Here is a 60948-nt window from a genome sequence, read left to right as displayed (position 1 = left end):
CAGTGACTTCCAGTCAGTATCATAATATAGTCATTACCTTACAGGAAGGGTAATCTCAAGTGATGTCCCTAGAACCATGTAAGATCTGGTCATGGAGGAATAGGTCTAGTGGAATTGGGGACACTGGTTGCAATTGGAACCAGAAGGGAAACTGTAACAAAATGTATCCCCATGTGTTAAAGAGAGGTACTTATCTGTATGAGGGAAAGTGGTGTCCATATTGGGACTATATGATCACAAATGTTGGCACCTTCTGGGAATGGCGTAAAGGCTATCCATATGCATTAGGAGATGCTTCTAAAGCAGCTAGGTTTTCAATGATAAGGGGTGTGCAGGGGTCAAAAGGGGGTGCATGTAAAGGCGATGAAATCCTACTAACCATCCAAGACATTAAACTTACAGACGCAGGTGTGTACACCTTAGCAGCAGTACGATCCGGACCAGACACCATGGGTATGTTCACCATCGCGGTCACACCCAAACCTGCAGCTGGGGAGAGACAGACCCAGTTGAACCACATCACCACTCCAGGACCAGCTCAGCTTCAACCCACTAAGGTACCAAACCCCATTCAGGTGATTAATGTTAGGGATATAACGGACAGCGACCAATTGGGGACAGAAACTGGCTATGAAGGGAAAGAAAATATGTGGTTGGCATACATGAGGTATACGGCTAGGACACTGGTCAGGCAGAATTGTGTTATCTGTGGGCATGCAAGACCTGGGTTGGCAACCCACCCATTCGCCTTAGGAGAAGGGGAAGGATGGCAGTGCATATTGGAAGAGTTATACCATTCACTGCCAAACACCACCCTGTGCAAAGCCCTAAGTTTGATTTTCCCTGAGGTTCCCCCACAAAAGGCACCTGCGGGAGTTCAGGCTTATGGAGGTAATTACAGTTGCATTACTGGAACAGGTAAGGGTGTTAACTATGGTAGGCTACCACCAGGGGACTGTGCTGTGAATGTAACTATGAACAGCACTTGGCCAGTAGAGGGTAAAACCCAGACAAAGGGGGTGGCTGATGTGTGGTGGATCTGTGGGCCAAATAGAAAACTAACCCCGATTAATATTTTGTGACCTGTCTTTTAACCAAAATATTACAGATTTGACAAAAATGGTCAGTTGCCCCTTTAAGGTTACCATGGTAATGGGCCACTCGAGTTGTTGAGGCTGACAACCTCTCTTCCCTAGCAGTGGTAGCAAACTCAAACATTGAAAAACAACCTAACTTGTTAACAAAACAATGTAAATATCCAAGAAACACGATAATAAAGTCTCACTTTAGTAGGTTGACCAACTTTTATGCCTGTGCACATCACTTCTAAAAAACAAAATCTTTCAGCACTTCACTCACAGCAGGCGATGGGATTCGATACCAGCAACCCTCCGGTTGCCAGCTCACTTCCCGCCTGATTTTACCCATAAGACAATTTCTACGCCTGACCATGGCTACCTCTGGAGAGTATGTGGACATGAACCATCAAGCATTTCAGGAGAAAACAGGATTGGTGCTGATTAGTGTCAGGACTGGCCTCGACAATTTTATTTTAGTAAATTATTTTACAATGAAAAATGTAAAAAAATAATGACTACAAAATTCACAAGATGAGCAGGGTAATCAGAATAGAAAAAGTTCCAACATTTTGACTTAACCAAGACCTAAACAAAAATTGAGTCACAGCGAGCTGCGGTGAACAATGACAGGATTTGGGAATAACATTGCCTTGATAAAATTCTCCTCCCTGTTCACCTTGGAATTAAGGACCATCCTTGTCATCCAGGCCAATTTGGACAAAAATTAAAACAAATTAAACCATGCATCACTAGTGCTAACTTACCGTTAGTATCCCACTCAGTCTTTGGCGGGCTGTCTTCTCTGGGTGGGCTGTTACCGCTTCCATCTTCTTCTTCTTCTTCTTCATCATCATCTTCAGGGGTCACCAGCTTAATCAGGCTGTGGTTGCAGGCGCTTGCAGCCTCTTTGGTGCCTGTACAGGATCAGTGAAGGATACAAACCTCCAGAAACACAGAACTCTTGCGCCATCTGTTGGCCAGATTTTACATAAGCGAGCACTTGCTCTTGTGAAATTCTTATCTTATAGTACATTTTCCCATCTTATAGTACAGTTACAGTGGGGGAAAAAAGTATTTAGTCAGCCACCAATTGTGCAAGTTCTCCCACTTAAAAAGATGAGAGAGGCCTGTAATTTTCATCATAGGTACACGTCAACTATGACAGACAAAATGAGATTTTATTTTCCAGAAAATCACATCGTAGGATTTTTTATGAATTTATTTGCAAATTATGGTGGAAAATAAGTATTTGGTCAATAACAAAAGTTTCTCAATACTTTGTTATTTACTCTTTGTTGGCAATGACACAGGTCAAACGTTTTCTGTAAGTCTTCACAAGGTTTTCACACACTGTTGCTGGTATTTTGGCCCATTCCTCCATGCAGATCTCCTCTAGAGCAGTGATGTTTTGGGGCTGTCGCTGGGCAACACAGACTTTCAACTCCCTCCAAAGATTTTCTATGGGGTTGAGATCTGGAGACTGGCTAGGCCACTCCAGGACCTTGAAATGCTTCTTACGAAGCCACTCCTTCGTTGCCCGGGCGGTGTGTTTGGGATCATTGTCATGCTGAAAGACCCAGCCACGTTTCATCTTCAATGCCCTTGCTGATGGAAGGAGGTTTTCACTCAAAATCTCACTATACATGGCCCCATTCATTCTTTCCTTTACACGGATCAGTCGTCCTGGTCCCTTTGCAGAAAAACAGCCCCAAAGCATGATGTTTCCACCCCCATGCTTCACAGTAGGTATGGTGTTCTTTGGATGCAACTCAGCATTCTTTGTACTCCAAACACGACGAGTTGAGTTTTTACCAAAAAGTTCTATTTTGGTTTCATCTGACCATATGACATTCTCCCAATCCTCTTCTGGATCATCCAAATGCACTCTAGCAAACTTCAGACAGGCCTGGACATGTACTGGCTTAAGCAGGGGGACACGTCTGGCACTGCAGGATTTGAGTCCCTGGCGGCGTAGTGTGTTACTGATGGTAGGCTTTGTTACTTTGGTCCCATCTCTCTGCAGGTCATTCACTAGGTCCCCCCGTGTGGTTCTGGGATTTTTGCTCACCGTTCTTGTGATCATTTTGACCCCACGGGGTGAGATCTTGCGTGGAGCCCCAGATCGAGGGAGATTATCAGTGGTCTTGTATGTCTTCCATTTCCTAATAATTGCTCCCACAGTTGATTTCTTCAAACCAAGCTGCTTACCTATTGCAGATTCAGTCTTCCCAGCCTGGTGCAGGTCTACAATTTTGTTTCTGGTGTCCTTTGACAGCTCTTTGGTCTTGGCCATAGTGGAGTTTGGAGTGTGACTGTTTGAGGTTGTGGACAGGTGTCTTTTATACTGATAACAAGTTCAAACAGGTGCAATTAATACAGGTAACGAGTGGAGGACAGAGGAGCCTCTTAAAGAAGTTGTTACAGGTCTGTGAGAGCCAGAAATCTTGCTTGTTTGTAGGTGACCAAATACTTATTTTCTACCATAATTTGCAAATAAATTCATTAAAGAACCTACAATGTAATTTTCTGGATTTTTTTCCTCAATTTGTCTGTCATAGTTGACGTGTACCTATGATGAAAATTACAGGCCTCTCTCAACTTTTTAAGTGGGAGAACTTGCACAATTGGTGGCTGACTAAATACTTTTTTTCCCCCACTGTATAAAACGGGTGGTTCGAGCCCTGAATGCTGATTGGCTGACAGCCGCAGTATATCAGACCGTATACCACAGGTATGACAAAACATTTATTTTTACTGCTCTAATTACGTTGGTAACCAGCTTATAATAGCAATAAGGCAGCTCTGGGGTTTGTGGTATATGGCCAATCCTTTGCGTTGCGTCGTGCATAAGAACAGCCCTTAGCAGTGGTATATTGGCCATATACCATAACCCCCTCGGGCCATATTGGTTAAATATACAACCATTTCCAAGTATCTGTGTTATAGGCCTAATAGTTACTGTTCTATGCTAGTAGATACAGTTGAAGTCGGACGTTTACATACACCTTAGCCAAATACATTTAAACTCAATTTTTCACAATTCCTGACATTTAATCCTAGTATGAATTCCCTGTCTTAGGTCAGTTAGGATCACCACTTTATTTTAAGAATGTGAAATGTCAGAATAATAGTAGAGAGAATGATTTATTTCAGCTTTTATTTCTTTCATCACATTCCCAGTGGGTCAGAAGTTTACATACACTCAATTAGTATTTGGTAGCATTGCCTTTAAATTGTTTAACTTGGGTCAAACATTTCGGGTAGCCTTCCACAAGCTTCCCACAATAAGTTGTGTGAATTTTGGCCCATTCCTCCTGACAGAGCTGGTGTAACTGAGTCAGGTTTGTAGGCCTCCTTGCTCACACACGCTTTTTCAGTTCTGCCCACAAATGTTCTATAGGATTGAGGTCAGGGCTTTGTGATGGCCACTCCAATACCTTGACTTTGTTGTCCTTAAGCCATTTTGCCACAACTTTGGAAGTATTGTTGGGGTCGTTGTCCATTTGGAAGATCCATTTGTGACCAAGCTTTAACTTCCTGACTGGTGTCTTGAGATGTTGCTTCAATATATCCACATAATTTTCCTTCCTCATGATGCCATCTATTTTGTGAAGTGCACCAGTCCCTCCTGCAGCAAAGCACCCCCACAGCATAATGCTGTAACCCCTGTGCTTCACGGCTGAGATGGTGTTCTTCGGCTTGCAAGCATTCCCCTTTTTCCTCCAAACATAACAATGGTCATTATGGCCAAACAGTTCTATTTTTGTTTAATTTAGGAGACAGAACACGTCTCCTTCCTGAGCGGTATGACGGCTGCGTGGTCCAATGGTGTTTATACTTGCGTACTATTGTTTGTACAGATGAACGTGGTACCTTCAGGTGTTTGTAAATTGCTCCCAAGGAGGAACCAGACTTGTGGAGGTCTACAATTGTTTTTCTGAGGTCTTGGCTGATTTCTTTTGATTTTCCCATGATGTCAAGCAAAGAGGTACTGAGTTTGAAGGTAGGCCTTGAAATACATCCACAGGTACACCTCCAATTGACTCAAATGATGTCAATTAGCCTATCAGAAGCTTCTAAAGCCATGACATCATTTTCTGGAATGTTTCAAGCTGTTTAAAGGCACAGTCAACTTAGTGTATGTAAACTTCTGACCCACTGGAATTGTTATTCAGTGAATTATAAGTGAAATAATCTGTCTGTAAACAATTGTTTGAAAAATTACTTGTATCATGCACAAAGTAGATGTCCTAACAGACTTGCCAAAACGATAGTTTGTTAACAAGAAATTTGTGGAGTGGTTGAAAAAGCAGTTTTAATGACTCCAACCTAAGTGTATGTAAACTTCCGACTTCAACTGTATATCCCACCAGACATCATAATGCTCCCACACTATGCTTAGTGGATACTTTTTTTGCAGTCATCTTAGGACAGGCAGGGCAGCGGTCAGGATGCAAGAGGAGTAGGGCAGGACCGCCCTCCTATGAACTGACGGGCATACTAGTTATTGGAGTAGATTCTCTCACGCAGCAGGGGAACAAACGCCATCAGGTCAAACTTGTTACTCTCAGTCAAAATGTCCTGTGAAGGCAGAGAAGTGTCATCATTTTAGTTACTGGCCGAAGTCCAATCTAAGCCGACATTAAACTTACAGGAAATGTCTTGACATGGTTTGTACTGTAATCTCACCTTCAACAGTCTGGGGTCAGGATCTGCAGCAAGCTGGAGGAGAGAGCACACAATATCAGAGGTATCCTAAATAAAAGTATTATCTGAGCACTTTCTATGTCCACAGGCAAGCAATATTGTGGTGTCAGTGTATTCATTGTTTAGCTTTCGGTCATTGAACTTCCTAAAACATGACCAGTGCATTAAAATAGATTGTGAGTAACCATTGTGTTTAACCATTGTGTTTAACATGTATGATTGGCTCTGGACAGGTTAGTCCTGTGATTGGTGACAGGCTGCACACTCGGGTTACCTTGCTCAGTCCATGGAAGAGCACGTTGAAGTGTGGTAGCACTGCTCCCGTGGCCACTTTCACTATGTTGTAGAGCGCCTCACAGGCATAGTACTGCAGTCTGCTGTCTGAGTCATTAAAGCAGGTGAGTACGGGCTCGATAAGCTCCTTCAGGTACAGGCCAGAGTCCTGCAAAACACACATACATGAACACACTCACTTGAACACACACACGAACACACCAAGGATGCAAGCACAACTTATAAAATAATTTTAAAGGCAGTCTTCTAAAAGCATTTACTTCCAGTAGACTCAATGATTACAAACTTCAAACAACCCAGTGTAATGTGCTCTAATGTGTTACAGAACTATTACAGACTGTATGGAATATTGATGCCCAGATCCCTTTACCTTGCCCAGGGCGATGGAAGATGCTGCCAGGCCGATGAGGCCTCCTTTGTGGCTGTGAGGGTGCTGGGACAGGGCAAACTCTGAGGCCAGGATCTGGATAACATGTCTGATCTGGGCAGAGTTGTTCTGAGCCACAAACTCCCTCACCAGTCTGTGTATCAAGGCAACAGACACAGAAACAAATGTCTAGACAGATGGACACACTAAAATCAGAGTAGTCTTCAATCCTGTTCCTGGAGATACACATGGTGCAGGCTATTGTTTTAGCCAAACACATTTGCCTCCACTGATCAACTAGACCTAATCATCAAGCCATTGATGAGTTTAATCGTACAAATCCTGCACACACTCTGTGTGTCTCCAGCCATTATCTTATCATACAACGCAGCGACACAACCCAATCAGGGGCCAGTGGCAGGACCATCTAACGTTCCATAATCCTTTCCCATTTTAACTTCAATGTCACATGGTGCCTCTTACATGTCACAAGAATGAAAATACAAGGACAAACCAGTATCATGTGCCTGAAAGAATGCACATTTACCCATTTTAATTTAACTTTCAAGTTTAAGGCCTCCACTTTCAAAATCCAAAGCAATTGATCATTTGATGACAGTTTGTCACATGGTTTCTCAGGAGATTAGTCAGCATATGCAGCGCCTACATCCAAACCCATGCAGTTTCTTACTTGAAATTCTATGGAGTATGTGTGTGAATTGATGCTCACAAACACTTCCTACTCAGCTGAGTCATACAAACTGCAGAAAGACAAACAGCCTAATCTTGGGTGGAAAGATACATCAACGTTTTAGAAGGCTGTCACCTCCAAGTCTACAAACACAAAACAAAATACTTTCACCAGAATCATGAGCAAGGAAGAAGACTCACTTTTCAATCTCTAGAGCAGCAACCTTCCTCTTCTCATAGAGCTTGTCATTGAGTGCTCTTACAATGTTTGTAGTCAATGGCGAGAAGTCTTTCTAGGTGTTCATTTAGTTAAATGGGAACTTGACAGCTTGGTTAATAATCAGGTGCACGTTTTTTCATAAACTCGCCCTAAATCTATTTTAATAACGATACAGGTCACTTAAGTAATGAAAATAACTAATACAATCATTTAAAATCGGAAGACTCAAACTCTGTATTATTCAATTGTATATAGCTGCTTGCTACAGCCCCCCCTCAGCCCATAGTTGTGCGCTGGACACCATATGTGAATTGCTTGCCCCCCATCTATCCTCAGAGTTCGTACTGCTTGGTGACCTAAACTGGGATATGCTTAACACCCCGGCCGCCCTACAATCTAAACTAGATGCCCTCAATCTCACACAAATCATCAAGGAACCTACCAGGTACAACACTAAATCCGTAAACATGGGCACCCTCATAGATATCATCCTGACAAATTTACCCTCTAAATACACCTCCGCTGTCTTCAACCAGGATCTCAGCGATCACTGCCTTATTGCCTGCGTCCGTAATGGGTCCGCGGTCAAACGACCACCCCTCATCACTGTCAAACGCTCCCTAAAACACTTTAGCGAGCAGACCTTTCCTAATTGACCTGGCCCGGGTATCCTGGATGGATATTGACCTCATTCCATCAGTAGAGGATGCCTGGATGTTCTTCAAAAGTGCTTTCCTCTCCATCTTAAATAAGCATGCCCCATTCAAAAAATGCAGAACTAAGAACAGATATAGCCCCTGGTTCACCCCAGACTTGACTGTCCTAGACCAGCACAAAAATATCCTGTGGCGTACTGCATTAGTATCGAACAGCCCCCGCGATATGCAACTTTTTAAGTCAGGAACCAATATACACAAGCAGTTAGGAAAGCAAAGGCTAGCTTTTTCAAACAGAAATGTGCATCCTGTAGCACTAACTCCAAAAAGTTTTGGGACACTGTAAAGTCCATGGAGAATAAGAGCACCTCCTCCCAGCTACCCACTGCACTGAGGCTAGGAAACACTGTCACCACCGATAAATCTACGATAATCGAGAATTTCAATAAGCATTTTGCTACGGCTGGCCATGCTTTCCACCTGGCTACTCCTACCCCGGCCACCAGCTCTGCACCCTCCACTGCAACTTGCCCATGCCCCCCCCCCGCTTCTCCTTCACCCAAATTCAGATAGCTGATGTCCTGAAAGAGCTGCAAAATCTGGACCCCTACAAATCAGCTGGGCTAGACAATCTGGACCCTTTCTTTCTAAAATTAGTCGCCGAAATTGCCGCAATCCCTATTACTAGCCTGTTCAACCCCTCTTTCGTATCGTCTGAGATCCCCAGAGATTGTGTTAAGTTGCGTCAATTCAAATCTGGTATTAGGAACAAAAGAGGTCAATACACGTTTTCTAAAATAGACTAGTATTTTAATTAATGCAAACCACTTCAATGGTAAATACGATGTTCGTATATACGGGTCCACTGAAATACCACGCAGGGCACTCAGAGAACTGATCCATTGTTCTAAGTTCTTCTTCAAATACTCTGACAGAGATAGTTCCCGCTCCCTGCTGGCCAATCAGAGTAGAGACTGAGCGTGGTTTAGACTTACTCAGCCAATCGTTGGCGCACAGGCTGGTCCCAGCCCCTTGGCGCTTCACTGTTGCCAGGCATAAGTTGTTATCATCACAACCTGTAGAGTCAGCACCTTTTTGCAGTACACGTCCTTGAGCGCGGTTTAACAAAGAGGCAGTGTGTATGTGTCTGTGAGAAATACAAGTCTGTCTCACCCTACTCCCTAACATTCCTCACATGAATCACAGCTTGTTATGTTAAACAATTTATATCAGTACAGTACAAACCTATTATGTTTAATCATTAATGCATTCTTTCTAAGCTAGGCATCACATCTAGATCCCCACAATTGGAAAGCTGCCGTGGTCATCCCCCTCTTCAAAGGGGGTGACACTCTAGATCCAAACTGTTACAGACCTATATCCATCCTGCCCTGACTTTCGAAAGTATTTGAAAGCCAAGTTAACAAACAGATCACCGACCATTTCGAATCCCACCGTACCTTCTCCGCTATGCAATCTGGTTTCCGAGCTGGTCATGGGTGCACCTCAGCCACGCTCAAGGTCCTAACGATATAATAACCACGATCGATAAAAGACAGTACTGTGCAGCCGTCTTCATCGACCTGGCCAAGGCTTTTGACTCTGTCAATCACCGCATTCTTATTGGCAGACTAAATAGCCTTGGTTTCTCAAATAACTGCCTCGCCTGGTTCACCAACTACTTCTCAGATAGAGTTCAATGTGTCAAATCAGAGGGCCTGTTGTCTGGACCTCTGGCAGTCTCTATGGGGGTGCCACAGGGTTCAATTATCGGGCCGACTCTATTCTCTGTGTATATCAATGATGTCGCTCTTGCTGCTGGTGACTCTCAGATCCACCTCTACGCAGACGACACCATTTTGTATACATCTGGCCCTTCATTGGACACTGTGTTAACAAACCTCCAAACGAGCTTCAATGCCATACAACACTCCTTCCGTGGCCTCCAACTGCTCTTAAACGCTAGTAAAACTAAATGCATGCTCTTCAATCGAACGCTGCTTGCACCCGCCCACCCAACTAGAATCACTACTCTCGGCGGGTCTGACTTAGAATATGTGGACAACTACAAATACCTAGGTGTCTGGTTAGTCCGTAAACTCTCTTTCCAGACTCACATTAAGCATCTCAAATCCAAAGTTAAATCTAGAATCGGCTTCCTATTTCGCAAACAAAGCCTCCTTCACTCATGCTGCTAAACATGCCCTTGTAAAACTGACTATCCTACCAGTCCTTGACTTCGGCGATGTAACTTACAAAATAGCTTCCAACACTCCACTCAGCAAATTGGATGTAGTCTATCACAGTGCCATTTGTTTTGTCACCAAAGCCCCATATACTACCCACCATTGTGACCTGTACGCTCTCGTTGGCTGGCCCTCACTACATATTCGTCGCCAAACCCACTGACTCCAGGTCACCTATAAATCACTTCTAGGCAAATCCCCACCTTATCTTAGATCATTGGTCACCATAGCAACACCCACCCCTAGTATGCGTTCCAGCAGGTATATCTCACTGGTCATCCCCAACGCCAACACCTCCTTTGGCCACCATTCCTTCCAGTTCTCTGCTGCAAATGACTGGAATGATCTGCAAAAATCTCTGAAGCTGGAGACACTTATCTCCCTCACTAACTTTAAGCATCAGTTGTCAGAGCAGCTTACCGATCACTGTACCTGTACACAGCCCATCTGTAATTAGCCCACCCAACTACCTCATCCCCACATATTGTTATTTACATTGTTATTTATTTTGCTAATTTGCACCCCAGTATATCTATTTGCACATCATCTTCTGCACATCTATGACTCCAGTGTTAATACTAAATTATAATTATTTTGTACTATGGCCTATTTATTGCCTTACCTCCATAACTTACTACATTTGCACACACTGTATATAGATTTTCTATTGTGTTATTGACTGTACGTTTTGTTTATTCCATATGTAACTGTTGTTGTTGTTGTTGTTGTTGTTGTTGTTTTTATCGCACTGCTTTGCTTTATCTTGGCCAGGTCGCAGTTGTAAATGAGAACTTGTTCTCAACTGGCTTACCTCGTTAAATAAAGGTGAAATAAAAAAATAATAATAAAAAAATCATGATGATAACACGCAGACGTTTCCTACATATTCTGCTTTCGTTCAAATGAAGCGCAGTTACTCTTCCTCCAATTAGAACACAATTGAATACACAACGATACAATGTTGCCTGTTGTAGCCAGTGTTCTTAGCGAGCAGGGGTACACTGGTTTGGGTGATGAAAGTGTTCTTGCTAGTTAAATTCACCCTATAACCCGGCGATACCCAAACTAAGAATAGCAGGCTTCGACGCAGAATTATATTTCAAAGCTATCTTTGATTTTGAAAATTGCCATAACCTGTTACGACTGCGCGTGGAACGTTATTGTTCTCGTCGCGACGATAGCTATTGACAATATGTAGCGATTCGTCCTAACACAGGCTTGCTCATGTTGCCATACTTCCCCGCTCACATGACTTCCTTGAAGGGCGGCTAGTCAAGCACGGATCTAGAGATCAGTTTTGAACAGCACGTGCAAATATGGTAGAGCTGTAAAATCTGTGGAATGACGTCTCTACATAAGCAACGCGAACACACGCCGATAAACATTTCTTTTTATTATCTAGCACAATTCAAAAATAGTTTTTCCCACTTTAACATTTGAAATGAGATGCCATTTGTGCGCAATAAACTTTATCACTAGCGAGGTTTCCATCCAATTTGCGTCAGATTTTCATGCGAATATTATAACATTTTTTTTGTTGCATTTCCCACCAGAAATGCATTTAAATCAATCGGATTTATTGCGGATAAAAGTCTGTGCGTGATGGTGTAGTGCACATAAAAATTACTTTTGCGGTTAAATTTCCATGTTCCGTATGAAAAATACAAGTTAAATGGGTTTCCATCGCATTTTCAACTCTACTGATGGTTTTGTCACAAATCAAATCAAATCAAATCAAATTGTATTGGTCACATGCGCCGAATACAACAGGTGCAGACATTACAGTGAAATGCTTACTTACAGCCCTTAACCAACAGTGCATTTATTTTAAACAAAAAAAGTAAGAATAAAACAACAACAAAAAAAGTGTTGAGAAAAAAAAGAGCAGAAGTAAAATAAAGTGACAGTAGGGAGGCTATATATACAGGGGGGTACCGTTGCAGAGTCAATGTGCGGGGGGCACCGGCTAGTTGAGGTAGTTGAGGTAATATGTACATGTGGGTAGAGTTAAAGTGACTATGCATAAATACTTAACAGAGTAGCAGCAGCGTAAAAGGATGGGGTGGGGGGGCATTGCAAATAGTCCGGGTAGCCATGATTAGCTGTTCAGGAGTCTTATGGCTTGGGGGTAGAAGCTGTTGAGAAGTCTTTTGGACCTAGACTTGGCACTCCGGTACCGCTTGCCGTGCGGTAGCAGAGAGAACAGTCTATGACTAGGGTGGCTGGAGTCTTTGACAATTTTGAGGGCCTTCCTCTGACACCGCCTGGTATAGAGGTCCTGGATGGCAGGAAGCTTTGCCCCAGTGATGTACTGGGCCGTACGCACTACCCTCTGTAGTGCCTTGCGGTCGGAGGCCAAGCAGTTGCCATACCAGGCAGTGATGCAACCAGTCAGGATGCTCTCGATGGTGCAGCTATAGAATTTTTTGAGGATCTGAGGACCCATGCCAAATCTTTTTAGTCTCCTGAGGGGGAATAGGCTTTGTCGTGCCCTCTTCACGACTGTCTTGGTGTGTTTGGACCATGATAGTTCGTTGGTGATGTGGACACCAAGGAACTTGAAGCTCTCAACCTGTTCCACTACAGCCCCGTCGATGAGAATGGGGGCGTGCTCAGTCCTATTTTTTTCCTGTAGTCCACAATCATCTCCTTTGTCTTGGTCACGTTGAGGGAGAGGTTGTTGTCCTGGCACCACACGGCCAGATCTCTGACCTCCTCCCTATAGGCTGTCTCATCGTTGTCGGTGATCAGGCCTACCACTGTTGTGTCGTCGGCAAACTTAATGATGGTGTTGGAGTCGTGCCTGGCCATGCAGTCATGGGTGAACAGAGAGTACAGGAGGGGACTGAGCACGCACCCCTGAGGGGCCCCCGTGTTGAGGATCAGTGTGGCAGATGTGTTGTTACCTACCCTTACCACCTGGGGGCGGCCCGTCAGGAAGTCCAGGATCCAGTTGCAGAGGGAGGTGTTTATTCCCAGGATCCTTAGCTTAGTGATGAGCTTAGAGGGCACTATGGTGTTGAATGCTGAGCTGTAGTCAATGAATAGCATTCTCACGTAGGTGTTCCTCTTGTCCAGGTGGGAAAGGGCAGTGTGGAGTGCGATAGAGATTGCATCATCTGTGGATCTGTTGGGGCGGTATGCAAATTGGAGTGGGTCTAGGGTTTCTGAGATAATGCTGTTGATGTGAGCCATGACCAGCCTTTCAAAGCACTTCATGGCTACAGACGTCAGTGCTACGGGTCGGTAGTCATTTAGGCAGGTTATCTTAGAGTCCTTGGGCACGGTGGTCTGCTTGAAACATGTTGGTATTACAGACTCAGTCAGGGACATGTTGAAAATGTCAGTGAAGACACTTGCCAGTTGGTCAGCACATGCTCGGAGTACACGTCCTGGTAATCCGTCTGGCCCTGCGGCCTTGTGAATGTTGACCTGCTTAAAAGTCTTACTCACATCGGCTACGGAGAGAGCGTGATCACATAGTCATCCGGAACAGCTGGTGCTCTCATGCATGCTTCAGTGTTGCTTGCCTCGAAGCGAGCATAGAAGTGGTTTAGCTCGTCTGGTAGGCTTGTGTCACTGGGCAGCTCGCGGCTGTGCTTCCCTTTGTAGTCTGTAATAGTTTTCAAGCCCTGCCACATCCGACGAGCGTCAGAGCCAGTGTAGTATGATTCAATCTTAGACCTGTATTGACTCTTTGCCTGTTTGATGGTTCGTCGGAGGTCATAGCGGGATTTCTTATAAGCGTCCGGGTTAGAGTCCCGTTCCTTGAAAGCGGCAGCTCTACCCTTTAGCTCAGTGCGGATGTTTCCTGTAATCCATGGCTTCTGGTTGGGGTATGTACGTACGGTCACTGTGGGGACGATATCATCGATGCACTTATTGATGAAGCCAGTGACTGATGTGGTGTACTCCTCAATGCTGTCTGAAGAATCCCGGAACATGATCCAGTCTGTGCTAGCAAAACAGTCCTGTAGCTTAGCATCTGCGTCATCTGACCACTTTTTTATTATTTTACAACTGTTAAATAGCGTTATATGGCAAAAGTGGTCTTGGCACGTGCGCTTTAGACAACAGCTCGCAGATACAGTGCGGGCAGGCTAACTACATTATGAAATTATGGATAAGAGCGATATCCATAATAAGCATCAAGCTCATCACCTTGCACATTCACCACCCTGTGAAGTTCATCATAACTTATTTCATCTGTAGCCTAAAACTGCATGCTTTCCCGAGTCATAGTGGGAGGACCACACATGTCGCGTGACCCCAAATTAACTTCGATATGATGGTTATTATATAAACATTAGCGCATGAAGGCATTTCATTGGCCATTTCTTGCATAATTACATTTTACAGACACAAAAGATCCCACCATGTCGAACGAACAAATTGCCTTTCGTATTTATAAAATTGTACCAGCATTTCCTGTTTCCATCAGCTCAGCCCGATCATGACTTTGTTCATGTGTCAGGTAGGTAATTCAGCCACATGAAATGGTTGGATGGAGACTTGGTTAGTGTTGCAGAAATGCGTAGGCCATCTACACGAGTGTGGCCTAGGCTATCGGCTGGTGATGAATATGCCTACAGCCCGCCCCATATAGTTTCAGGAAAGGCAAGATTGCTCAATTTTATCTGAAGAAAGATTATTTAAGCAAGACAAAGGCTAAATAAACTACTTTGTCAATATTTGTATTTAAACTTTTTTTTTTTTGGGGGGGGGGGGTTGTAGCGTAGTAGGCGTAAAGCCTATGCTTATTCAGATTGAGTAGTAAGCCTAGGCCATCTCCATTGGAAGACCATAAAAAGATTCAGACAAACTTTGTGCAAATTGAATGAGCAATTAGGTTACTGATAGGCTGGGAAAGATGGGGTGACTTAATTTCTGTGCTTGGCCAATGAGGTTGCTCGATGGAAGTTGGAGGGAAATTGAGCAGTGTGACTGGAAAGATCCACTAGGGGGTAGGCTTATTCGCTCAGATTATAATTAAACAGGTGTTTTACATACAGGTAATCACCTACGTCTATGGTAATCACAGCTCCAGGCCTTTCGAGCTGTTGAGTATATAAGGCTACGTTTTTTGGTCTTCTTTAGACAGGACTATGTTACTTTGACCTTCCATTAATTTGAGTCAGTAAATAAAAGTAAACTACGTTGAAAACGGATTGCAAATAACCAATGGCTCTCAAATTCAACTTGAAGGTGTGTAGATAATGTTATGCTTATATTGAAACAAAAGGACACGTTTACAAACAACAATGTAGAAAATTAGTGAATGAAATCTGTTAAATGTTATGTAGGTTAATTGCTGTGGAATTTACCAGGTATTTTTGGTCCTCGTGGTCATTTTTTGCTGTGCCTGCGACTGTGTCCTTGGTGAGAAACGTATTTGTCTGACTTCTATAGATTTGACGGTATTTACTCGATAATGTTATGAGTGGCCTCCATTGATTTCATGTTTTCTCTCAGGAATATGCAATGTGACACACTGCACTGACACAACTAAGTGTTTGATATCCCCCGGCAAACGCAACTGCAAATGTGCTGTGGGCTACTATGGAGACCTGTGTGACAAAGGTACTTTTTTTTGGGTGTTTAAAAAAATAAAAATGTGTAGACCAAAATAACTAGAATAGCTATGTTGGAACTTATCTTCTAAATTGTATTTTATTTATTTTAGCTGCAACTATCAATGTCAAGTGTGGCAAAGACTACATTACGATCATGGTGAATGAGGACTTTTCCAGTACTACAAAGTACCTGTGGAATCTCTGCACTTGAAGAATGAGTCTTGTCGTGCCCAAAAGGAGGTTATGTCTGACGTCCTATACTACATAGTGCGGATATCAAAGGATCGGTACAGTTCCTGTGGCGGTAAACCACTGGAGGTAAGTATGAGTAGTCCCACACTTCATACTATACATTGATAATCCTGTCTCAGCAAAGGCCTACTCTCTAGGCTCAATACACCGATCTGTAGTTGTCACCTCTCATGCACTAATTTGTTCTTGCCCTTGTTATCTCAGCAAGTCCAACTGTATTCATTTCTTATGACGTTGCAAGTTTTGTTTTTTTACTGGCATTGTGCTTTCTCTTTTACAACAGAAAAACATCACTCACATCACATACGCCTTAACTCTCATGTCGGCCCCTCAAGTCTATGGAAATATAATAAGAGACCCAATGATAAAAATTGAGTACACGTGTATCTACCCATACATCCGCACTGTCAGTCTGCCGTACCCCATCATCCCCTTCTCTAGGTAAGGCCCACTCTAAAAGGTGACTTGATCACAACTTTCTGTAGTTTAAAAGGTAGTCTTGGTCTGTTACTGGAGCCACCTAACAAGTAGACTCACTTGAGATGCAATTTTTGTGTAACTTTGCCTTAGTGATGTCAGACTAGCAAGAAGAACTCCTGGATAGGCCAAAACTAGAGCCCAGACTTGTTCCTGGAGAGAACCCACAAGCATCAAATAATATCTGTTCCAGCTGGCAGATAGCTGTCGATACTTAGGTAGTGTTAAGGGTAAGCAACATTTGAGATGTATCTTTACTTGGTTATACTGCCTCAGTTCCCTACTTGAAAGCCACTACTGTCTTGTAAACTTTAATGGCTAGTTGCAGGTGGTTGGTTGGAATTTAGAAAATGCTGTTTATTACATTATATTTTGGCTTCTTGAAGTAATCCAACAATGTGTATGCTGCGATCTTGTCGATTTCAAATATTCTCTCTGATCGAGACGGGCGACTCAGAAATCAAGCGTTGTGTTGAATGACACTCGCCTGTCTGGATCAATGGGAGATTATTTGAAATGGACAAGATGGCAGTGTACACGTTGTTGCATTACTTAAATTCAATAAATGTTCCTCAATTAACTGAGCATTTTCTAAATTCCAACGAACCACCGCCTAGCCATGGAAATGTAGAAGACAGCTGTGGCTTTCAAGTGGGGTATTGGGGAAGATTAACCAAGTTAATGTTGGTAGAATGTTTTGCTTACTCTTAACACTACCTAAGTAGCGACGGCTATCCGCCAGCTGGGACAGCTAGTAATGTCAGACTAGCCATTGATTTATTAGCAAGAGTTCTTCCAGTTCAGTTAACGTGGACATGACAAGCGTTTCCCTCACAGTAATCCTGTGCTGTGTTTTGGTTCAGTGAGACGGTGATAAGGATGGGTGAGTTGGATGCCAAGGTGGAGATGGCCCTCTTCACAGATCACACCTACACAGAGGCGTTCCAAAGCTCACCTCTGATCCACCTCCGGGACAGGGTGTATGTGGAGATCAAGGTCGCGGAGCTGGAGGACTTCTTCCACCTGAGGGTTAACGAGTGCTGGGCCACACAGTCCCCCGAACCCAACCAGACAGAGGGCTCCGTTCACACCCTGCTGCGCAATGGGTGAGTGGACCATCAAACATTTATCCCTGGGAACATGTAAGCCTATTATTGCTCTTGAAACATGGCATGAAAAATTAATTTAGCAAGCTGTGAGCAATTCTGTTTTGAGCTGAGCTTAAACAATTTGGCACATCAGACATTTAATAAATGTAGCAGATCCAGTGTTAAGTTTGCTGATGAAGGTCTTGGATTTTCAATCTAATGATCAGGTAAAGATTTATTAAATCTAAGACACTCCCCCTCACAGGTGTGTGAATGACGAGACTGTCACATTTCTCAATACGACAATGGGTGCGAATGGAGAGGCCTCCACCATCCGGTACAGCTTTGACATGTTCCGCTTTGTCGTGGAGCCTCATGACCTGTACCTGCACTGCACAGTGCGCTTGTGCTCCCTGGATGATGAAGAACCCTGCATTCCTGTAAGTTCACTGTCAGGAACAGCTAAAATATTTGATTTCAAATTATTTCCTTTCATGAAGCAAATGCATTTTCTGAATTTGGCATGGCATACCAAGATTTTGTCTTTTCTAAATGATTCATCTCTGCCTTTCATACTACTACAGGAGTGCAAATCTATAACCAAGAGGGCAGCAGTGCGTGGAGACCCAACTCAAGGTCTACTGTCATATGGACCAATCAGGATTGACATACCAGACCGACCCCAGTCTAGTAAGGACTTGTGGTATCTTTTTTGTATTTCATTATCTACTGAAAATTGTAGAAAATATTTATTGTATCCCTTAATTGTATTTTGTTGCTGGGCTCAAATATTGCCCTTGCTCAGTCTACTTAAAAATAAAATAGACCAGAGGGGTGTACTACAAAGCTGAATCAATGAGTTAGCCAGTTTGATAAACAACCAGATGACCACATTTTCTGGTTCATTTAAGAATACTATACTTGGGTATATGTTTTGGGTTGAGTCAACTAGATCGTTCCCATTCAAAGTTTAATATTTAAAAAAAAGTGTGAATATTTAGGCACGTTAGCTAACTAATTTATCCTGCTTTGTAGTGTACTCCTCTGGGCTCATGTTGAGGCTAGGGGCAGGGTGGTATGTGCAGGGTTTTCCACAGTCTTGACTTTGTTCCAGATCTGCTGCTGATGATGGTTCCTGTGGCTGGCATCTGGGTCCTGGGCCTCTTCCTCCTCGCCCTAATCACCATCGCCAAGGCAGGAAACCGACGACTGTCACAGCTAGCAAACCGCTGACAATAATTTGAATAAAATTTAAAAAAGAAAGTATTTAATTTCTATGACTATTAAATGAGTCCCTCTCTGCAGAAATTGTGCTTTTCACATTTTATAAACGTCTTTACCACAGAGGTCTGAACATTCAGCCCTGTAGTTCAAGAATGTGGCTGTGGGTTAAAAACCAGTTCAAACATGAGTTACTGGTTTAAATCATGAATGGGTCTCTCATCAAACACGGCAACTCTTATTCTAGTGTCACTCGATTTGATCAAATAGTACAGTGTACTTGTAGTGATTCTTAGTTCTCAGCAGATGGCAATAGGAGCCATCTGTTGCTGCGTCAGATGGTCTATAGTTCATCCCCAGGGGGAGGGGAGTTTCTTTTCCAGAGAAATTGCTTTGTCTAATAGACTCCCCACAGTATGTAGGCAACATTGCTTTCCTCCCGTATTCTCTAGCAGAAAGTCTGTTCCCTTGTTTTCTCAGAAGGCAGTGAGGTTATTGGACTATCAATGTAATCCAGTGCAGCCTGCAAGAGATGCTGTGGTTGAACTCAAATCTAACAGACTTTCAGGATACTTGGAAATTTAAGACAATTGCGTTTTTATTTGTGTTATCCTCCACATTTACGTTTTCAGCACAGTGTGGATACATCTTACCACAGAACATGACGCTTGTTCAAACTAAAATACTTTTCTCTCGCTACTCTTCTCACTCACAGGCCTACTTCATCGTGCAGAAAAGCTATTTGACTGTAGAGGGGGAGTAGGTAACACACTGTAATATTCCAGAGGACATGCTGTTTTTACCATTCGCTCATGTGGGTCATTAGGAAATGGGCTTAAATTGAAAACTGACTCAGGCCTTTGAATAACCCATGATCACATATTTGGACAATTACAAATAATTTCTTCCAGTGCGACTAAGCCGAGCTGTTTCAGAAACGTGGATACTTTGCAAGCGATCTGATTTGAGCGCGCCTCGACCCAATGTCCAGTGGTTGAACTGCGGCGAGAACTTCATAAAACATACAAGAGACTGGATTTTGAACTCAACCAAGTTTGACTTTATGTAGTCACATAGCAGTACACATCACTTGACCGCAGTTTCCAATCACTTCTGACTGTGACCGTCCATTGCATGGGCTAACAAGAGCGCACAAAGATGGCATCCCTCTCGAGAAGCGCTTCTCCGGGGTTGTGGAAACAAATCATGGCTCCACTCGTCTTGCTCTTGTGCAACAGGCTTGTGGCCAATGCGGACGAAGACACTTTCAACGCAGAGGTACAGTATGTTGTATACATGTGTCCTTTAATGTCAAAATATGGACGTTTTTACGGTGCGTAAATCTGTGGAATTGTGGCAGTCGCCTGATGAGCTTAGTTTCCTTCTACTCTGAAACATTGCATGACCATGATCTCTACTACCCTGGTGGTCAGGTAGTTATCTAAACTGATATAGCATTTTATGTGATCTAATGACTTCTCATTTTCTCATCACTGATCATGAGGACATGAGCAGATTCATGGAAATATTTGGTGCGCACATTTATGACCCTTGACCTTTTCCGTAATGGGTATTGTGCAACATTCCCACTTCACGTATGGCAGGCATATTATTAGGAGTAATTATGTGTTGGGTAAAAGTTGGACCTCTAGGGTAAAACCCTATGTACATGCCTGTAAACCACAGAAAGTGTTCCTCACCTACTGTACTGCTTATCCTGCAGACATGTTGTGCAAGATATCCAGATTGATCACTCTTATTATGAGTCATCATTTTGGTGGCCTGAAGCTGCTTTTCTTTGTCTCTCTGTTTGTGTGTGTGTATAGGTCTATGTGTGCAGTGCATGCCTGTTTACAGAGAAAGTTGTGCTCAGTGGGCCCATTATGTTTTTAAATTCCCATGTCAAGGCTTTTGCAAGGCAAGCTCTCTGTGCTGTCTTGGTTGGGTCTCTTTTGTTTCCATTGCATTATCAATGGGATATTAATATTGTATGCCAGACCTTACAGCCAGACACACGTCTGCTTATGGCTATATTAATGGTATATATAGTAGAGCTGAATTTACACAGTTTATGTAAAATTTTTGTTGTAATTGACATTTATTCAACCCTGTGTGTCAGAGCTTCGTTTTGGGTTAACTGCTTACATTCCAAAGCTTTTACTCTTACACCCAATGATGCCTGCTCTGTCTGTCCTATTATCTATTGGGCCAATCCTGTGGTTATCTAAACTGCCAATAAGGAGGAGGTGCGACTCAAAGAGGAATGCCATGAAATAATAGAAACCATCTGTTTCTCTGTCCTCTACATACAGTGGGGAGAACAAGTATTTGATACAATGCCGATTTTGCAGGTTTTCCTACTTACAAAGCATGTAGAAGACTGTAATTTTTATCATAGGTACACTTCAACTGTGAGAGACGGAATCTAAAACAAAAATCCAGAATATCACATTGTATGATTTTTAAGTAATTAATTTGCATTCTATTGCATGACATAAGTATTTGATCACCTACCAACCAGTAAGAATTCCGGCTCTCACAGACCTGTTAGTTTTTCTTTAAGAAGCCCTCTTGTTCTCCACTCATTACCTGTATTAACTGCACCTGTTTGAACTCGTTACCTGTATAAAAGACACCTGTCCACACACTCAATCAAACAGACTCCAACCTCTCCACAATGGCCAAGACCAGAGAGCTGTGTAAGGACATCAGGGATAAAATTGTAGACCTGCACAAGGCTGGGATGGGCTACAGGACAATAGGCAAGCAGCTTGGTGAGAAGGCAACAACTGTTGGCACAATTATTAGAAAATGGAAGAAGTTCAAGATGACGGTCAATCACCCTCGGTCTGGGGCTCCATGCAAGATCTCACCTCATGGGGCATCAATGATCATGAGGAAGGTGAGGGATCAGCCCAGAACTACATGGCAGGACCTGGTCAATGACCTGAAGAGAGCTGGGACCACAGTCTCAAAGAAAACCATTAGTAACATACTACGCCGTCATAGATTAAAATCCTGCAGCGCACGCAAGGTCCCCCTGCTCAAGCCAGCGCATGTCCAGGCCCATCTGAAGTTTGCCAATGACCATCTGGATGATCCAGAGGAGGAATGGGAGGTCATGTGGTCTGATGAGACAAAAATAGAGCTTTTTGGTCTAAACTCCACTCGCCGTGTTTGGAGGAAGAAGAAGGATGAGTACAACCCCAAGAACACCATCCCAACCGTGAAGCATGGAGGGGGAAACATCATTTTTTGGGGATGCTTATCTGCAAAGGGGACAGAACGACTGCACCGTATCGAGGGGAGGATGGATGGGGCCATGTATCGCAAGATCTTGGCCAACAACCTCCTTCCCTCAGTAAGAGCATTGAAGATGGGTCGTGGCTGGGTCTTCTAGCATGACAATGACCCGAAACACACAGCCAGGGCAACTAAGGAGTGGCTCCGTAAGAAGCACCTCAAGGTCCTGGAGTGGCCTAGCCAGTCTCCAGACCTGAACCCAATAGAAAATCTTTGGAGGGAGCTGAAAGTCCGTGTTGCCCAGCGACAGCCCCGAAACCTGAAGGATCTGGAGAAGGTCTGTATGGAGGAGTGGGCCAAAATCCCTGCTGCAGTGTGTGCAAACCTGGTCAAGACCTACAGGAAATGTATGATCCCTGTAATTGTAAACAAAGGTTTCTGTACCAAATATTAAGTTCTGCTTTTCTGATGTATCAAATACTTATGTCATGCAATAAAATGCAAATTAATTACTTAAAAATCATACAATGTGATATTCGTCTCTCACAGTTGAAGTGTACCTATGATAAAAATTATAGACCTCTACATGCTTTGTAAGTAGGAAAACCTGCAAAATCGGCAGTGTATCAAATACTTGTTCTCCCCACTGTATGTGACAACAGCAACCAATACGACCGATGGTATGGGTCTTGGAGAACCACATGTCTGTGAGGATAGAGCAGCCAAACAGATCAAAGTCCGAATGGACCTGCAAAACTCACCCTTGGAGGGGAACAAAATCACCCTGTTCACTGATGGATGCTGCTACAGGTCAAAGGACCCAAAGGAAGGAAACACTGCTGCCTATGCAGTGGTGAAACAAGACACAGAAGGAGGACATGAAGTAATGGAAGCAGAGAAACTTGGTCCCAATGAAGCTTCAGCACAGCTAGCTGAACTTAGGGCGTTGAGGAGAGCTCTACAACTAAGTGAAGGAAAGAATGTGGACATCTACACAGACTCTGCCTATGCACATGGGATTGCACACATTGATGGACCACAGTGGTCCTCTTTGCTTTCTCTTTGCTGATCATCTCCAAGTCATTAAGGTTTCGAGGCTGACGTTTGGCAACTCGAACCTTCAGCTCCCGCCACAGATTTTCTATGGGATTAAGGTCTGGAGATTGGCTAGGCCACTCCAGGACCTTAATGTGCTTCTTCTTGAGCCACTTTTTTGTTGCCTTGGCCGTGTGTTTTGGGTCATTGTCATGCTGGAATACCCATCCACGACCCATTTTCAATGCCCTGGCTGAGGGAAGGAGGTTCTCACCCAAGATTTGACGGTACATGGCCCTGTCCATCGTCCCTTTGATGCGGTGAAGTTGGCCTGTCCCCTTAGCAGAAAAACACCCCCAAAGCATAATGTTTCCACCTCCATGTTTGACGGTGGGGATGGTGTTCTTGGTGTCATAGGCAGCATTCCTCCTCCTCCAAACACGGCGAGTTGAGTTGATGCCAAAAAGCTGTTGACCACAACACTTTCACCCAGTTCTCCTCTGAATCATTCAGATGTTCATTGGCAAACTTCAGATGGCCCTGTATATGTGCTTTCTTGAGCAGGGGGACCTTGCGGGTGCTGCAGGATTTCAGTCCTTCACGGCGTAGTGTGTTACCAATTGTTTTCTTGGTGACTATGGTCCCAGCTGTCTTGAGATCATTGACAAGATCCTCCCGTGTAGTTCTGGGCTGATTCCTCAACGTTCTCATGATCATTGCAACTCCACGAGGTGAGATCTTGCATGGAGCCCCAGGCCGAGGGAGATTGACAGTTATTTTGTGTTTCTTCCATTTGCGAATAATTGCACCAACTGTTGTCACCTTCTCACCAAGCTGCTTGGCGATGGTCTTGTAGCCCATTCCAGCCTTGTGTAGGTCTACAATCTTGTCCCTGACATCCTTGGAGAGCTCGTTGGTCTTGGCCATGGTGGAGAGTTTGGAATCTGGTTGATTGATTGCTTCTGTGGACAGGTGTCTTTTATACAGGTAACAAGCTGAGATTAGGAGCACTCCCTTTAAGAGTGTGCTCCTAATCTCAGCTCATTACCTGTATAAAAGACACCTGGGAGCCAGAAATCTTTCTGATTGAGAGGTGGTCAAATACTTATTTTCCTCATTAAAATGCAAATCAATTTATAACATTTTTGACATGCGTTTTTCTGGATTTTTTTGTTGTTATTCTGTCTCTCACTGTTCAAATAAACCTACCACTAAAATTATAGACTGATCATTTCTTTGTCAGTGGGCAAACGTACAAAATCAGCAGGGGATCAAATACTTTTTTCCCTCACTGTATCTCTGTTGTATCATTGTAGTCGTGGTTGCGGAGGTTTGGCTACCTTTCCCAAGCCAGCAGACAGATGTCAACCATGCAGTCCTCTCAGATCCTGTCCAATGCCGTCAGTGACATGCAGCACTTCTATGGCCTGGAGGTCACTGGAGAGATGGACCCTGCCACACTGAAGTATGGATGCCACTGGCAGCTTCAGTTACACTGTACAGACTGATATAGACTAAATTGATAATGATGTCAAGATAATGTAATAATGTAAGGTCATGATTACATTATAGACCTATTCTGAGACAGAGAAAAGTTGTACCTCCTGGTCTAGCACTGTGGAACCACTCTATTCTTAAATAAACAATGTATCTGATCCTATATATCTATGTGGTTATCTGGGCTCTATTCATTTGTGTGTTTCACTCCCCCTTTAGGGCCATGAGAAGGCCTCGCTGTGGAGTCCCAGACAAATCTGTTGAGCAGGCTGAGAATGGTGTGAGGCGGAAACGCTATGCTCTCACTGGCCAGAAGTGGGACAAGAACCATCTGACTTACAGGTGTGTGGTAGGCCTATGTAAGCTGGGGGATTCTAAGAAAACCATGTTGGGAATCTCAAACAGATTTCCCCCTGCTTGGGCTGCCTGGCGTGCAAAGTGTCAGTATAAACAACACTGCAAAGAGACCTGAATTCCCATATGTGTATAGACCACTGACAACACATAAGGTCATTTGTAATGGCCCTCTGTATATATGTGCTAAGAATATCTTGTCCTTTCCTCAACCCCCTCTCCCAGCATTATGAACACCACCCCAAAGATTGGTGAGGTGCGGACACAGGAGGCCATCCGCAGAGCTTTCAAGGTGTGGGAGCGCGTGACTCCACTGAGCTTTGAAGAGATCGCTTTCCAAGACATCACCAACAGCAGCCAGGACGCGCTAGATATCATGCTATTGTTTGCCTCTGGTTTCCATGGAGACATGTCTCTGTTCGAGGGCGAGGGGGGGTCCCTGGCTCATGCCTACTACCCAGGTCCCGGGATGGGCGGAGACACGCACTTTGATGCAGACGAACCCTGGACCCTTGACAACCACGATCCATCAGGTTAGAAAGACACTTGTCCCCTTTGCCCCATTTTCTCCTCAATCACTATTACTGCTACTATTTCCTTGTTCAAAATGAATATTGGCACTTCTCATCTCATATGTATATACTGTATTCTATTCTATAATATTCTACTGTATCTTAGTCCATGCCGCTCTGTCATTGCTTGTCCATATGTGTATATATTCTTAAATTCCATTCCTTACTAGATTTGTGTGTATTGGGTATATGTTGTGAAATTGTTAGATATTACTTGTTAGATATTACTGCACTGTCGGAGCTAGAAGCACAAGCATTTCGCTACACCTGCAATAACATCTGCTAAACACGTGTATGTGACAAATAAAATTTGATTTGATATATTTTGATATTCATTTTCTTTCTCCTTTTCCTATCTTTCTCTCTCCCTCGCTCCCATCTCTCTCCCTCCAGGTATTGACCTCTTCCTGGTTGCGGTGCATGAGCTGGGCCATGCTCTGGGTCTGGAGCACTCTGATAACCCCAATGCTATCATGGCTCCCCTTTACCAGTACATGGACACAAATACCTTCTCACTCCCAGAGGATGATAGGAATGGAATACAGAAGATATATGGTGAGGAGCCCGCCCTCAGGCCCCCACAGCCAGCGCGCACACACACGCACGGATAAACATGCACACACATGCATACATACATAGTAGCACCCCTTTAATTGACATCCTCCCTAACAGGGTCATGCCATACATGCCTTTACAATGATCCTACTCTCTCCATGACTGAAAATAAGTCATTGTGCCATTGTGTGTCGTACAACTAGTGAATGTTTGTATGTGCACTGCAGACACACTGATGACAGTATTTAGTGATAATTATCACAGTTCACACTCATAGTTAAAGGTTGTAAGTCTTGTGTAAAGTACTGTACGTCTGTTTTTCCTCTCTGTGTCTCTGTGCAACCAGAAGGTCTTCCTTCCCAATGAGCTTCCTGCCACAGCACGGAGTGGAAAATTAGACTCTCTGTGTGTGTGTGTGTGAGAATAAGAAAGAAAGAAACCAAATGAGAGATGGAGCTATTCTACTGAGCCATTTACTTTGTTATCTTATTGTTGTTGTATGGTCGAGAAGGAACCTGCAAGTATGCATTTCGTTGGACTGTGTATACCATGTGTATCCTGTACATACGACTAATACAACTTGAAACGTGAGAGGGGTGGGGGCAGAGAAAGCAAGCAGGGATATGTGCGAGGTTCTTTGTCAAACCCATAGCATTTATAATGTCATCATCTTGGATTGTGCAGGACCTCCAGACGATGCTTCCACTCAGGACCCACCCGCCACCTCTGATGATGACACCTCCCCAAACCAAGACCCCACCACCACTACTCCTACAGACCTAGACCCCACCGCCACCCCTGATAGTCCCCTTGAGACAGACACCCCCAGCCCCACCTATGACCCTGATACCCCAGACCAATCAGAACCAGATCCCACCGACGCACCTCCCCTACCCGACCCAGACCCCACCATCCCCTGGCCTGATCCCGTGCCAGTGACCCCCTACATCAGGAGGGATGAGCCTCGTCGCCCCCCAAAGCAGCCAGACCACACTGCCCCCAACATCTGTGACGGGGACTTTGATACGGTCACCATGCTGCGAGGGGAGATGTTCGTCTTCAAGGTGAGAAGCAGGGCTAGTCTAAAAATAAACTCTTTTGTATAGTTGTATAACTTCACACTCCATTCTAATCTTCCAAAAGAGGATGACGTAGTGAATATGTTCTGATGGTATCTTCTGTCCCTGCCAGGGTCGCTGGTTCTGGAGAGTTAGAAGGAACCATGTCCTGGACAACTATCCAATGCCCATCTCGGTCTTCTGGGTTGGACTACCTGATGATATAGACTCTGGTTATGAACGGCATGATGGAAAATTTGTCTTTTTCAAAGGTCTGTATTTTCTTTTATTCTCATATATTACGTTTATTTTATGTGTAATAGTTTAGATCTAATGGGTGCATACACTCCATAACACAGTGACCAAGATACCGTCCTTCTCCACTGCATCCCTCATGTTTAAAACTAGAGTCAATCCCCTCTTTATCATGTACTCTCCCCCCAGACTTTAATGGCTGATTTTTCACCTACTTTATAACTGGTTGAGAGTTTTAAATAGCTCAAAACAGCTCTGTCCCTTTAACACTTCTGTATCCACTGTTAAAAAACAACTATTCTGGCCAAATTATGTCACTACATAAACACTCTGAAATGTGGACGTCGATATTTGGGGTGGGGGAGAAATGAGGCTCATGGGGCGCAGCTAACAGCAGTAGAAAGCAGCTGGCAGGCCTGCTAGCCCTGGCCTGGATGGATTGCATCAGCCACTGCTCCAGATGCTGACTGCTAAGGTTTCACTTTGAGCAGAGAATAAGACTTGGAGGGCACCATTTATGTGTCCTGACTCTTTTGACTTTTCTGTGTGTTCTCACACAAAGAACCAATAGTTGCATCAATGCGTCAGTAGTCTGTTTAAAGCAGGTACAATGTTGTTTACAGTGGTTTTACGAGTGGATTGTTTTGGCTCTGTTAGTGGAAACGTTGTTTGTTGAATGTGAGATAAATCAAACCAGATAAAATCTTGCAAATGAAACCTGTGCTTTACTTCTCTTTCCTCTGTCCTCATATCTTCCCCTTCCTGATGGTCCTCTATCGGTCCTCTATCCCTCTCTTTTGCCCTCTACCCTCTCTTCTGTCCTCCCTCTGTGTAGGTGAGAGGTACTGGGTATTCAGGGAGGCTGACGTGGTGCCTGGTTACCCCCAGCCCCTGGTAGAGTATGGTCAGGGCCTCCCCACAGACAGGATCGATACAGCCATCTGGTGGGAACCCACTGGCTACACATACTTCTTCAGAGGAGACAGGTGACCACATGCCCCCGAATACCTTTACTGTACTTTTAGATTTGTGTGTATTGTTAGATATTGCTGCACTGTTGGAACTAGGAACACAAGCAATAACATCTGCTAAATATGTGTATGCGACCAATACAATTTTATTTGATTTAATTTACCCTACCATAACTGATCTCAACTGACTGACTGATGAGCTATCTTTTTAAATGTCAAATGTTATTGTTAATCTAGTCAAGGGAAAACAGATTTAACCCTGAGTGTTGAAAGACTGAGAAGGGAAGAAAAAGTAGTTTGTTGTGATAGTCATCAGTCCTTTGTACCACACGGTTTCATGATCCGTCTTGTCACTGTCCTCTCCTGTAGATACTGGCGTTTTGATGAAGAGTCCCGCACCGGTGACAGAGACTACCCGAAACCTGTCTCCAGGTGGGGCAAGGTCCCATCCTCTCCTAAAGGAGCCTTCCTCAGCGATGATGGCTGTGAGTGAGTTGTTATAGGGGGGATAATGGCTGTAAAAAATGGAGGGAGGCTATAGATACTGAGCTGAGAGGGGAAAGGGTTGCCTGGCAAAGGTTGTCTAATGCAGACGTCTCATAATTCATCCTCTCCCACCAAAGTCCCACCCCAGCTAATGCTTTTCAAAGCTGTTTCCTATAGTGAAAAAAAACAACTATGATGGTCAAATGTCTTCCAGATAAGTCGTTTTTCATTTTTCCATTTTCATCTAAAGGGATAGGTACTTGTGAAGGAGAATTAAAATAGTCTCTAGTCCAAGTGAAGGCTTCTCCTTCACAGTACTGTAACTATTACTAATTGTTACATTAGTACCCAGCAATGACAGTATCCTGTGAAGTGTGATGAAATTGTGTCAAGAGTTGGAGCAGAAGATGCATACCCAAATAAGGTTAACAAGGTGCAGACTAATGGCTGAAACTAACAAATAGCATTTCCACAGTAAATTCCCTTGGCGCATTTCAACATTTGCATCAACAATATTTGTCTTCCCTATCCAGTTTACACATACTTCTACAAGGGCTCCAAGTACTGGAGGTTTGATAACCAGAAGATGAAGGACGACTCAGGCTACCCCAGATCCATCCTTAAAGACTTTATGGGCTGTGATGGAGCCCCGGACGTGGACCCAGACACAGATACAGACGACACAGTTACAGGCCGCAAGTGGCCCACAGTGGACCAGCCAAAACCACAACCACCAGTTGGCTCAGACCCAGATGAGGTGGACCGAGAGACCGATAAGGATTACACCAACGATGTGGATTATGAACCTGATGCGAAGGACAAAGAGATGGATGTGGTGGTGAAGATGGCTGAGAACGAGGCCAAGGTTATGACCCTGATCATGGTGACCGTGCCCCTGGTCCTGGTGCTGTGCATCCTACTATTGATCTATGCTATTATTAACACCCTGCAGAAGAAAGAGGCGCCCAGACTTTTGGTCCACTGCAAACGATCCCTGCAGGAGTGGGTTTGATCTGCTCAAGAAATAGATTCACAAACACACACAATACATAGGCACATACCGTTTGCACACATATACACACACAAACATTACATAAAAATACAAGCACATAGTTTCCGTATCTTTCCTCCATGGTGCTTTACCCGATCTTGTTTATAACATATAATATGCACTTTTAACGTCCTGTGTTTAGATTTGTTGTGTTAGTTGCGGTTGTAGTTTTAAGTGTGTTTAGCAAAACATTTCCGTGAATGTCCTTATAAAACAGAGTGGTGGTGCGTGTCTACAACCAGCAAAGGAATGTCTAACAGTTGTGTGTGCTGTAAACACAAGGGGGAGACAAGGCGGGTGGAAGGGAGGTGGGAGAAGGAGGGAAGGAGGTGGGACGAAGTGGAGGGAAGGAGGTGGGACGAAGTGGAGGGAGGTGGGACGAAGGGGAAGGAGGTGGGACGAAGGGGAGGGAGGTGGGACGAAGGGGAGGGAGGTGGGACGAAGGGGAGGGAGGTGGGACGAAGGGGAGGGAGGTGGGACGAAGGGGAGGGAGGTGGGACGAAGTGGAGGGAGGCGGGACGAAGGGGAGGGAGGTGGGGACGAAGTGGAGGGAGGCGGGACGAAGGGGAGGGAGGCGGGACGAAGGGGGAGGGAGGTGGGACGAAGGGGGAGGGAGGTGGGACGAAGGGGAGGGAGGTGGGACGAAGTGGAGGGAGGTGGGACGAAGGGGAGGGAGGTGGGACGAAGTGGAGGGAGGTGGGACGAAGTGGAGGGAGGCGGGACGAAGGGGAGGGAGGTGGGACGAAGGGCCGGAGCTCCATTGGCATTGTGCTTCATGAACTAGATTAACGAGCCCCACTCCTATTTTCTTAATACTTTTTTCCGGAGCGGTTTGGCTGGAGATATCTTCCTGTGGGACTCCCCCTCTCCCATGCTGCCATGTTTCACTGTAGACATACTCCATCTGCAGTCTCTGTTTTATCTGGGAGTCTGCTCTCCACTGTCTGCCTAGGAGAGGCTTTAATGCTAATCTGTGATGATAGGTCACATGGGTTTGTGATGAGAACTGTTGGAGTATTCATTTTGAACTTAGCCATAAGTCATGTCCCGTAAATCTTCTTGTCGTTTTTAGAAATGAAAATGCCCCTCTTTGCACCCTCTCCCTTTGTTGCCTACTCTTTGTGTGCCAACTTCTCTTATTCAAAGGCCAAATACTTTTTATACAACACCCAGAGGGCAATTATGTTGTATTGTGCAATTGACAGATGAAGACCATTAGTTATAAAGGTTTTTCCTCAGCAAAGCCACTATGCACATGTAAACAACAATGGTCGTATATACTTCAGGTTTGTGGTCAGTTTTGTATCACCTGTGTTCTGTCATTTATTGATTGTGTTTTGTATTGGTTGGTAGTTGGAGAGGAAGGAATACTTAAAATTGTAGTTGTACAAAAATGGTTTTATTCCAATTTGTACATTTGTGTTGTGCTCTCTGTCCATTAGCAGAGTTAAATGATGCATGCAGGACATGTTCTGTAAAGCCTTTACTCGAATGTATGAAATGTATAAAGATTTCACAATAAAACATGAATTAAGGCAAACCAGTCTTTGCATGCAATATTAGGTGAATATGCTATTAGGAGTAGGCTATTAACAGACTATAGTGCATTCTATTTATATATATATATATATATATATATATATATATATATATATATATATATATATATATTGTGACGTCACGAGAGGCTACACAGCTTTCAGCGGGATTGCTCAAGTAGTGCAAGGAGACCAGGTTCAACCAAAACAAGGATTTTATTAAAGGTCTTGGGAAACTAACGAAAGTATAACACAACTCTGTTCTCTGGTGGCTCTTTAAGGGTTAACAGTTCAGGGATGTCTCTTCCACATCCAAAATCATAACTCTCCCTCGCTCAAATAACTTTTCCCCAATCTTACTGTATTCCCGTTGCAGCTAGTGGCCAACCCAGCAAAACGTCCTTCCGAAATCCCCACACGTATTTCCACAGGTGCATATATCCAAAGGTGAGTATTTCCCAAAGGTAAGTATCTCCAAATCCTTATATTCCTCATGGAAGTGGACGTGCAGCACTCTTGTCCTCCAGAGAGCCCAGCTTGGAGACCGTGTCTCTTCCCTTCAACAAACCTTCAGCTCATCAGCTCCTGATTGGTTTCAGCTGCGTGGGAAGATTGGCCATAGAGGGTTGGAGTTCCCGACCATACCAGCAGATGGAGCCATAGCTGTCTGGGTTTGCAGCCATCTCAGGGGGATGTAACGTCCCTCCAGGACACAGCCTCTCGTGACATCACACATCCCCCTCCTCGGGACCGACGTCCTCGTCGGGGTAAAGGCAGCGAAGAAGGCATCACGCCGGGAGAGGGCGTCCGCATTGCCGTGGTGCTTCCCAGACTGCTCTCTCTTCAACTCCTCCAACTCTAGGACCAGGGACTCAGCCTCCTGTTGTCTCTCCTTGAGTTTCTTACTGAACGCATCAGCCTTGGTTTTAGCAGAGTTTAGCTTCTGTTGAGCAGCTTTCAGTTCCTTCTCTCTCTCTGCCTCCGCATTCTTCATCTTGTTCTCCAACACCTTGTACTTCTCCTCTGCCTTCTTCTGGACCTCCTTACTACTGCGCAGGGTCTCCTCACACTCCTCGATGGTCCTGCGCAGCCTCTCCAGCTCCTCCTGTTGCTTAGGGAAGGAGCTATGTTGGAGTTTAGCCTGGAGGATATCTAACTCTTCTGTCTTCATGTCTAACTGTTGCTTTAACAAACGATACCTCTCAGCGGTCCCCTTCAGACCAGACAGTTCTTTGTCCAGATTCTGTAGCTCCGTCTCTGTGTCGGTCTGGGCACCTGCCATCCCTATCAGAGCCCGGGCGGGAGTGAGTAACTCGGAGGATTGCACCGGAGCCTTCCCAGGATGAGTCTTGCCTCTCCGTTTCCGAGGTACTCGGGTTATCCTCTCCTGAGACTCTCTCCAGAGTGGGTAAAAGGCTGGGCAGTCTCGTCCAATTAGGGACAGGGACGGGGAGGGAATCAACCACCCCCGCCGTCGTGTGTATGGTTCCCCGTGTGCTGGTCATTGTAAGTTCAGTAATGGGGTATTCTCTGGTGTCCCCATGGACACAGGAAACTGGGAGGACTTTCCCGGGGTCAGACACGTTGGGCCCACCAAATCCTTACGCACCAGGGTGGCCCGGCTACCAGAATCCAGTAAGGCCTCCACATCATGGTGATTCACAGTTACCGGGCAGGTGGGGGGTCGATCTGGGCCGCCATCTACGACTCCCAAGAGCGAGGCAAAACGGTGTGGGTGCTGAGCTGGAGGACTCCGCAGTGGGCATAGGTTCATCGGCTGGTTTCCCACACTGCCAGGAGATATGTCCCATCTCCCCACACCGGTAACACTGTCGAGTTTCCCCCTCCTGGTGTACTCTTCTTGGACCCGCCTGGTTTCTGGCTCCCCCTGGAGCCGGGATAAGTCCTGACGTGGCTGGGTTCGAGACCTTGGGGGTCCTTTGGACGGGTTCTTCCCATTTGGGGTGGGGCCGCACTCCTGGGGTCTTTTCGGGAAGCATTCAGCATCTCCGCTGTGGCCTGGTACTTTTCCACAGCTTCCACGGTCAGATCAGCCGTGGTCAAGGCCTGTTGACTGATGAACCGTTTTGCCTCATAAGGCAGGGCGCGTAGGTAACGATCCACCACAACGGCCTCCACCACCGCCGCTGCTGTATTCCTCTGCGGATCCAGCCATTTCCTTGCGATTCGGACAAGTTCATGCATCTGCGCCCGAGGAGGTTGGTCTGGTTGGAAGGTCCAGCTGTGAAAGCGCTGGGCCATACCAAACTTTGTGAGTCCATATCTGCTGAGGATCTCAGACTTCAGGGCATCATAGTCAGTAACCTGGTCAGGGCCCAGGTCCCGGACAGCATTCAGCGATTCCCCGGTTAGAAAGGGGGCTAACAGACCAACCCACTGTTGCTTGGGCCAGGCTTCCCTAGTGGCCGTGGCCTCAAATGCATGCAGGTATGCCTCAATGTCATCGGTAGCTCCCATCTTAGATATAAAGTCACTTGCCTTTATTGGGCGGGTATTTTGGACAACCCTCTGTCTCTGCAACTGCAATTCCTCTGCCTTCAGAAGGTTGGCTTTCTTCTGCTCCTCCAAGAGAGCCACGTTTGCTTGCATCTGGGCGTGCTGGCCAGCAACAAGGGCTTTCAATATGTCCTCCATTTCAGTCGGCGGGGAGCCTACGGCCAACTTGGAAAACTGGGTGATCAAACCTTCGATATCCTCCTCTGACATGCACTATTAACGCTTGAGCGTGCCTGTATTCTCCACCATCTGTGACGTCACGAGAGGCTACACAGCTTTCAGCGGGATTGCTCAAGTAGTGCAAGGAGACCAGGTTCAACCAAAACAAGGATTTTATTAAAGGTCTTGGGAAACTAACGAAAGTATAACACAACTCTGTTCTCTGGTGGCTCTTTAAGGGTTAACAGTTCAGGGATGTCTCTTCCACATCCAAAATCATAACTCTCCCTCGCTCAAATAACTTTTCCCCAATCTTACTGTATTCCCCGTTGCAGCTAGTGGCCAACCCAGCAAAACGTCCTTCCGAAATCCCCACACGTATTTCCACAGGTGCATATATCCAAAGGTGAGTATTTCCCAAAGGTAAGTATCTCCAAATCCTTATATTCCTCATGGAAGTGGACGTGCAGCACTCTTGTCCTCCAGAGAGCCCAGCTTGGAGACCGTGTCTCTTCCCTTCAACAAACCTTCAGCTCATCAGCTCCTGATTGGTTTCAGCTGCGTGGGAAGATTGGCCATAGAGGGTTGGAGTTCCCGACCATACCAGCAGATGGAGCCATAGCTGTCTGGGTTTGCAGCCATCTCAGGGGGATGTAACGTCCCTCCAGGACACAGCCTCTCGTGACATCACAATATATATATATATATATATATATATATATATATATATTTTAGACTGTATTCAAATAAGTTTATGTCATGTCTGTATTTCTAAGCTTGACCAAAATATGGAGTATTTTTACCTAGCATCTAGTATTATCAGTGAGTATTGCAGTCAGTATTATTTTGCTCTGAATAACTTCTCTATGCTACTGTGACATACTATAGATACAACCTCTGACATCAAATTACTTTAAACACAGCCTGATTTTAAAATTAAATAGCCTAATATGGTCTGAAACATGTGCCAGAGAGTTCCTCATTCACGTCTTAAAGACATCCTCCGGAACTTTGGTGAATAGTGAGTATTTTGTAAACCTCCCGCTTTGGGCTGGATGTGTCAATGTGTAGTTCATACATCCATAATCTATGAGCAGAATTACTGTCGTACCTCAATTAGCCATGAATCCCTAGTTTGAAAGCGACTGTTTACTGGAAGCTGTGCAGCGCCATTTTCCTTACATTTTCCCCCAAGTGGGCCAGCCCCCAACAATTTGAGTTCCAGGTAGGGCTGTGGCAGTCATGAAATGTTGTCAGCTGGTCTCATGGTAATGGTAATTATAATTCCCGTGGCATTATTTTATATTATTTTATAGTAAGATCAATACAGTTGAACATAGCTGAATAAAATAGAAAGTATATTTTTCCCCAAACAATTTTTGTGTGAGTGCGCATATGCGGCTATTCTGTGTTGAGCGGTTAACAATGAAACAGGTCCTCCTTTAAGCTTAATTTGAACATATTTATGCAACTTTAGTTGTGATACAAACGTTAGGCTGGCTGTATGTTTTGATTTCTAATGGGCCTACATTCTAAGGCTGCATGATGTGACCAATGATGATTTGAAAAAAGTTGCATGAAAGGGAAGCGCTCTGCTCTGTTTCTTGTGCAGGCTGCACACACTTCATCAGTCTCTCATTCACAATTCGACAAGCACTTGAAAAAATTTTCACGCAGTATTCTCAATTTAATCTGGTACAGATAGCCTACTAATATACTGTATGTGTGTAATTATTTTTTATTTAGAATGGCCCACAAAAAATAGTCATCCAAAGCCTGCACTGGAATAGCGAATGGAGGTTATGTGCAGTTACTTTATTAATATGCCAGGTAGGCTACACTGTTTGTAAAGTGGATTAATGTGCATACTTTTAAATAATTTAGCAATAAATATAGCAGCACGAGAAAGCTGGTATCCGCTTTTATTATATAGTGGCGGCTGGAAGCTTAGTGGTTAAGAGTGTTGTGCCAGTAACCGAAAGGTCGCTGGTTCTAATCCCCGAGCCGACTAGGTGAAAAATCTGTCGATGTGCCCTTGAGCAAGGCACTTAACCCTAATTGCTCATGTAAGTCGCTCTGGATAAGAACGTCTGCTAAATGACTAAAATGTAAATGTGGCCAGTCAAAACTCTGCTTTCACATGCGATTGCACAATGACTGGCTTTATAAATTGAAATTTGCCAACGTTATAGAATTACTGCTGTCTGTTCAGAAAGAAATGAAATAATTCAGAATATCCTACTACACCATGAGAAGGCCTATAATATAGTCGCAGAGGATCAATAGCTTCTTTTAAAAAATTGCCTAGCTGTGGATTGTGTGTAGCCCAATAACAAGGCATAGCCTACTGTCGGGAACGCGCAGCAAATCTGTCAATGAACAGCATGCAGACAAAACAGGCCTTTCGAAATATTTAAAATACAATCGCAGGAAAACACAGGTTGGAAAGCAAATGGCTCCTGCTGAAAAGAGAAGAGTCTAATACGTATGCTGTAGGCTACCAAAATATTTGATTAACTTCCAAATATTGTTTTTGAAAGAGAGGCTTTTTGCACAAGCGCATCGGCCATCACTGGCGAATGAGCTGTGCATCATTGGGTGAGTCAGTGAAACTGGAAAGCATTTTTAGAACTATAATTTCCTGCTCATATTGTAGCCTAAAATATGTGCGTCTCCACACACCTAGGTCTAGGCTATTGATGGATTCAAGACAAGGTTGTTTTTATTGATCTCAGATTGTCATTGTCAAAGTAGCCTGTCATTTTGATAATTTGCGCGGTATTAAACATGATTCTGCCAGTCTCCAGTCATGTAAAATGACTTAGAATTGCATGAAATGCGTTTATAAAAGGACACATTTTTCCGGGATCAAAGGCTACTACATTTCTTTCCTGTAAGTGCCTCAACTCTACTTCTCTATGCCACTAAGCAAATGCAATGATATGCATGCAATGCTTTATTATAAAGGTGATTTTCCCCAGGTCACCCCTCTCGCTCACCCGATTTACAAATTAAGCACTGGTCTTTACATATACTAAATAATATGTGTTAAATTAGTTTTAATTTAGAATGGACCATTATCATGCACCTGTCGGAACAGGGGGAAAAAAGACACGTCATCCGAATGCACTTGAATAGCGACGCTTTTCCCGCAGTTCATTTTCATGCCAGCCAGGTAGGCTACTCCGGTTGTAAAGCGAAGCAATGCACTTAATATCTGTAAAGTTGAGAATTAAGTATAGTAGGCCTAGCCTATAGAAAGCTGACTGGATCCTCCTCTTTTTAATATAGGCCATCTAAACTCTGTTTTCTCATGCAATTCCATAGCATAGCCTATATAATTGTTGCTCAACAGGAACACTTCTTTTATTCTATGCATCAAACAGCTATGAGGATCTGGCTCTCGCTGCACAACAGGTGATCCTATTCCGCTCAAACTCTGAATGGCAGGTTTCTCATGAAGTGTTTGATTTGATTTTCAATTGAATTTGCATTGATGTCAGAGTGATTAGAGGGACAATAGAGCACTGAGTACCAGCTATTAGCGACTGGCCATTAGCAAGTTTTGAAAGCTATTAATGACCATCAGAGGCAGCAGAGCGCAGTTTTGGAGAAGCCTAGTTACCGTGACTCATCAGTCACATGGAATTTGACTGCAGTCATGACTCCTGACTGCCGGTGTGGTGGTAATATGGTCACCGTAACAGCCCTAGTTCCAGCCAATGAGGTTAAGCCCCTCGCCATTTGAGTGACAGCTAGCAAGATGCACACACAACAGAACAAGAGAGAGAGAGCAATGACGTGGTGCACATAACTATATATACAAAAGTATGTGGACTCCCCTTCAAATTAGTAGATTCGGCTATTTCAGCCACACCTGTTGCTGACAGGTGTATAAAATCCATAGACAAACATTGGCGGTAGAAAGGCCTTACTGAAGAGCTCAGTGTCTTTCAATGTGGCACCGTCATAGGATGCCACCTTTCCAACATTCAGTTCGTCAAATTTCTGCCTTACTAGAGCCAGGCCTAATCGCCCAACATCAGAGCCCAACCTCACTTATGCTCTTGTGACTGAATGGAAGCAAGTCCCTGCAGCAATGTTCCAACATCTAGTGGAAAGCCTTCCCAGAAGAGTGGAGGCTGTTATAGCAGCAAAGGGGGGACCAACTCCATATTAATGGCCATGATTTTGGAATGAGATGTTCAGCGAGCAGGTGTCCACATACTTTTGGTCATGTAGTGTATCTGCGCATATGTGACATTGTATGCCATTTTCCGGGACCACTTTTGGCTCGTGAGCGCTACTTTCAGAACTACTGGCTAAAAAGTATACAAAAGTACCGGATAATCTCTTTTATGCCACAGTGAATCAGGATTTGCTTCAATCTCACAAATCACCCAGCTCAGGCGCGCCAAGCCCCTTTCTCTTTCCATACTTTACAGATCACATATCCCCTATCTCTCACTCTCTCTCGCTCTCTTCTGTCCTCCTACCCTCTCTCTCAGGAGTCCCTTTCTGGCATGCTTATTTTTCCCATATATAATGGAACTGGCTAACTGTAACCTGTCTCCACTGCATGTTGTCCAATCAGATTCAAGGACAGTATGGCACCACCATGTTCGTTCTTCCATTCTGGTCATGACCCAGAGGCCTTTTTCCTCCTGGCTTATCCTTTCTTTATCTCTTTATGGGATCTCCTGCCTTTTAGCTGCTCAGTCCTTATACAGCTCCATCTAGGGACAGAGCCATAGAGCAGAGTTTCTCATCTTCTCCACTTGTGGATACCCCGCAAGTTTGCGCATTGTTTTTCTAGCCCCACACATGTACACCTGATTCAACTAACCAAGGGCTTCATGATTAGTTTAGTAGTTGAATCAGATTTGCCTGTGTGGGAATAGAAAAAGATATGTGCAAACTTGGGGGTACTCGAGGACCGGAGTTATAGGGGATCTAACAGACCCTACAAAAGACCCCTGCAGACAGGGACTATTCATTGATTTCTGCAGATGATATAAACCATCCACAGATTCCTGGACAAGAAGCAGCCATTTGAGATTGCTGTAAATTACCCATGTGAGTCCCCATGTCTTAGACCACATATGTCAAACTCATTCCACGGAGGGCCAAGTGTCTGTGGGTTTTCGCTCCACCCTTGTACTTGATTGATTAATTAAGGTCACTAATTAGTAAGGAACTCTGGTTGTCTAGGTGTTAATTGAAAGGAAAACCAAAAACCTGCCGACACTCGGCCCTCCGTGGAATGAGTTTGACACCCCTGTCTTATACATTCTAGATTGTTCTGGGTTTAACCTGGCTGCTCAATCCCCTGTTCTGCTGATGCTGAAGGTTCCCTCGTGATGCACCTCTGGCTCATTCCATGGTAATCTTCCTGGACACACAGTATTAAACTATCAGGGACAAATGGCCTTTCATTTGCCTAAGGCAAACCTAGTGTAATGTCATGTGTTCAGTGCAAGTCCCGTTACTGGCAGTGGTCCTGTCCCTGACTGTCCCTGACAGACATGCATCACAAGTAATGTTCCCCTGGGGTGTGATACAGGGATAAGTACAGGGATCACTGATTCTCAGATTCAGTAATTAGCTTAAGGACTGCCAACCACTGGCTACTGCAAGGACATCTTTTTTTGACCACACACCACAACAACAGTTACGTCAACAAGTGCTGCTGTCAAGAGGAGTAAAACAAGGTTGTCCACTATCGGCATATCTATTTATTATGGCCATCGAAATGTTAGCTATTAAAATCAGATCCAACAGTAATATCAAGGGATTAGAAATCCAGGGCTTAAAAATAAAGGTGTCATTGTACGCTGATGATTCATGTTTTCTTTTAAATCCACAGCTTGGATCCCTCCACAGCCTCATAGAGGATCTAGATAATGTTTCTAACCTCTCTGGATTACAACCAAATTATGATAACGTATTGGACCACTAAAAAATACAATTTTTACATGACCATGTAGTTTACCAATAAAATGGTCTGATGGTGATGTGGATATACTTGGTATACATATCCCGAAAGAAATAAATGATCTCACTCCAATACATTTTAATAGAAAGTTAGCAAAAATAGATAAGATCTTGCTACCATGAAAAGGTAATTAATTACCTGTCTATTTGTGGAAAAATCACCCTGATTAACTCTTTAGTAATATCCCAGTTGACCTATTTGCTTATGGTCTTGACTACACCTAGCAAACAGTTTTTAAAATTATATGAGAAAAACATATTCCATTTTATATGGAACAGCAAGCCAGACAAAATTAAACGGGCCTATTTATATAATGAAAATGAATTCGGAGGGCAGAAATTATTAAATATTAAAGCATTAGACCTCTCACTAAAGGCTTCAGTCATACAAAAGTTATACTTAAATCCAAACTGGTTCTCTAGCAAATTAGTAAGACTGTCTCACCCAATGTTCAAGAATGGCCTTTTTTTTTATGTTTAAAAAAGGTATTGGCTCAAACGCATGAAGAAGGAAAGAAATTCCACAAATTAATTTTAAGAAGGCACACCTGTTAATTGAAATGCATTCCAGGTGAATACCTGATGAAGCTGGTTGAGAGAATGCCAAGAGTGTGCAAAGCTGTCATCAAGGCAAAGGGTGGCTATTTGAAGAATATCAAATATAAAATATATTTTGATTTGTTTAACACTTTTTTGGTTACTACATGATTCCATATGTGTTATTTGTACTATATCTTGATATCTATGATTTACATACAGTATATTGTCATAAGTACCCCCCCACACCCAAATGACACTCCACTCACAGTGACCCCTCATTCTTCAGTGATCCCTGATTTTATTCATGCAACTCAAACAACTCAATTTATTTAAACAGCTTACATTTCTACAGAGAATCTTTTCAGTTTCAGGTTTTCATTGCTAAGGTCAGCAAAGTAGTGCCGTCCTTCACGTCCATAATCCCGTTACCCGAGCCTCTCTTCATCCTAATCCAGACAGAACACTGCTGTCCATCCTGGGCTCTGTCCCCCTCGGGTATTCAGCTGCACCACCACTGAACATTCAGGTAAGATATATTCATACTAAATCTTCACCTAATATCTCTGACTGTATTTACTAATGGGTTTATTTTCTAATTTTCTGGTGAGATGGCAGTGTTGTGGTGTGCTTCTCTTGTAAACGGAGATTGTGATGCTTATGTGTATATATTTTACAGGTATATGTGAATATTTAAGAGTACAGTGAGGGAAAAAAGTATTTGATCCCCTGCTGATTTTGTACGTTTGCCCACTGACAAAGACATGATCAGTCTATAATTTTAATGGTAGGTTTATTTGAACAGTGAGAGACAGAATAACAACAAAAAGATCCAGAAAAACGCATGTCAAAAATGTTATAAATTGATTTGCATTTTAATGAGGGAAATAAGTATTTGACCCCCTCTCAATCAGAAAGATTTCTGGCTCCCAGGTGTCTTTTATACAGGTAACGAGCTGAGATTAGGAGCACACTCTTAAAGGGAGTGCTCCTAATCTCAGCTTGTTACCTGTATAAAAGACACCTGTCCACAGAAGCAATCAATCAATCAGATTCCAAACTCTCCACCATGGCCAAGACCAAAGAGCTCTCCAAGGATGTCAGGGAGAAGATTGTAGACCTACACAAGGCTGGAATGGGCTACAAGACCATCGCCAAGCAGCTTGGTGAGAAGCTGACAACAGTTGGTGCGATTATTCACAAATGGAAGAAACAAAAAAGAACTGTCAATCTCCATGCAAGATCTCACCTCGTGGAGTTGCAATGATCATGAGAACGGTGAGGAATCAGCCCAGAACTACACGGGAGGATCTTGTCAATGATCTCAAGGCAGCTGGGACCATAGTCACTAAGAAAACAATTGGTAACACACTACGCCGTGAAGGACTGAAATCCTGCAGCGCCCGCAATGTCCCCCTGCTCAAGAAAGCACATATACAGGTCTGTCTGAAGTTTACCAATGAACATCTGAATGATTCAGAGGAGAACTGGGTGAAAGTGTTGTGGTCAGATGAGACCAAAATCGAGCTCTTTGCCATCAACTCAACTCGCCATGTTTGGAGGAGGAGGAATGCTGCCTATGACCCCAAGAAAACCATCCCCACCGTCAAACATGGAGGTGGTGCTTTGGGGGTGTTTTCTGCTAAGGGGACAGGACAACTTCACTGCATCAAAGGGATGATGGATGGGGCCATGTACCGTCAAATCTTGGGTGAGAACCTCCTTCCCTCAGCCAGGGCATTGAAAATGGGTCGTGGATGGGTATTCCAGCATGATAATGACCCAAAACACACGGCCAAGGCAACAAAGGAGTGGCTCAAGAAGAAGCACATTAAGGTCCTGGAGTGGCCTAGCCAGTCTTCAGACCTTAATCCCATAGAAAATCTGTGGAGGGAGCTGAAGGTTTGAGTTGCCAAACGTCAGCCTCGAAACCTTAATGACTTGGAGAAGATCTGCAAAGAGGAGTGGGACAAAATCCCTCCTGAGATGTGTGCAAACCTGGTGGCCAACTACAAGAAACGTCTGACCTCTGTGATTGCCAACAAGGGTTTTGCCACCAAGTACTAAGTCATGTTTTGCAGAGGGGTCAAATACTTATTTCCCTCATTAAAATGCAAATCAATTTATAACATTTTTGACATGCGTTTTCTGGATTTTGTTGTTGTTATTCTGTCTCTCACTGTTCAAATAAACCTACCATTAAAATTATAGACTGATCATGTCTTTGTCAGTGGGCAAACGTACAAAATCAAATACTTTTTTCCCTCACTGTAGTTGTAGTGGTGTACTTGCAATAGTTGAGAAAATGCAGGTTTGGAATAGTTCATTTTGATGACGTTTGCGAGGTTGTTGGTTACAGATCAGGTTGTACAGACCACTGCTAGCGCTATTGTCTGCAGGGGAAAATCCTCTGCTTTTGCATAGAACTTTTAGGCTGCAAAGGTGGAGCATGTTTTTGTGACTTTATAGTATAGTATTTTACTGGTGCCTGCTTCAATGCAAAGAAATCAAAGGTGCACAGTTTGAGCTATGATCCTCAGATTAGGCCAAAGATCAGGTGGCAAGGGATAATCTATCAGGGTTGAGAAAGTCAGTTATTAGTCTGGGATTAAATGACCAGCATGCACAGGTTCTCTACAGGTATACTAGTGTGGCAGAGTGTAGGTTTTGTAGGTGCAACAGAATGGGTGCAACATGAATTCACTTGGCCTGTACATGGGATGACATGTTAGAGAATATATTGTTGTTGAATTATATTCATTATAACATATGGTTGTTTTAGAGACAAAAGGCAGAAGAAACACACCGGGATGATGATGTTTTCTGCAGGTTCTCTCATGGTTGATGAAATAAGTTTCCTTACTCTTGTTCCCGTCTTCTGTTCTGAGTTAACTTGCTTGTCCTCTAAAGCAGCTTATTAGTAGTGTGGTGTTGAACGTTATGCTCTGCAACATGCTATTCTATTTATTTCCTTTAAACATCTCTTTCACAGTCAAAGTCAGGTTTTGCCTAACAATGTGGTAGCCGCTTCATATATCTTGATTTACGTAAAAATATCAAATCAGCACAGCTACTTTAATCACAGGCTCAAGCACTGGCAACTGTTATCTTGAAGCAGCATGTGGAGAGCGTTTATTGACCAGGCCAAAACACAACAACACAATCGCTGCCAGCAAGAGCCAAAGTCAAAGCTCCCCACAAGATCTCACATGACATGACATTGTAAATTAGGGGTCGGCAACAGTCGAGTGATTTTCTACGGCCCCCCAAAGTTTTTAGTAATATACAGTATACTGTATATATTTTTTAAAGAGATATGTGATCGTGTCTCAATTTAATCAAGGTTATTTTGAAGTGCAATCTCTTTTTGGGCTTAGTTGTGGTCAATTTGTAGTGTACAAAGTATTATAATTTTTTCTGTCCCACCAACCATTCGCCCCGACAAAAATCGCCCCGCGGCTGAATCTAGTTGCCTTCCCCTGTTGTAAATGCTACTTCATGTGCATTTAAATGAGTTCAACAATGACTATTATAATCAACATGACTAGATTAACCTTCAATAGTTTTATGTTCCATTACAGCATATCTGACATTCTGACTGTGTCTGACCTCGAGGTACCATACTAACAAATCTGGTTTATTCATATTATGGAATGCTCACCTCAGCAGGTGCAACTGAGTTACTGAGCTGTTTTCCTGCTCTTTGCCTTTGTCTCAGGATGTTTCACTGGGTGGTGAAGGTGGTTCCTCAGCCCCCTGACGCCCCTGGTTCTCTGGGAGAGGAGACGGCCAATCCCGCACCTGCAGCACCAGTAAGACCACACTAATCATGCCTGCTCACAGATCATCTCACCTGTATATCTGAAAACCTCACATGATATTACCAAAGAGATGTTAAAGATGCCACAATGTTTTTTCTTTATGACTTTTGTCCATTTCACATTATCTGATTGTCTCTCTTCATCTTTCTCTCCCAAAGAGAAAAGTGTCTAAAGATGAAGTCAAAAAAGAAGGTCATGCTCCTGTTCTACAAACAGTGTATCATAGATTTGTAACACAATGAAATAACTGTCAATAAGTGTGTTTTATAATTGCTTATGCAATTTGTTGAGCCTCTTCTTCACTTCTGTTTTATGTAAATATATCTCAACAGTCAAGGCAAAACCAGCCAAACAGAAAGAAGATGATATTTCAGAGGACAACAGGTATGTGTGTTAAGATGGACCTGTGAGCTGGTTGGTCTGCTTGCATACAGTATTCAACCCATGATGATGATGAAGGTGATGATGATTTTATTGATGTCATTTTTCTCTCTCTCTTCTCTCTCTCTCTCAGTATTCAGAGTGGAGTGATTACCTGGCTCTCCAATGGATTCACCATTGCTCTTCCTCAACCAACAGGCACCCCTAAACTCAGCAGATCCAACTCTGTATCCAGGGTGAGAGGCAGACAACACTATCTCTATCAAAGCCTGTGATTTCATCAATGGATTTTTTGGGGGGCTGTATAAAGGGTTACAGTTTTTCTCGATTGCTAAGACACATTTCTTGAAACCTTCACCCATTTTCTCAAAACTTTAAACACAAAACCAAATCTTCAAACTACATTCACAAAACCCCTGACTCTTCTGGCAAAATCAAGCAATCGCCTCAAAACCATTTAATCTGTGCTCAAAATCAAACAATGCTTTCAGATCATACACACAGCCAGTCAATATATAAACACTACAGAGCGTTCATTAGACACTACATCATTAGACACTGTCCCTTGCCAGGCAACGGGGGAAAAACCCTCTGGTGTGCCGGATCCAGCCTTGACAACACTCCACACCTATGTCACCACAGGCCAATTCCATTGCCTGTAAGAGATTTTCCCTGGTATATGGGTTTCGGTCATAGACCTTCCACCGCCACGCAGAGAAAAACTATTCTATTGGGTTGAGGAAAGGGCTGTATGGTGGAAGGCAAACATTTATGAATCGCTGGTTGATGTTGAACCACTCGCGTATCCGGACACCATGGTGAAAGCTGACATTGTCCCAAACCACGACATAGACAGGATGCACTGCCTGCTGATGATCCTCCTGCTCACGCTCAAACAAAACATCCCGAAGACCACCCAGAAATGTAAGAAGATGTTCAGTGTTATATGGCCCCAAGGTTGCATGACGGTGGAGAACCCCACGATTACTTATGGCTGCACAAAGGGTGACATTGCCACCACGCTGGCAAGGGACTATACAATGGCACGTTGGCCAATTATGTTCCTGCCTCTCCTTCTCCTTTTCACCAGATTGAACCCTGCTTCATCTACAAAAATGTATTCATGGGGCCTTTCCATGGAATCCAATTCAAACACTCTCTATATATAAAAATAGATAAATAAGTAGTTTAGTAAGTGATATAGAAAGACAGACTTCTGCAATAGTGCATTTGTATGCACTCCTGATTTACATACACTACAATATAGTGCAGTTTACAGTAACAGTAGGCTAGTAGCATAGCATTGTACTGTAAGCATCAGCGCTGAAAGTGTCTGAATGTACACTTACTTGCACATACTGAAATCGTAGCTCTTTGACCCTTTCTGAGTTGCGCTAAAAGTGTACTCTGTACACTTGCTTCATGCGTACCCTGTTGCGCTGGAGGACACGGTCAATGGTAGAAAGGCTGACACTGTTGATTCCTTCAAAGTTTACATTGTGTTCAACAACTCTTTGCTGTATTTCACGCAGTCAGATGGCATTGTTTTGAAGGACCATATCAACAATGAGAGCCTCTTGCTGTTGGGAGAACATAGCAGGCCTTCCACCCTCATGTGGTAGTCTTGCAATTCTACAAAAAGGGACAATGTACTTACAAATGTATACATACAGTAAAAATTGTAATGGACATTACTTCTATACGTAAAATATTGTATGGTAAGAAAATTGTTCTTTTTTTCCCCAGTCCCCGTTCTATTGACAAAGTGATGTACTGAATCAAATGTATACAGTAAACTTTCAATGACCAAAAGAAAAAGAAACAATTACCTGTTCTCTTCTCTGAATGTCCTGATTATGGTGGCCACAGAGAATCTGCTCAAATTGGGTTGTACTCTTTGTCCTGCTTCCCTCATTGTCATTCCATGAACAACAACATGGTCTATCACAGTTGCTTGAATTTCTTCTGAAATTACTGTTCTTGGTCTTGCTCTTCCTCGTCCTCGTACTATTCCTCCTTGTCCACCACCTCTTACATGTACTCTTCCTCCTCTGCCTCTCAGATTGTTTCCATCCATTGTTGGTATCAACATTCAACACACCTGTGCCACCTGTGCACTCTGAACTGGCTTATATTCTGTACAATTGGTTTGATCACATCATTAGAAACAAGTGTGAACAATTTGGAGTCGTTGTGTGTAAACGATGACAACTGTGTTGTAGTTGTGTTTAACTTTTGCTGCCTGTGTTTACCATTTTGTAACACAAGTGCATCACAGTGCGAAATGTGTTTTAGTGAGTGAGAATGTGTTTTGCAAAAAGAGTGATTGATTCGACAAATGGGTTTAGGCCACTGAGCATTTGGTTCAGAGAATGGGGTTTAGTGTTTTAGCAATTCAGAAAAACTGTAATGTGTGATTCTTTCACTCTCTCCCTCCACTTTCTGCTTCCATCCATCAGTCACTGCAGGAGGACGAAAGGTATGAAGGGAGAACTTCATCCAAGTGTTGATTTGGTTTATTTTGTTGAAGTTGTTTCTTGTATATTACTTCAAGGTATGTTGAAATGTGGAAATATATCAAACAAAATGAAAAAAGGTTGACAGTTCTATAAATTGACTGAAGATTCCTCTTTCCAACAGGAATGGGGTGATTAAGTGGATTGCAGATGGACTGAGCAAAGTGGTGCCCCAGCCAGATGAAAAGTACAGAGAGGATATTCGAGAGAAGGAGGAGGATGATGAAACAGAGGTGAGATGACACCATCATATCGTTGTAGCTTTGTTTTCAGAAGAGCACATGGTGCTCAATTATTAAAAATAATTGGTTCTTAGATTAAAAAGAGATTCTAAAAATCATGTTTGTCAGGTTGCCTCATAGGGCTTTTAAACAATATAATAACTTTAAAAGTGTTCCAGTTTCATTAAAACATGATTACTACATTCCTAGGAATTATTCTACATTAAACCCTTACCTCCCCATGATAACTCAATTTTCTCACTTAAAATCCCTTTGTAAAATAATTCTGCTCCCTGCTTGATGAATAACCGGAGATGGTCTATAATGTTAGACATTTAAATAACTAGCTTAATCAAAGAAAATTGTTCACAGGGCTTTCAGAGAGCTACAAATGAGAGAGGTTTATAAACTAATAATCTGTGACAATATCAAGGGTGTTAAGACAGTATAGATTTCATCTCATCATTATCTCATCAGTAACGGTTAGATATAATTCTTTATTTTACAGTAGGCCAACTGTTAGTTTTAAAAGCATTGAGCGGTTATGGCTTCCCAGCCTCTCCCCAGGTCCGCCTACCGTAGTTTAAATTGTATTCTAGTTCAGATTTCGGACATCAGCAGGGTGGTGCTGATTAGACAAAGAAAGTCCAGGTAAAGAAAGTCCAGTTGTCTAACAAGAATACCATTGTGCCTGAGTAAATTTTTCTAATACCGGTCATTCGTTTTTTTCTCTTTATGTTCTTCTATCTACTTAAGACGCATGAGGAGTATATCGCAGAGCCATGTGTAAGTACAGCTAAGTAACGGGCTGTATCTGGGCCGAAAACACCCACCCACCCCCTGAGTAGTCTGAGTAGTCTTATAAACACCTGCAATCAATCCAGAATAGTATTTGCTCTAAAGCTTCACATTTCATCAAACACTTATTTGAATTAAAGGATAGAATAAAATGTTGAAATCAAGGACAAATTATTTCAATGATTGATGAAATTTACTCTTTATCTTACAGACATGTGCAATAGGATACATACAGTGCCTTCGGAAAGTATTCAAACCCCTTGACTTTTTCCACATTTTGTTGGGTTACAGCCTTATTCTAAAATTGATTAAATCGTTTTTTTCCCTCATCAATCTACACACAATACCCCATAATGACAAAGCAAAAACAGGTTTTTAAACATTTTTGCTAATTTATTAACCTCTACGGGATCGGTGTCCCGTATACTGGACGGTTGAGCTAACGTGCGCTAATGTGATTAGCATGACTGTTGTAAGCAACAGCAAACTTTCCAGGACATAGACATGTCTTATATGGGCAGAAAGCTTAAATTATTGTTAATCTAACTGCACTGTCCAATTTACAGTAGCTATTACAGTGAAGAAACACCATGCTATTGTTTGAGGAGAGTGCACAACAACAAAAAACGTATCACGGCAACTGGTTTGATACATTCACTCCTGAAGGTAAAAAATGTACTTACATTCAGTAATCTTGCTCTGATTTGTCATCCTAAGGGTCCCATAGTTTTGTTTGATAAAATCAATTTTTATATTCAAAAGTAGGAACTGGGTTCTACAGTTTGAACCCCTGCGGTCTCTGGCTCCACACCCACCCCGCCCGGCCATCTAGATGTGTGAAAGTTAGTGTATAAGCTAATGATCCATCATGTATGACATTCCTGGGAGTGTGTAAACTTATATTTTGTATTACCATATAATTTTTGTATGTTCTCTATAGTTATGTACTTGAAAATGTATCAATTGACCAATTCGGTACATTTGGGCAGAATTGATACAAAATAGTCCAGTATTGCAATGCTTCACTGGATCAATCTGAAACGTTGCACACACACTGCTGCCATCTAGTGGCCAAAATCTAAATTGCGCCTAAACTGCAATATTATATTGTGGCCTTTCTCATGCATTTGATCAGGTTCAAGTCTGCGCTCTGGCTGGCCCACTCAAGGACATTCAGAGACTTGTCCCGAAGCCACTCCTACGTTGTCTTGGCTGTGTGCTTAGGGTCGTTGTTATTTTGGAAGGTGAACCTTCGCCCCAGTCTGAGGTCCTGAGACTTATCCTCTGCAGCAGAGGTAACGCTGGGTCTTCCATTCCTGTGGCGGTCCTCATTAGAGCCAGTTTCATCATAGCGCTTGATGGTTTTTGCGACTGCACTTGAAGAAACTTTCGAAGTTCTTGACATTTTCCGTATTGACTGACCTTCATGTCTTAAAGTAATGATGGACTGTCGTTTCTCTTTGCTTATTTGAGCTGTTCTTGCCATAATATGGACTTGGTCTTTTACCAAATAGGGCTATCTTCTGTATACCCCCCCTACCTTGTCACAACACAACTGATTGTCTCAAACGCATTAAGAAGGAAATAAATTCCACAAATTAACTTTTAAGAAGGCACACCTGTTAATTGAAATGCATTCTAGGTGACTACCTCATGAAGCTGGTTGAGAGAATGCCAAGAGTGTGCAAAGCTGTCATCAAGGCAAAGGGTGGCTATTTGAAGAATCTCAAATATAAAATATTGTTTGATTTGTTTAACACTTCCTTGGTTACTACATAATTACATATGTGTTATTTCATAGTTTTGATGTCTTCACTATTATTCTACAATATAGAAAATAGTACAACTAAAGAAAAACCCTGGAATGAGTAGGTGTGTCCAAACTTTTGACTGGTACTGTATGTAAAGACAACATTACATTAAGAATAGTCTGATGGGTGACAATATTAGCCTATCACTTGTGAATGATGCCCAGCTTAAGGCAAGAAACAGTGCATACCGTTTTTTTGCAACTTTTTCAAATCATAGTCGCACACCTAGCCTAGCCCATAGGCTTATCTATATGTTTTGATAAGGTTTGTATCACAACTAAAGTGGCCAAATAACTTCTTAAAATTAAGTACATTAATCCTCTTTATAACCGGTGTAGAGCCTTCATGACATACATAGGCTGCACGTGAGTTTCAAGTTTGGGGAAGATAATTTTCACCATAAAAATGCACCTTTATAATAAAGATTTACATGCATAATCGCATTTGCCGTCACTTTCGAGAACAGTGTTTTCCCGCTAATTGATTGTATTTTGGAACATTCGCGCTTATATCCTACTGCCGTGTGTGCATTTCTGCGCTTAAAATGTGAAAAAATGGCTTAATAGTTTATCAACATTTTAAGATAAACTATCAGCCTAATTGCTTTTTAAACGCATTTTTTTTTGATGCGAGTGGTTGTATTAATTTGGGATCTATCGCATCCCACAACTGTACGAGAGTATGGTTGGAATATTTATTTATTGCACAGTAGGACATGTTGACCAATAGAATAGGTAAACTTTTGTACTATGGGGAATAGTAGATTGACATAGGCTAGTGCTTTTGCTGTTCGTTAGGCCTACTCATCTTGTTGGCTGACGGAAAGTAGGCTAAATGTGGACAGTTCTTCCAACATCTTCAATATGCGCCTCGGAATTCAATGAGGGACGCGCGGAGTTGCGTCCCGGGTGTGTCGGTCTTCATTCACTTGTAGCCTACTTCTTAGCCGAAATGCCTGTGAGAAGGACCTGATCACGTGACAGGCATTGGCTACACCTGAGAGAGCTATGTGAGTGAGAGGTGCTTCAGAGCATGGCAGCCGGGAGAAGGGAATTATAATTAGCCTATTATATTCCGCCCAAGGGCACAATGGCTACTTTGGCCGCAAAAGGCATGGATTTTTTAGGGGGCATTATGGCCACACAAGGGGGATGCTGCCGGGAAATTCGAGGCCTGGTGAGATTATTTTCAAATGCTTGTCAAATTGTGAATGAGACTGATGAATTGTGTGCAGCTTGTGACTTTTTTCAAATCATCATTAGAGTACCATCATGCAGCCTTAGAATGTATAAAAAATCATAACAAATAGCCCAACTCTAAATTAAGCATAAAGGATCAGTTTCTTTGTTATTTAACCGCTCAACACAGAATAGCTGCATGTGCACACTTCCTTTGAAGTAATTTGGAGAAAATACTCTTTCTATTTTATTAAGCTATGTTCAATTGTATGCGTCATACTATAAAATAATAAAAAAGAATGCCACGGAATTCTAAGCAAATCTTGTCTGCTAAATGAACTAGTGTAGCCCACAGCCATATGAGGGCCTAACATAAGGACAACTCAGAGTATGTGTAACAGTTTTGCTTCCGTCCCTCTCCTCGCCCCTACCTGGGCTTGAACCAGGGACCCTCTGCACACATCGACAACAGTCACCCTCGAAGCACCGTTACCCGTCGCTCCACAAAAGCTGCGGCCCTTGCAGAGCAAGGGAAACAACTACTTCAAGGTTTCAAAGCGAGTGACGTCACCGATTGAAATGCTACTAGCGCGCACCGCTAACTAGCTAGCCATTTCACACCGGTTACATATGCTATTCTGTTCTTCTGAAATAGACTACATTTTCTTCATATCATGTTTCTTTAGACCTAATTGATTTATTGTGATGGTGTAGGCTATATTAAATTGATTTATTAGACTTTTTTAAATGTAAATGTTCCAAAGGTCTGCATCAGTGGCTTGTAGGCTATGCGTGGAAGCCAGGAGATGGCAAACGTGTTTATGCTAATTAACGTTCAATTACTGTGAGACCGGCAGTTATTCGCTTGACAATCACCTGCTGACAAAATGTCATGACCGCCACAGCCCTAGTTGCACCCCATCCTTTTGCCCTCTGAACAGCCTCAATTCGTCGGGGCATGCTCTACAAGGTGTCGAAAGCATTCCACAGGGATGCTTGCCCATATTGACTCCAATGCTTCCCACAGTTGTCAAGTTGGCTGGATGTCCTTTGGGTGGTGGACCATTCTTGATACACACGGGAAACTGTAGAGCGTGAAAAACCCAGCAGTGTTGCAGTTCTTGACACAAACCGGTGCGCCTGGCACCTACTACCATACCCTGTTCAAAGGCACTTAAATATGTTGTCTTGCCCATTTACCCTCTGAATGGCACACATACACAATCCATGTCTCAATTGTCTCAAGGCTTAAAACTCCTTCTTTAACCTGTCTCCTCCCCTTCATCTACACTGATTGAAGTGGATTTATCAAGTGACATCAATAAGGGATCATAGCTTTCACCTGGTCAGTCATGTCATGGAAAGAACAGGTGTTTTCTATGTTTTGTATACTCAGTGTACGTTTGATGATTTGGGTTTGAAAACATTATTCTGAAAACTTTAACAGCATTGTTTTGTACATTATTGTAAATTGTTGTTAAGCAATATTCAAATAATCCAGATCCGGTGAAGTTGTCCTGTCCCCTTAGCAGAAAAACACCCCCAAAGCATAATGTTTCCACCTCCATGTTTGACGGTGGGGATGGTGTTCTTGGGGTCATAGGCAGCATTCCTCCTCCTCCAAACACGGCGAGTTGAGTTCATGCCAAAGAGCTACATTTTGGACTCATCTGACCACAACACTTTCACCCAGTTCTCCTCTGAATCATTCAGATGTTAATTGGCAAACTTCAGACAGGCCTGTATATGTGCTTTCTTGAGCAGGGGGACCTTGCGGGCGCTGCAGGATTTCAGTCCTTCACGGCGTAGTGTGTTACCAATTGTTTTCTTGGTGACTATGGTCCCGGCTGCCTTGAGATCATTGTCAAGATCCTCCCGTGTAGTTCTGGGCTGATTCCTCACCGTTCTCATGATCATTGCAACTCCACGAGGTGAGATCTTGCATGGAGCCCCAGGCTGAGGGAGATCGACAGTTCTTTTGTGTTTCTTCCATTTGCGAATAATCGCACCTACTGTTGTCACCTTCACACCAAGCTGCTTGGCGATGGTCTTGTAGCCCATTCCAGCCTTGTGTAGGTCTACAATATTGTCCCTGACTTCCTTGGAGAGCTCTTTGGTCTTGGCCATGGTGGAGAGTTTGGAATCTGATTGATTGATTGCTTCTGTGGACAGGTGTCTTTTATACAGGTAACAAACTGAGATTAGGAGCACTCCCTTTAAGAGTGTGCTCCTAATCTCAACTCGTTACCTGTATAAAAGACACCTGGGAGCCAGAAATCTTTCTGATTGAGAGGGGGTCAAATACTTATTTCCCTCATTAAAATGCAAATCAATTTATAACATTTTTGACATGCGTTTTTCTGGATTTTTTTGTTGCTATTCTGTCTCTCACTGTTCAAATAAACCTACCATTAAAATTATAGACTGATAATTTCTTTGTCAGTGGGCAAACGTACAAAATCAGCAGGGGATCAAATACTTTTTTCCCTCACTGTAGTTACAGTTCAAATTGTAAATTGTTTAACAATTATATAAATAGATTCATAATTCCTTTAAAACAGCACCCTTTCATAACCAAATAGCCCATTTAAAAATAAATGTATGATTGGACAGCAGAGGAGCATTTTAAACTATTGTAATGTAATAACACAACATAAAATGATCAAAACAACTATATGGGAAATATTTCATATAACCATTGTAAAAACAAAAGTTTGTGATACTGAGTCAATCACATTCTGTTGCTGTAATTCAAATGCTGACTTCTCTTTTTCAGGTTTATAACATGAAAGATGTGCCAGGTATGTGTTTAAATTTGTCACACAGCAATCCCATTTTTGTGTACTGGTATGTCACAAATGTTATAACTGCTTTGACTCACTATTGACTGTACATTTATTTGATGTGGTCACTGATTGATTGGTCTATTTTCATTCTAGACGCAGAGCCCCTCCCACATATACCTGTGGTGGAGATATTTTCAGAATATGAGGAAGAGGATCAGGTACCACAGTTCCCCCCAAGTGAGTCACACAGAGCCCCCCCGCACTCCTCTTCCACCTGGACAGACACATATACATAGCCAAATTCACCTTCAGTAACTTCCCTTTAATCCCATCATGCTGACAAAATTTGTCTTAATCCTAATCCCCCCCTTTCTCGCTCTCTCTACCCCCCCTCTCTTTATTCCTCTCTATCTGTTTTCTCCCCATCTGTCTTGCATTGCAGTGTGGTTAACTGGATTAAGAATGCTATTCCTCAGCCTGTGATGCTCCCTGCAGGTTACGTAGAGGCGCTGAGTAACGCCCAACAGGCCCAGAGTAAGAGGTCATCTCTTGACAAAGGTAGAAGCAGAGTTTAAACGTTCAAGGCGGGTTACCTCGACATAGATTAAGCCTAGTCCTGGAGTAAGAAACATACTCAATGGAGGATTTCCATTGAAATAACTTTCTAGTCCCGGACTAGTCTTAATCTGTGTCCAGGAAACCGGCCCTGATAATATACATTTGCTAGCTATGTGTGTATGCTAATGTTGTACGCCTGTCTTCTCATTTTCTCTCAGTTCTCTCACCACCTCCTGAGTCCTTCAAAGGAGACGAGGTATCACAGAACTCTAAGTAAGTTTCACCAACAGAGGGCACTATGCTACACCCGTCAGAATGTAGGCTCAGCTGTCTGTCTGTCTGTATGTTTCTGTGTTCCTTTTGGCCCTTTATTAAGGTGTTTCTCTATGTGTCCCACAGTGTCGTGGGCTGGTTCGTGACGGGCCTCGGCCTCAAAATGCCACAGCCTGTTGCGAGATCCAGAGATGATGTTGAAGTTGTGCCGAATGGTAAGTTACATTTATTTTAGTTTGTTTTTCACATTTTCTTACCTTCAAACCGGGGCCTCATTCTCAGTTCAAAATACAAGGAGATCTTAAATCACACAATGGACTCACTACAGAGTTGATTCACTTTGTGAATGACAGTTAGACCCATCAGCAAATTTTACAAATTCAGGGTAATTGAGATGTTATGCCATGCAGTAAGCATAGGCTTGGGACCTACTATTTCTATTTTATTTTTGACTATTTCTTCTATATTCCATAAAGTGTTAAGTCACAGAAGAGACTGTAACCCTCTCCTTCTGTTGGTCCGTTTTAGACAGACCCTAACTCCGTCTATCTTCTCCTTCTGTTTCAGGGGGGGAGCGCTGAGAGCCCCTTAAACAAAAGGAGGAACAGTGAGAGAGACTGAGAGACTGAGAGTGAGCGCAAAGAGATAGAGACAGAGGCAGAGAGACAGACAGACTTACCGACATAGATGATTGTAGACATTTATACAGATCCACTGAGCAACCTGGCAGCTGTGAGACATTGCGTTTAACTCACCTTACTCTTTATGGAATGAAGATATTTTTGTTTGATTTTAATTGTGTATAGTCAATGTATATCAGCTCATTAAAATGAACTGTTTGTCAGTTAATATCAGTTGTTCAACTCTTGTCGATATGTAGCAAGAAATGGGTCTTATCTTCATTGTAGTAATCTTTGAAGTAATTTGGATGCATTAAGAGATTAAATATATTAGAAAATACATACAGACACAGAGCTATCAGGCAACATTGTGACTCATAGTTTTTGTACATTAAATATACCATTTTTAAACTACCATTTTGAAGGTAAAGATTATTGCTGCACTAAAAAAGCGAACACAAAAACAACTTAAACCTACATGTTTTCCCTTGTGACATATTCTCATCGCCTTGAACTATGAATGTGGCCTAAGGTTGTAATGATGTTTATTTTCATCTGATTGAATTTACTTGAATGAAATCCACAAAAGAGGATTTGACAAACAGAGTCAAGGCGGTCAAGATATTACAAATGAGTTGATAAATTATGACATCATGCCTAAAATGTATGCCTGACAGTATAATAACATGTTGTGAAATATTATAAAAAGAATAAAGATATCATCTGAAATATTTTGTGTTGTGTTAAGAGATTGATTGATGATATGAAATTCATACAAAACATTTTGCATATAGTATTCATTTAAGCATATTGCTTATAATTTAAAAATAAAATAAGAGTGTCATATTTTAATTGTGTATTTCAAAGATTTTCTTCTCAAATAAAATGCTACACATCAAACACAATTGATTGTTCACATTACCATGTTGACTCTGGGTGTCTTATCAAATCAAATCAAATGTTATTTGTCACATACACGTGTTTAGCAGATGTTATTGCGGGTGTAGTGAAATGCTTGTGCTTCTAGCTCCGACAGTGCAGTAATATCTAACAAGTAATATCTAACAATTTCACAACATATACCCAATACACACAAATCTAAGTAAGGAATGGAATTTAAGAATATATACATATATGGACAAGCAATGACAGAGCGGCATGGACTAAGATACAGTAGAATATTATAGAATACAGTATATACATATGAGATGAGTAATGCAAGATATGTAAACATTGTAACAGTCCAGTCTGTGACATACTGTATGACTGCTTGTCCCAAAGCCTCTAAAACACCCAAAGTAGTGGACCTGGTTCTGGAGGAAGTAGTAGAAGCAGACATGAAGGATCTGATTCAGGAGGTTCCAACACAGATGACACAGCCAACAGAGATGGCTCAGGCACAGCCGGCACAGCAAAAACAGCCATTGAAACCAGATGAGCCTGAACCGACTCTTCCAAATGTGTCAGAGTCAACAACCCCATCGCTGGAGGATGCTGAGACTCAGACGGGCAGGTGGATACCATTCATAGAGAGCATCAAGAGAGAGGCTGAGGGCGTAGCTATGGCTACCATGGAGGAACGGTAAGGAAGGAGTCAGACAAGTCAAATATCTCAAAGTAATTTATGTAGAATATCACAGCAGCTTACACACAGTCACTATTTTACACATTGTCTGGTTATGGTGATCCAACAGAAGTTGCATATCTTCTCATAGGGTTAACCATAATTATTTTCCCCTTCAGTCTAAGGGAGTAAGTTAAATTAGAAATAAAGTTAGCTAAATAAAGTTAGCTAAATATAACATACTAGTAATATCCCAGCAACGTACTCATCTCTGCAGGATGACCCAGGACCGCGTGGATTTGGTGCGAATGGCGGAGGAGGTGGCCAGACACACAGCTGAGACGGCCATCAGGCAGATGCAAGATGCCCAATCAATCAAACTGTCCATTCACAGCCAGGAAGCCATTCTGGAGGAAGATGAAGACCCAGAGTAAGTTTTCACTCAGGCTTAACCTCCTCATAGTCCTCTGCCTACTCCAGAACAAATGCATAGGCTAGCTCCAACCACCTGCCCTAAACTTTTATAGCATTTTAAATGTAGCATTTATTGGGGTCATGGTTTAAGAGACAACTGGCCATAAACGTGTGAAGTCCCTATGCCTGTACATGTGTGGGAGGGGAGGTAAGGCTGTGGGTGTCTCATCTGTGTCCCTGTCATGCCCTGAACAGGTTACACATGCTACAGGAGGAGGAGAGTGAGGTGGAGCACACTAATAATAAGATGACAGAGTAAGATTAACCCACTCATAGACTCTTAGAAAAAAAAGGTGCTACCTAGAACCTAAAAGGGTTATTCCGCTGTCCTCATAGGAGAACCCTTTGAAGAACCCTTTTCACAGAGAGTTCTATATCGAACCCAAAAGGGTTCTACCTGGAACCAACAAGGGTTCTCCTATGGGGAAAGCCGAAGAACCCTTTTGAAACCCTTTTTTCTAAGAGTTAAAATAAGATGGTGTAATTAACCGAAACATAGAGGGGAACATGCCCATAGAAGTTCTCCCTTCTAAAATTCACTAGCTGCCTCAATGCTTCGCAGAGTTGAAAAAAACAGTATACAGTGGGGAGAACAAGTATTTGATACACTGCCGATTTTGCAGGTTTTCCTACTTACAAAGCATGTAGAGGTCTGTAATTTTTATCATAGGTACACTTCAACTGTGAGAGACGGAATCTAAAACAAAAATCCAGAAAATCACATTGTATGATTTTTAAGTAATTAATTTGCATTTTATTGCATGACATAAGTATTTGATACATCAGAAAAGCAGAACTTAATATTTGGTACAGAAACCTTTGTTTGCAATTACAGAGATCATATGTTTCCTGTAGGTCTTGACCAGGTTTGCGCACACTGCAGCAGGGATTTTGGCCCACTCCTCCATACAGACCTTCTCCAGATCCTTCAGGTTTCGGGGCTGTCGCTGGGCAATACGGACTTTCAGCTCCCTCCAAAGATTTTCTATTGGGTTCAGGTCTGGAGACTGGCTAGGTCACTCCAGGACCCTGAGATGCTTCTTACGGAGCCACTACTTAGTTGCCCTGGCTGTGTGTTTCGGGTCGTTGTCATGCTGGAAGACCCAGCCACGACCCATCTTCAATGCTCTTACTGAGGGAAGGAGGTTGTTGGCCAAGATCTCGCGATACATGGCCCCATCCATCCTCCCCTCAATACGGTGCAGTCGTCCTGTCCCCTTTGCAGAAAAGCATCCCCAAAGAATGATGTGTCCACCTCCATGCTTCACGGTTGGGATGGTGTTCTTGGGGTTGTACTCATCCTTCTTCTTCCTCCAAACACGGCGAGTGGAGTTTAGACCAAAAAGCTCTATTTTTATCTCATCAGACCACATGACCTTCTCCCATTCCTCCTCTGGATCATCCAGATGGTCATTGGCAAACTTCAGATGGGCCTGGACATGCGCTAGCTTGAGCACGGGGACCTTGCGTGCGCTGCAGGATTTTAATTCATGACGGCGTAGTGTGTTACTAATGGTTTTCTTTGAGACTGTGGTCCCAGCTCTCTTCAGGTCATTGACCAGGTCCTGCCGTGTAGTTCTGGGCTGATCCCTCACCTTCCTCATGATCATTGATGCCCCACGAGGTGAGATCTTGCATGGAGCCCCAGACCAAGGGTGATTGACCGTCATCTTGAACTTCTTCCATTTTCTAATAATTGCACCAACAGTTGTTGCCTTCTCACCAAGCTGCTTGCCTATTGTCCTGTAGCCCATCCCAGCCTTGTGCAGGTCTACAATTTTATCCCTGATGTCCTTACACAGCTCTCTGGTCTTGGCCATTGTGGAGAGGTTGGAGTCTGTTTGATTGAGTGTGTGGACAAGTGTCTTTTATACAGGTAACGGGTTCAAACAGGTGCAGTTAATACAGGTAATGAGTGGAGAACAGGAGGGCTTTTTAAAGAAAAACTAACAGGTCTGTGAGAGCCGGAATTCTTACTGGTTGGTAGGTGATCAAATACTTATGTCATGTAATAAAATGCTAATTAATTACAGTGGGGAAAAAAAGTATTTAGTCAGCCACCAATTGTGCAAGTTCTCCCACTTAAAAAGATGAGAGAGGCCTGTAATTTTCCTCATAGGTACACGTCAACTATGACAGCCAAAATGAGAAAAAAATATCCAGAAAATCATATTGTAGGATTTTTTATGAATTTATTTGCAAATTATGGTGGAAAATAAGTATTTGTTATATACCCTTTGTTGGCAATGACACAGGTCAAACGTTTTCTGTAAGTCTTCACAAGGTTTTCACACACTGTTGCTGGTATTTTGGCCCATTCCTCCATGCAGATCTCTTCTAGAGCAGTGATGTTTTGGGGCTGTCGCTGGGCAACACGGACTTTCAACTCCCTCCAAAGGTTTTCTATGGGGTTGAGATCTGGAGACTGGCTAGGCCACTCCAGGACCTTGAAATGCTTCTTACGAAGCCACTCCTTCGTTGCCCGGGCGGTGTGTTTGGGATCATTGTCATGCTGAAAGACCCAGCCACATTTCATCTTCAATGCCCTTGCTGATGGAAGGAGGTTTCACTCAAAATCTCACGATACATGGCCCCATTCATTCTTTCCTTTACACGGATCAGTCGTCCTGGTCCCTTTGCAGAAAAACAGCCCCAAAGCATGATGTTTCCACCCCCATGCTTCACAGTAGGTATGGTGTTCTTTGGATGCAACTCAGCATTCTTTGTCCTCCAAACACGACGAGTTGAGTTTTTACCAAAAAGTTATATTTTGGTTTCATCTGACCATATGACATTCTCCCAATCCTCTTCTGGATCATCCAAATGCACTCTAGCAAACTTCAGACGGGCCTGGACATGTACTGGCTTAAGCAGGGGGGACACGTCTGGCACTGCAGGATTTGAGTCCCTGGCGGCGTAGTGTGTTACTGATGGTAGGCTTTGTTACTTTGGTCCCAGCTCTCTGCAGGTCATTCACTAGGTCCCCCCGTGTGGTTCTGGGATTTTTGCTCACCGTTCTTGTGATCATTTTGACCCCACGGGGTGAGATCTTGCGTGGAGCCCCAGATCGAGGGAGATTATCAGTGGTCTTGTATGTCTGCCATTTCCTAATAATTGCTCCCACAGTTGATTTCTTCAAACCAAGCTGCTTACCTATTGCAGATTCAGTCTTCCCAGCCTGGTGCAGGTCTACAATTTTGTTTCTGGTGTCCTTTGACAGCTCTTTGGTCTTGGCCATAGTGGAGTTTGGAGTGT

The 60948-nt window shown here is 43.2% G+C and overlaps 3 protein-coding genes and 1 long non-coding RNA gene across 4 annotated transcripts in view; all 4 read left to right on the top strand.

Moving 5' to 3' along the window:
- The first annotated feature begins 321 nt into the window (after positions 1 to 321).
- On the top strand, positions 322 to 7102 carry LOC123481390. Its single transcript, XR_006657081.1, has 3 exons — positions 322 to 557; positions 5778 to 5829; positions 6020 to 7102. It is a non-coding gene; the product is annotated as an uncharacterized LOC123481390 (long non-coding RNA).
- Positions 7103 to 15271: 8169 nt separating this feature from the next.
- LOC121531441 (uromodulin) lies at positions 15272 to 18915 on the top strand. Its single transcript, XM_041836682.2, is given in 10 exon segments — positions 15272 to 15464; positions 15587 to 15638; positions 15732 to 15839; positions 15943 to 15999; positions 16002 to 16150; positions 16368 to 16525; positions 17425 to 17667; positions 17915 to 18089; positions 18234 to 18339; positions 18764 to 18915. Coding segments are annotated over 10 exon segments (1191 nt in total). The 5' UTR covers positions 15272 to 15440; the 3' UTR covers positions 18883 to 18915.
- A 337-nt stretch (positions 18916 to 19252) lies between these two features.
- LOC121532328 (matrix metalloproteinase-15) lies at positions 19253 to 30283 on the top strand. Its single transcript, XM_041838222.2, has 10 exons — positions 19253 to 20148; positions 24465 to 24613; positions 24865 to 24987; positions 25225 to 25532; positions 25965 to 26126; positions 26811 to 27190; positions 27318 to 27456; positions 28275 to 28425; positions 28780 to 28895; positions 29430 to 30283. The coding sequence occupies exons 1-10, from the start codon at positions 20029 to 20031 to the stop codon at positions 29906 to 29908; spliced, it is 2127 nt and encodes a 708-aa protein (XP_041694156.1). The 5' UTR covers positions 19253 to 20028; the 3' UTR covers positions 29909 to 30283.
- A 24403-nt stretch (positions 30284 to 54686) lies between these two features.
- Positions 54687 to 60948, top strand: part of LOC121532327 (cyclic nucleotide-gated cation channel beta-3) — a 40157-nt gene continuing 33895 nt past the window's right edge. Inside the window, exons 1-6 of the mRNA XM_045205109.1 lie at positions 54687 to 54762; positions 54981 to 55035; positions 55162 to 55250; positions 56937 to 57237; positions 57497 to 57649; positions 57889 to 57948. Of these exons, the coding sequence (XP_045061044.1) occupies positions 54687 to 54762; positions 54981 to 55035; positions 55162 to 55250; positions 56937 to 57237; positions 57497 to 57649; positions 57889 to 57948 (734 nt within the window). The remainder of the gene's footprint in view (positions 54763 to 54980; positions 55036 to 55161; positions 55251 to 56936; positions 57238 to 57496; positions 57650 to 57888; positions 57949 to 60948) is intronic.

This window comes from Coregonus clupeaformis, chromosome 19, assembly GCF_020615455.1.
Source record: "Coregonus clupeaformis isolate EN_2021a chromosome 19, ASM2061545v1, whole genome shotgun sequence".
NCBI lineage: Eukaryota > Metazoa > Chordata > Actinopteri > Salmoniformes > Salmonidae > Coregonus > Coregonus clupeaformis.
Note: the sequence above shows the minus strand (reverse complement) of the source record. Positions and strands in the feature narration are given on the sequence as shown.

Coding starts and splice junctions, on each gene's coding strand:
- LOC121532328 (XM_041838222.2), top strand. CDS start 20,029: ATGGCATCCCTCTCGAGAAGCGCTTCTCCGGGGTTGTGGAAACAAATC. Junction 27,457..28,274: donor AAAATTTGTCTTTTTCAAAG/GTCTGTATTTTC, acceptor CCCTCTGTGTAG/GTGAGAGGTACTGGGTATTC. Junction 28,896..29,429: donor CTTCCTCAGCGATGATGGCT/GTGAGTGAGTTG, acceptor TTCCCTATCCAG/TTTACACATACTTCTACAAG.